Source organism: Cervus elaphus, chromosome 18 (assembly GCF_910594005.1).
Source record: "Cervus elaphus chromosome 18, mCerEla1.1, whole genome shotgun sequence".
NCBI lineage: Eukaryota > Metazoa > Chordata > Mammalia > Artiodactyla > Cervidae > Cervus > Cervus elaphus.
In genome coordinates, this window is record NC_057832.1 from 58,506,825 (window position 1) to 58,578,913 (window position 72,089).

At 40.0% G+C, this 72,089-nt stretch overlaps 1 pseudogene and 1 gene segment (V, D, J or C); both read right to left on the reverse strand.

Annotated features, from left to right (window-relative positions):
• Positions 1-6,248: 6,248 nt before the first annotated feature.
• LOC122674381 lies at positions 6,249-33,290 on the reverse strand. The segment is given in 9 exon segments: positions 6,249-6,824; positions 9,420-9,461; positions 9,750-9,794; positions 12,227-12,286; positions 17,563-17,892; positions 22,204-22,245; positions 24,009-24,010; positions 32,737-33,040; positions 33,126-33,290. Coding segments are annotated over 9 exon segments (1,101 nt in total).
• Positions 33,291-41,271: 7,981 nt separating this feature from the next.
• LOC122674744 lies at positions 41,272-61,848 on the reverse strand (annotated as a pseudogene).
• Positions 61,849-72,089: the final 10,241 nt, after the last annotated feature.

The window sequence follows — 72,089 nt, forward strand, 5'->3', positions numbered from 1 at the left end:
CCATTAACTGTGACCCTTTGAAAGTGAGCAAAGTTGGTTGTGGTTTAACTGTTCTTATTTCTTTGTGACACCCCAGCTACACTTTGCAGAGATCCAGCCAGTGAAGGCCAGTTTGACTTTGAGCTTTTTCCATGAATCAACCACACTTGACAGAGCACGTGAACAAAATTGAAACCCTCACAAGCCACACCAGCGCCCTCCTGTTGCCACTCAGGCTGTCTCCCCACCCCCACTGCCCTCCCTTCTCTGCGCCTCCCAGGCCAGGGCTGCCCAGGGTGAGAGAGGCAGGAAGTTGCTGAGAAGCTGGAAACTACCCAGCACTGCCCTTGGGGGCCCCGGCAGGGAAATCAGCTGCACAAAACATTCGGTGGTTTGCATTTTTTCCATCTTGCCTTCTGTGCTTTCCCAATGCAGAAATAGTTTCAGATGGCTAAGAGGAGGGCCAGATATTTGGGCTAACGATGCCTGATCACATTTTTCAGAACCAAGAAGACTAAATTAGATTTCTTCTTTCTTGTATCTGGTTGCTCTTCTTTTGTTTCCAGATCTGAACTTCTATTTGGTTTTCAAAAGAACAGGTTTCACGGAAGCTGAAGCAGATTGTAATCATACAAACAAAACACACCTTCCCAATTTTAAAGGAGACAATGTTTTTTCTAATACACAAAAAGGATTTTCGAATCACTTATTTTTTTCACCCATGCACCATGCGGTGAACTTTTTGTTTTGTCTGTACCTATAGAAACAGACACATGTATAAATGAGCATTGTTATAATACGTGTTACTATTGTTACTCAATAGAAAAAGTGATCAAAGGACATGAATAAATACTGCAGAGGAAAGGAAATTGAATTGACTTTAAATATATAAAGAGATGCTTATCCTCACTCACAGAAAGAGAAAAGCAAATTAAAACCACAATGAGATAAATGAGATATTAGTTTTCACCTGACAGATCAGCAAAATCCTGTCCTATGACATTGCTCTCCCCGCATTAACCTACATCGTGGTATAGGTGCAGGTTGGTGCTGTGTCCATCACAGGCCATCCTAAAGGAAATCAGTCCTGAATATTCATTGGAAGGACCGATGCTGAAGCTGAAACTCCAATACTTTGGCCACCTGATGCAACGAACTGACCCAGTGGAAAAGACCCTGATGCTGGGAAAGATTAAGGGCAAGAGGTGAAGGGGGCGACAGAGGATGAGATGGTTGGATGGCATCACTGACTCAATGGACATGAGTTTGAGCAAGCTCAGGGAGATAGTGATAGGCAGAGAAGCCTGGGGTATGCAGTTCATGGGGTCGCAAAGAGTTGGACACAAATGAATAACAGCAACCGTCATGGGCAAGTTGGCCATTGCTGTCAAAATGACCCAATACACATAGTCAAAATAACACAAAACACGGTTATAATTTCAACATCTTTTGTAACAGCGAAAGAGTGGGAAAAAGCCAATAATATATCATGGGGAAATTTTGTAAAGTATTGTATATTCACCAGTGAAATATCACACAGGTTTCTATGTGTCCATAGAGACTGACATAAAAGAACCCTATGCTGTGTAAGCTCAAAGAAACGCAGAATAATGTATATTGTTTACTACCCCTGTGTATGAAGCAGGAAATTAGAGTATGTATTCATGCATATACATTTGTGTTTTATTTATTTACTATTTGTATGTTCATTTGAATTTGCTAAATAAATAAAAGCCAGAATGATGCAGAGGAAATGGAAGTGTAACCTATAAGAGGTAGGGACGTACCTAACAGTGGTTGAAGCAAGATATCTTAATGCAGCTTTTAGTGTTTCGATTGATTTTGATTCATGTGATGGTATAATCTAATGATTTTACTGGGGTTTCCTAGGCATAATAGTTTTCAAATACACTTCTTAATTTTCCTCTTCTTTAAATAACTTACATTTTTTAGGAAGATGCATAGTAGTCTATCATATGACATCCTGTATTTTTTAGTTTCTAATTGGGCATTTGGATTAATGTGGGTTTCTGTAAATGGTGCTATAGTTAGTCAACATCTTGGCACCTAGATCTTAGTACATACATTTTATTTCCTTAGGAAATTGATGTGTCAGTGGTCAGAACACTTTCCAGGAAAGCAAGTTCTACACTATAATGAGCCCTAAGATGGTTCCTTGCTGCCTGAGATCTGAGCTGGCAACGTTGGAACTGTTTTGACCATTTGCTGCCTCAACCAGCTGCACATTCAAATTACTGAAAGAAAATTTTTTAAAGTCTGATGCCTGGCCTATGGTGAAGTCTGGATCTCAGTGATTCTTCCTTCTCTTCCTTCCTTTTCTCTGTCCTTCCTTCCCTCCATTTATTTTGAGTTATAATTCACATACCATAGGTTCCCCCAAAGATACCAGCTGTTATAATGGATAAAGCAGCAGGACTTAGGTCAGGCAGACGTGGCCCGTGTGGACTCTGGCACTGCTCCATGTTAACCTGGAGTACATTTCTTAGCTTCTCTGGGAACCTGGGGTTCTCATCAGTGAAATGAGTCATACCTGATCTGTATTTTAGTGAAAACATGAGACATGAAGCAAGCAAACTGCCCAGCAGAACTGATGCTCACTAAGCGGTAGGTACTTCCTGTAATTCAAAGAAAACTAAGGAAAGCAAACATACGGGAAGAAGCCTAAGAGCGCATTACAGGGACCATGCGTTTACCCAGATTCGTTCTCATGACTAATAGAAATACTGAATTTCTAGCTTGTCGGCTGAGTTTCTCCAGCTTGGTGTAATATCTCTAGTTATCTGTTTTTACTCAGTTTCTAATTGACCATTATATAAGACTTTGAATAAAGTGGGAAATCCTGCATTACTTAATTGTGACCCGCTTGATTGACAACGAGCTTTCAAAAAATGAAGTCTTATGAGGGAACGCATTCCAAAATAGTAGAGAGAATTCATAATGTGAAAGACTTTGAGAATTGTTGCCTTGGAGTTTCCCTTTTTGATTCTTGAGGAGTGTATAAAGTGCTCTAATTCTGTAAAAACTACTGAGACGTGAGGGTTTTCATGTGGAACTGTACTCATCCTTGCCTCACTTTTCCATTGCGCACCTGCAGATGCAGACTGCTCTTGAGATATTTATTTTATCCAACGAAGTGTCATGGACTTTAGTCACAGAGGTCCTATTACTAGATGGAAGGTCACTGTATAAAAGCCTTTCCAGCATGAAAAATTGGGGGATGGGTTGACCTATGACCCTCTAATTGCACACAGACTAGGTGCAAGGAGAGGAAACATAAATGGCAATTCTCTTCACCTGCTCTTAGCCTAATAAGGAAGGAAATTTTCCGGTTTTATTTTTTATTTTTTGATAAGTGGATTTATTATCCTTCTAGTTTTTATTGGAATATAGTTGCTTTACAATGTTGTGTTAGTTTCTGTTGTACAGCAACATGAGTAAGCTTTACGTATACATATATCCCTTCTTTTTGAATTTCCTTCCAATTTAGGTCACCACAGAGCATTGAGTAGAGTCCCCAGAGCCATACAGTAAGTTCCCATTAGGCATCTAATACATAGTATCAATATGTATAGTACCGTATACATAGTATCATATACATAGTACCATATACATAGTACCGTATACATAGTATCGTATACATAGTATCATATAGATAGTATCACATACATAGTATCACATACATAGTATCGTATACATAGTACCGTATACATAGTACCATATACATAGTATCACATACATAGTATCACATACATAGTATCGTATACGTAGTACCGTATAATAGTATTGTATACATAGTACCGTATACATAGTATCACATACATAGTATCGCATACATGGTATCGTATACGTAGTACCGTATACATAGTACCGTATACATAGTACTGTATACATAGTATCATATAGATAGTATCACATACATAGTATCATATACATAGTACGGTATACATAGTATCACATACATAGTATCGTATACATAGTACCGTATACATAGTAACATATATATAGTATCCTATACATAGTATCATATACATAGTATCAATAGTACCTGTCTGTCAATTGCAATCTCCTAATTCGTCCCACCTTCCTTTCCCCCTTGGTATCCATGTTTGTTCTCTACTTCTGTATCTCAATTTCTGTTCTGCAAATACAAACCTCCAATTGAAAGTAAAAGTAAACATCTATTCTAGCGCTAACTAATGTAGAAGTTAGGAGCAGAGTTCCCATAACCAGGCTGCTTGGGTTCAAATCCTAGGTCTCTTTCCTATTAGCTGTTTAACTCTGGGGTGTGTGTGTGTGTGTGTGTGTGTGTGTATGTGTGTGTGTCCGTGCAAAGTCACTTCAGTGTCTGACTCTTTGCAACTCCATAGACTGTAGCCCGTCAGGCTCCTCTGTCCAGGGGATTTTCCAGACTCTGTTCTATAGATGAGGAAACTGAGGCAGAGAGGAGTGCCTCAGTTTCCTCATCTATAAAACAGATCATTGCATATGTCTTGTGAGAGTTCAATAAGTTAACAGATGCTAAGACTAGAACCAGAAAGCCTTTGCTGTTATTACTTCATTGGGTTATTAATCACTGAATTTGTAAATTTTCATAGAAATCTGAAATGACTTAATTTGAACACCTGATTCTAAATATGGGTAAACTTGGGCAACGTGATGTGGTCAAGGAGACATGATACAGCTGGTTAGAACAGACCAGAAGTGAAGGTTCTAACTCTTGAGGTGTGAGGTGGACCTCTGGTTCAGTGTTCCTCCCCCAATACCACACAGTAGCTGTGCTGTAGTGGAGAAGGACTGGACCAAACTGATATATGCCTTCCTCCCACCTCAGAAATGCACCTGGGCACCTAAGAGGCTTCCACAGGGATTCTGAGGACCCTGGGGTCTGCTGAGTCTAGGGCAGGAGCTGGGGTGTCAGGATGTTCAGAGCACCATCCACAGTCTTGCTCTGTCTGAGACTCAGTCCAGTTCGCTATACTCCCAAAGAGCAGGTGCTAACCTAGACACACTCGCAGAGTCAGGCAGAGTTTCCATAGTGTTGATAACAGAGGGAGCAGCTCTGGTGATTCCCGAGAATACACAGGAGAAGGCAGATGCACCCACAAGTCCTTAGGAAAATTCTCACAGACTCTTTGGAGGAGGCCTGTAGCAAAGAAGCAATGCATGTTCTGTTTTGTTGGGGTTTCTTTTTGTTTGTTTTTCCCAGTAACAAATGAGTCAATGGAAAGCCACAGGATCCTAGGAAACAAAATGTGGGCTCTGAGATCTTAGAGGCCTGGCTCTAAATGACTGTTACTTACAAAAGAGTGACCACAAGTGGAATACTCAATCACTCCAATCGGTAAACTATCGACTTTAGCTGTACCTTCCTCGGAGGGCTCTTAAACAATTAATGGGATTCCTGGTGAATTGTTAAAACTGAGTCCCTCAAGACAAGTCCAACAAGTCTGCAGGGATATGAGATTACCGATGATTCTTGGTAGCTCGGTGTATGTGTAAAATCTACTGACTTTACAGCAGAGCTACAGACAGTGGATGCTAATATGGCTGAGGGCTTGCATGGTCCAAGCATCACTAATGTGTCTACTCCTCATGTTCCCGGAGCCAGAGCTGTAACTGTTACAGACGTGGACATGATGGTACTGCGAGCTCAGATCGCTGCCTGAGGTCACCCGGGCACTAGCGCAGACCCAGGGTAAGGTCACCCGGGCACTAGCGCAGACCCAGGGTAAGGTCACCCGGGCACTAGCGCAGACCCAGGGTAAGGTCACCCGGGCACTAGTGCAGACCCAGGGTAAGGTCACCCAGGCACTAGCACAGACCCAGGGTCAAATCCAGGCCCTCGAGTTCGGAGTCTCCGTGCTGCAGCCCCACCCAGGGCCCGCTGGCGTTGCTGCAGTCCTCATGGGGCTAATGTGAGGAGCAGGAGGCAGTGCTTGTGAGGCACTACTGCGGATCTGAACACGCACAAGTGCAAGTCAGTCACACTGTTGCCACAGGAACATCTCAAACCAAGGAGTCTGAATCTGGGGACTCTGAAAGAGAAGGAACCCAGGCACCTTCTTTTGGCTGTGGGTCCCCTTGGAGCCAGTGCCCCAAAGAGAGCTCCATGACCACCGTCTCAGGGAAAGACCTAGAAATGTGGGGTTGGCCATTATTATAAGCAGAACTGAGCTTGATACCACTGCTGTCATGCTGTTTCTCACCTTGATTAGATTCCATGGAATTAAAGTACACAGACAAAAAGGGACTTTTGATTTCTTTTTAGAAATTTATTTATTTCAAGTAGCAAAGCCAGCATCTCCAGGGTGTGTGACAGGGAAGATCAGGGCCGTGGTCTCGGTGGAGGTGCTCGAGGAGCAAACAGGGAACTGCCCGCTGTGTGTGCTTAGGGGGGCATGAGGACTTGGGGGTGGGGAGGAGCTGATGAGATTGTGGGGACAGTGGTGGGAGAGGCTCCCCTGGACGAGCCCTGGGCCGTGCCTTTGAGTAATGGCAGAATTCCTTGTTACAGAGGAAAACTGTCTGCCCAGTGGTCTGAAAAACCCTTACACAATGATAGAAAGTTATACACAACATCTGAAATAACCCAAACCCAGAAAGCAAGCCCGGCTGGGTCTTCAGTAGAGAGTTTCTGGGACAATAGATGGAGGAAGATTGACCCCTTTGTTGTCCCCTCGGTCACCAGCTCGTCCCATCACAGCAGACGCCTGTTCTCCTAAGCACACAGAAGGAGGTGATGACAAAGTAGACGGCGCTCTTGAGGAGGAGGACGAGGTAGGTGTAGTAAGCAGAGTTGTAGGTGAACTGCAGCGGCACGGTGTCTAGGAGAAGTCATATGATTATTGCCCATTCTTTCAAAAGGACAGGACACGCCTCCTAACACCGTGTGTGCGTAGTCACTCAGTCGTGTCCGACTCTTTGCAACCCCACGGACGTAGCCTGCCAGGCTCCTCTGTCCATGTGGATTCTCCAGGCAAGAATACTGGAGTGGGTTGCCGTGCCCTCCTCCAGAGGATCTTCCCCACCCAGGGATTGAACCCAGATCTCCCCCATTGCAGGCAGATTCTTCACCATCTGAGCCACCAGGGAAGCCCAATAAGGGGTGTGGTCACAATTATTTACTTCTGATCATCTACATTGGCGTGACACCCCTGTAACACCAAACCCCAAAGTAAACATTTATCATCACAACCACCACCACCAGGACGGCTCAGAATTCAGCTCACAGTTCAAGTCAACAACCTCAGCCAAATTCACTAGAACCTTCCAAAATATTAAAAAGCAAGGTTATACTTTTAATGGAGTCCAGTAGGGAAAATCATTTGTGATAAATTGCTTTCAGCATTTTCTTCACCCTTGCCATATGTCTAAAAAATAATGAGTGATATTCATTAACCACTAACCAAATGCTAAACAATTTTCTGAGAGCTTTGCATGCAAATTTTTAATCTTATTTAATTTTTACAATAACCTATGAGATCATTATTTTCAACCCCCATTTTACAAATAAACTGAGGACAGAGAGGAGTAATTTGCCTGACGTCACACATTTAGAAAGTACCAGGAACCACATTTCAATCCCAGTAACATGATTCTAATGAGCACATTCTTAGCTGTCATGTAGTTCTGCATCTCCACATTCAGTGCCTACCCCAGACACTTGATATTTAGCATAAATATCAAGTCGAATCACTGGTTTGGAAGGATCTGATGGATTACACCTTGTGCATCAGTGAGATTACGATCAGGTTACAATCTGTGAAATTTGGTGGCGTCTACAGTGGGTGGGGCAGGGTGTAGTAAAGTGAACATTGTGCAGAACGGAAGAAAGCGGTTAGCCCAGCTCTCAGAGAGCTTGGGTGCTCAGGCCTCACTCACCTGTCTCTCTTGGATGTCTCTCATCATGGCTGTGATGTTATAGGCTAATGCGCTTACTCTCCTTCGAAGTTTTACAAGAAATATATGATGTCAAGGAATAATTAACAACAGTGATGATGCATCTGACTTGGCTAAACGAACCACAAGGCTAAAGTCTGTTCCTGAGGAAAATTTCTCTCTTTATAGAGTCAGAACTCCAGAATCACTAGTATATGGGGTGGGAAGGATCTCAGAAGGTGACATGCTCATAACTTAACTGCCCAGTGTCAGGTCAGGTATTAGCTGAGTTTCAGGCCCCCTGACACATTGGGAATGAAAAAGGGATCAGCAGGACCAGAGCCAGTGCTTCTAAATTCACTAAGAACCTTCATGTAGGGAGAAGGGGCCACCAACTAGTACAGATCCTGTGCCAGCTAAATGGATACCCTATGGAGACATTCCACTTAGGTGACCTTATCTCTGTAATAACTCAAAGTGAAAGTGTTAGTTGCTCAGTCTTGTCTGACTCTTTGCAACCCCATGGACTGTAGCCCACCAGGCTCCTCTGTCCATGGAATTCCCCAGGTAAGAATACTGGGTTGCCATGCCCTTCTCTAGGGGATCTTCCCAACCCAGGGATCAAAGCAAGGTCTCCTACATTGCAGGCGGATTCTTCACTGTCTGAACCACCAGGGAAGCACTCCCTTTCAACTACTGAGTTAGGTGTAATTGTTCCCTATTGGCAGGTGGGGATCCTGCTGTTTAGCAATGTAAGTAATGTACCCACATCAATGAAACAAGTAACCAAAGAACTCTTGTCTGTGATAGTTGGAAGCCCAGGTACTTATACCCCCAGCCAGATGTCATTGTGTCAGGACCTTGGTTTTTGGATTTCTTACTCTATGTCAATGTCTTAGAGGAAGGATTCAAATGCCCTGGGTTGAAATTCCAGATCTAGCTGTGAGACGGGACAAGGGACTTAATTAATTTTAGCTCATTGCCCTCATCTGTAAAATGGGGGGAAATTAATATATACCCTCTTAGGAGCTTTATGAGAATCGTATTTAAAATACATGAGAGACATAGTATAAGGCCTTCTGTAAGAATATGAAACTCTCTATAAGCATCAGTTTATGTTATTAGCTATTAGCAACAACCAAAGACTCAACATACAGAAAAGCAACTTGGTGTCATTTTTGCATAGTCACTGTAATCAAAAGCTACACAATTGAGTGAAACCCATTGTTGAATAATTCAGAGCCTATCACTGCATCCTCTAATTGAGAGTCATCTCACACCAAAACCAGTATTTACTGTGTTAAGATGACTCTTACAGAATGTTGGATTTACTTAAAAAAATGTGTAACTTAAAATATATGGACTGTGTAACAGTCTGTATAATAGACTTACTTAAGATTTACTTATAGACCGTATAACAGTCTATTTTGCAATATCCAGACTTTCTGATTTTCTACCTTAAACCAAGTCCAAAAGTTTAATTTATCTAGAGGAAAAAAGTGCTATAACATGACATAAGGGCAAATATAGACAAAACTTACTGTTTTCATCTTTCAGACATGCTTTTGTAGAATTAGCAACTTCTAGAAGAGAAAATAGTAGTCAGTTATTCATACTTCACTATTTGATACATGATATATATGTATATGCATGTCTGTGTGTATGTATATATGTACACAATACACATACATATATATAAAATCTGCCAATAGAGACAGGAGAGATACTGATCAAATGTATGAATCTTAAAGTTTCAGAAATAATTGCTCTTTCCTACCATAAACCAGGAAAGTTCAAAAGGTAATTTCATCAGGAGGAAAAGAAAATGCTATAGGATGACATGAAGGCAAACATATACAAAAACATACTACCTTGATCTCTTGCACAAGCTTTTGTAAAATCAGTATCAGTGACTTCTAGAAGAAATGAGAGCAAATATTAATCAATTGTCCACACCCATTATGACAGTGTGTGTATGTATGTATATATAAGAGTGTGTGTGTGTGTGTGTGTGTGTGTGTGTGTGTGTGTGTATATAATCTGCTGATAGACAAGTCAGTCGGTTCTTAAAACTATGAAAATTTTTAGCATCACCATTCCAGATAATTGGTCTTTTCTACTTTAAGCCAGAGAAGTTCAAAAGAAGTTAATTAATCAGAAGGGAAAAAAATACTAAAGCATAACCTAAAGGTGCATGCAAGCCTGCTAAGATGTTTCAGTCATGTCCAGTCTTTTTTTTTTTTTTTTAATTTTTTTATTAGTTGGAGGCTAATTACTTCACAACATTTCAGTGGGTTTTGTCATACATTGATATGAATCAGCCATAGATTTACACTTATTCCCCATCCCGATCCCCCCTCCCACCTCCCTCTCCACTCGATTCCTCTGGGTCTTCCCAGTGTACCAGGCCCGAGCACTTGTCTCATGCATCCCACCTGGGCTGGTGATCTGTTTCACCATAGATAGTATACATGCTGTTCTTTTGAAACATCCCACCCTCACCTTCTCCCACAGAGTTCAAAAGTCTGTTCTGTATTTCTGTGTCTCTTTTTCTGTTTTGCATATAGGGTTATCGTTACCATCTTTCTAAATTCCATATATATGTGTTAGTATGCTGTAATGTTCTTTATCTTTCTGGCTTACTTCACTCTGTATAAGGGGCTCCAGTTTCATCCATTTCATTAGGACTGGTTCAAATGAATTCTTTTTAACGGCTGAGTAATATTCCATGGTGTATATGTACCACAGCTTCCTTATCCATTCATCTGCTGATGGGCATCTAGGTTGCTTCCATGTCCTGGCTATTATAAACAGTGCTGCGATGAACATTGGGGTGCATGTGTCTCTTTCAGATCTGGTTTCCTCAGTGTGTATGCCCAGAAGTGGGATTGCTGGGTCATATGGCAGTTCTATTTCCAGTTTTTTAAGGAATCTCCACACTGTTTTCCATAGTGGCTGTACTAGTTTGCATTCCCACCAACAGTGTAAGAGGGTTCCCTTTTCTCCACACCCTCTCCAGCATTTATTGCTTGTAGACTTTTGGATAGCAGCCATCCTGACTGGCATGTAAGGGTACCTCATTGTGGTTTTGATTTGCATTTCTCTAATAATGAGTGATGTTGAGCACCTTTTCATGTGTTTGTTAGCCATCTATACTAACAATGAAAAAACAGAAAGAGAAATTAAGGAAACAATACCATTCACCATTGCAACAAAAAGAATAAAATACTTAGGAGTATATCTACCTAAAGAAACAAAAGACCTATACGTAGAAAACTATAAAACACTGATGAAAGAAATCAAAGAGGACACAAACAGATGGAGAAACATATCGTGTTCATGGATTGGAAGAATCAATATTGTCAAAATGGCTATTCTACCCAAAGCAATCTATAGATTCAATGCAATCCCTATCAAGCTACCAAGGGTATTTTTCACAGAACTAGACCAAAGAATTTCACAATTTGTATGGAAATACAAAAAACCTCGAATAGCCAAAGTAATCTTGAGAAAGAAGAATGGAACTGGAGGAATCAACCTGCCTGACTTCAGACTCTACTACAAAGCCACAGTCATCAAGACAGTGTGGTACTGGCACAAAGACAGAAATATAGACCAATGGAACAGAATAGAAAGCCCAGAGATAAATCCACGAACCTATGGACACCTTATCTTTGACAAAGGAGGCAAGGATATACAATGGAAAAAAGACAACCTCTTTAACAAGTGGTGCTGGGAAAACTGGTCAACCACTTGCAAAAGAATGAAACTAGAACACTTTCTAACACCATACACAAAAATAAACTCAAAATGGATTAAAGATCTAAATGTAAGTCCAGAAACTATAAAACTCCTAGAGGAGAACATAGGCAAAACACTCTCCGACATAAATCACAGCAAGATCCTCTATGACCCACCTCCCAGAATATTGGAAATAAAAGCAAAACTAAACAAATGGGATCTAATGAAACTTAAAAGCTTTTGCACTACAAAGGAAACTATAAGTAAGGTGAAAAGACAGCCGTCAGATTGGGAGAAAATAATAGCAAATGAAGAAACAGACAAAGGATTAATCTCAAAAATATACAAGCAACTCCTGCAGCTCAATTCCAGAAAAATAAATGTCCAAGTCTTTGAGACCCTATGGACTGTAGCCCTCCAGGCTCTTCCATCCATGGGATTCTCTAGGCAAAAATACTGGAGGGGATTGCCATGCCCTCCTCCAGGGGATCTTCCTGACCCAGGAGTCGAACCCATGTCTCCTGTGGCTCCTGTATTGCAGGCAGATTCCTTACCACTGAGCCACCAAGGAAGCCCAACATAAAAGCAAACATACACAAAAACTTACCACTTCCATCTTTCGAACAATCATTTGGAGGCTCAGTAGTAGTGACAACTGGGGTGAAAACTACAATAAATGAGAGAAAGTATTGTTAATTATTCATGTTCATTATTTGACAGTGTGCATGTTTGTTTATATGTGCATGTGTAACATATATATATGTATGTATGCATGTAGCATGTATATATATTATATATATAATCTGCTGACAGATTAAAACATGCACCCTACAAATCCAGGAATAGTTCATCTAATACTATGTAATTCAGTAGATCTAATTCATATATTGTTTTCTACACCTGACAGTGTTTATTCAAAATACAATTTCAAGAAATATTTGAAGAAAGGCAAACAGAAAAAGAGGCTGCTCTACATCTTCAGCATCCACTGCTGATATGAAGAGATGTTCCCAAGATGAACACATCCAACCCTAGAATCCGCAATAGAGTCCCATGTTCAAGGGAGTCTGGCTCAGGTAAATTTCCCTTCTAAGCAAAGGAAAGCAGTCAACCTTTCCAAATCACACATGTTCCCAGTATCCCTGACTCATGATTTCTGAATTTGTGGTGTTTGTGGGCAAAATGAAAACAATATTAATAAGGCTAATAGCTAGTGAGCAACTATAACTAGCTTAACTACTTCACATGTGTTACCTTCTTTAATCTTCCAGTGACACTGGAATGAGGTGTATTTTGGAGGATTCCATGTTACAAAAGAAATAAGGGTCAGAGGGAAAGTGACTGGCAGAGAGTTGTGCCAATGGTACCAGTGATGGCAGAGCCAGCATTCAAAGGATCATCGTGAGACATTAAATGAGACAGAGCCTGTGGAAAGTACTTTGTAAAATAAGCCACAGAAAGAGAGAGAAAGTAACCAATGAGCAACAGAATTCTACTACTGTAGACACTAAAAACATCTTCTTTTCCAGATATCTTAATTATTCTTATCAGTGACCTTGTTTATTATAGGAGGTCAACACTTCAGTGCAATTCCAGGGATAGAAAATTCCAGATAAATATTTGTAAAAGGAAAATGGTTCCAGGAAAACAGAGTCACAGTGGTTTTTTGGTTTATTCCTTTTCTTCTGGATATGTTCTTATCCATATGGATTTGGTTCTGGTATGCCATTTTATGCCCTCATTGAGATCAGTTTTCACTATAAAAAATGAGTTTGAGCTGTAAAAGCTTTGCAGTAAATGCCAAGAGTGAAAATATTAATATAATCATCCTCAAGAACTGACCTTAATGTGTCTTAAAACACTCTCTCTGGGACTTCCTTGATGGTACAGTGGGTGGGAATCCATCTGCCAATTCTGGGGACATGGTTTCAATCTCTGGTCTGAAAGATTCCACATGCCACAAGGCAACTAAGCCCATGTCCCACAACTACTTAGCCCCTGCTCCACGGCACAAGAAGCCATTGCAATGAGAAATCCAAGCACCTCAAAGAAGAGTAGTCCCCACTGACCACAACCAGAGGAAGCCTGCAGAGAGTAACGAACACCCAGCGCAACCAGAAAAAATTGTTTGTAACTTTATTTCTTTTGCTTGCAGTGACTATGTTCATTAAAGATGAACAAACCTCTTATTACTATGAATTGATTGAGGTGAAAAAGTAAAAAAATTTCAGCATAAACTGCAGTGTATACTAAGACCTCTTTCTCAGTCAAGACCGGTCAAGAGCTTGGACCTGATTAGTTTTCTATCCATTCAAAAATCACTTCATGATTTGTGCTTCCAAGTGGATGTGATAGAATTCCAGCAGAGCCATTTCAAATCCTAAAAGATGATGCTGTTAAAGTGCTGCACTCAATATGTCAGAAACTTTGGAAAACTCAGCAGTGGACACTGGACTGGAAAAGATCAGTTTTCACTCCAGTCCCAAAGAAGAGCAATGCCATAGAATGTTCAAACTACTGCACAATTGCAATAATTTCACATGCTAGCAGGGTCATGCTCAAAATCCTCCAAGCTAGGCTTCAACAGCACATGAACCAAGAAATTCTGGATGTTCAAACTGGTTTTAGAAAAGGCATAGGAACCAGAGATCAAATTGCCAACATACACTGGATCATAGAAAAAGCTAGAGAATTTCAGAAAAACATCTACTTCTATGCTAAAGCCTTTGTGTGGATCACAACAAACTGTGGAAAATTCTTAAAGAGATGGGAATAGCAGATCACCTTACCTGCTTCCTGAGAAACATATGAAACAACAGACTGGTTCCAAATTGGGAAAGGGGTACGTCAAGGCTGTATATTGTCACCCTGCTTCCTTAACTTAGAGGAAGAGTATGTCATGAGAAACGCCAGATTAGATGAAGCACAAGCTGGAATCAAGACTGTCAGGACAAATATTAATAACCTCAGATATGCAGATGATACCACTTTAATGGCAGAAAGTGAAGAAGAACTAAAGAACCTCTTGATGAAGTTAAAAGAGGAGAGTGAAAAAGCTGGCTTAAAACCCAAAATTAAAAAAAAGAAGATCATGGCATCTGGTCCCATCACTTCATGGTGTATAGATAGGGAACAATGGAAACAGTGAAAGACTTCATTTTCTTGGGCTCCAAAATCACTGTGGATGGTGACTTCAGCCATGAAATTAAAAGACGCTTGCTCCTTGGAAGAAAAGCTATGACAAAACTAGATAGTGTATTAAAAAGCAGAGATATTACTTTGCCAACGATGGTCTGTATAGTCAAACCTAGGTTTTTCCTGTAGTCATGTATGGATGTGAGAGTTGGACTATAAAGAAGGCTGAGCACCAAAGAAGTGATGCTTTTGAACTGTGGTGTTGGAGAAGACTCTTGAGAGTCCCTTGGACTGCAAGGAGATCAAACCAGTCAATCCTAAAGGAAATCAACCCTGAATATTCATTGGAAGGACTGATGCTGAAGCTGAAGCGCCAATACTTTGGCCACCTGATGTGAAGAGCCGTATCATTGGAAAAGACCCTGATGCTGGGAAAGATCGAAGGCAGGACGAAAAGGGGACAAGAGGATGAGATGGTTGGATGGCATCGCCAACTCAATAGACAAGAGTTTGTGCAAGTTCTGAGAGATGGTGAAGGACAGGGAAGCCTAGCATGCCGCAGTCCATGGGGTCGCAAAGAGTCAGACACCACTGAGAAACTGAACAACAACACACTACTCTTGAATGTGAAAGTTAGTCTCTCAGTCGTGTCCGACTTTTTGCATCCCCGTAGACTGTAGCCCACCAGGCTCCTCTGTCCATGGGATTCTCCAGGCAAGAATATTGTAGTGGGTTGTCATTCTCTTCTCCAAAGTATCTTCCCAACCCAGGAATAGAATCCTATTCTACATTGCAGGGAGATTCTTTACCATCTGAACCACCAAGGAAGCCCATATAATATTCTTAACTTTTATCAAAAACAAGAAACTTCCCAAAAATAGCATTAGAAATTTACTAAAGAATGAAATTTACAGAAATGCCCTCTTTAGCTATATGGCCATGAAATCCATGGGAAACATTTATTTCAGAAATTAAGTGCCAAGTATCACACATGATAAAAGGGAACTTGTCTCCCCTATGGTAATTATCACCATGAAACTTACCACCCTTTTTATTTGTCCTTAATCACAGAAAAATTAAAACCTAATAGGACAGTTAGAGCCATGATTATATTAAACTGCACTTAGCAAATTTGTTTATTATGTATTTCTTAGAGTAGAATGAGTAGAAATAGAAATTTAGGGCCGTTTCTGTAATCTGTGTTGATTAGTTTAAGGAAAGAATATAAATAATACAGTAGGTGCATGAATAAATAGACCCATTTATGTTTTGGAATGCAATTTTTTGCTGACTTTATTTCACTTGCTCTTCATTGCAGTCCCAGGACAAAGCCAAGGCAAATGTTCAAGCTTGATTTGATCATTGGACAAACTAAGAACCAGAGAAGATAAAGACTTACTTCAGAAATTCGGACTGGTGCACAGCCAACATCTGTGCACATTTTATATGCTTGGTTCCCACTGCTTAAAAAGGCTTCCTAACCACAGGGAAAAGCACACAGTGATTCCTCTGATGGGCGCTGTGACCTGTGGTCTGTTAGGTGAATTACTCAGACGTTAAGCCCTGAGTCCAGTAAGTTAGAGGACCACCGTCAAGGTTAAGATACACCCAGCACTTTGCCCCCACCGCGTGGACACGTCCAGCATCTGCTCACAGGGGCTGCTTTGGGACGTCATGCCTAGATCATGGTGACCCTGAGTCATCCAGAAAAGTGTACATTCTCTTGACTGTAGTGCATTCTCCTAGGACAGTAATTCACCCGAGTGTGTCCATCCACACATTCCTCCAGACCTAGCATGTGCTAGGGCTACAATAAAAGTATCTTGAAAGATCTTTTCTAATAGCAAGAAATACATTCATTATGTACAGTGGGGATACGTTTGCACACTTTAGTCTCACCCGAACTTTAATTACAAATTTTAACTTCAAGGTTGTAAATAAAGTACAAATTTTAACTAAGACCATAATAAAAACTGCAGCAGTAAATTATTCTCTTCAGTTGGTCAAAAAGGTCTTTCAAGTTTTTTCCATAACAGCTTATGAAAAACCCCAATAAATTTTTAGCCCACTCAATACTTTTTGTTGAACTGCAATCTGGCTTCCTCATAAGAACATCATTTTGTCATTTAATAACCCACTGTTTCTGACTTATACTTTGAGAAAAGCAGGATTAAAGTGAGAATGACTGCTTGGTGAGTAGAGCATTCCTGAAAGATACATAAATGTTCTTATTTCCTGATCAACCAAGACAATCAAAAGTGAAATTTCTTTTTGCAAATTTGTTGTGCACTAAGTTGCTAGACACGTTCATATATTTTCTTTCATTTAATCCATACAAAGACCCTAAAATCATCATTGTGACTGTAATATTTTGGAAGATGAAACAGGCTGAGAAAGCTTCAAAATATTTTTTCTTTTTTGTTTTAATGTTCCCTTGACTGTACTATTTTAATTCTAGTGGAAATTTCAGGACATTTATGCTACCATTAAACAGAACAACATCTTAGAAAGACGTGTTTATTTGACTTGACAGAAAAGTTAGGGTATTGTCTTTGAAAAACTGTGTTCTGGGAGGTTATTGTTTAGTTGCTAAGTTGTGTCTGACTCTTCTTTTGTGACCCAGGCTCCTCTGTCTGGAACTTCCAAGGCAAAAATACTGGAGTGGGTTTGTGTTTCCTAATCCAGGGGATCTTGCCAACCCAGGGCTCAAACCCATGTCTCCTGCATTGGTGGGTGGATTCGTTACCACTGAGCTGCTAGGGAAGCCCAAGGGAGGTTATATTTATATTTATGTTTATATTCACATACCTTCTTTCACTGCAGGAAAAAGAATCTCTTGATCTTTTCTTCCTGCATTTTTCTCATGTTTGACGATACATATGTGCTCTTTCTTCATGGAGTTTTCTGTCACTGTCAGCCAGCTGAGCTTCATGTATGTGTCATTGGTCTTCATGGTATTTCCCTGCTGGGATGGCAGAATCCTGTTGCCATTCTTTTCTTTCCAAGAAACCTTAATAACATCAGGGAAAAAATTTTCCAGGAGACAAAGATACGTTGCAGCCTGTTGATGGTTGACTTCATTAATTGAAGGGAGAAAAATTGTGGGTTTGGGGGAAGTATCTGCAGGAAGTTTTTTATCTGCGGAGGGAGATAGAAAAGAATTTAAAATGGTTATTAGAGAAACACGGAGAACCATGAAATAAACTAGCATGTAATAAAAAGAAGAAAACTCGTCACTGAATTAGTGCTCACCATGGATTCCTTTCACAGTGGATTGTAAGGAACTTACTATCCTTCTTATTTTCAATAGGAAGAGATGTTCAAGAGGTTATGTAACTTGCCCAAAGTCACAGCTAGCATAGTGGAACCTGGACCACACATTGGCCTTTGTTCTTTTTCCACATGGTAAGATGGGTTATGAGTTTTATCTCCTTCCAAAATTCATGAACACATTGATTTTTTAACATCTCTTTTGTTCTATCATAGTGGAGCCTGTTTTAAAGTGGATGGATGGGCTTTCCTAATGGCTCAGTGGTAAAGAATCCTTCTGCCAATGTAGGAGACACACATTCGATCCCTGATGCGGAAGATCCCACATGCCTCGAGCAACTAAGCGCCTGCACCACAACTATTGAGCCTGTGCTCTAGCCTGAAGACAGGACTACTGAGCCCTTGTGCTGCAGCTATGAAGCCCCATGCCCTAGAGCCCAAGCTTCAGACAAGAGAAGCCACTGCGATGAGAAGCCCGCACTGCAATGACGAGTAGCCCCACTCTCTGAAACTAGAGAAAAGCCCATGTTGTGGCAAAGAAGATGCAGCACAGAGAAAAATTTTAAAAATAAAATTATATTTAAAAAATGAAGTGTTTGGGTGTGTGGTGGGAATGAGAATGGGGAAGAAGTCCAGGTAACTCTGATAGTTTCTCTAGAGGTGAGAATCTTTGACTTTTTGCTTTTTTCAAGCTTTTAATTTTATATTTGAGTATAGCTGATTAATAATGCTGTGCTAGTTTCAAATGTACTACAAAGTGATTCAGTTATACGTATACATGTATCTCTTCTTTTTCAAATTCTTTTCCCAATTAGATTGTTACAGAATATTGAGCAGTTTCCTTCCCTGTGCTGTATACAGTAGGTCCTTGTTGGCTATCCATTTTAAATATAGCAGTGTGTATATGTCAGTCTCAAAGTCCCTAGCTGTCCCTCCCTCCACCCTTCCCCCCTGTAACCACAAGTTTGTTCTCTGAGAGTCGGTTTCTATTTTGTAAATGATTTCAATTGTATCATTTCTTTTTAGATTCTACATATAAGAGATATATGACATTTATCTCTTTCTCGGTCTGAATTACTTCATTTGGTACGACAATCTCCAGGTCCATCCATGTTGCTGCAAATGGCATTGTTTCATCCTTTCTAATGGCTAAGGACTATTCCAGTATATATATATGCACACACACACCCCATGCCTCCCTACCCATTCTTCTGTCATTGGACAATTAGGTTACTTTCAGGTCTTGGATATTGTGAATAGTGCTGCTATGAACATAGAGGTGCTTGTATCTTTTCAGACCATGTTTTTCTCTGGGAATATGCCCAGGAGTGGGATTGCAGGATCATATGGCAGCTCTATTTTTAGTCTCTTAAGGAACATCCCTACTGTTGTGCATAGTCACTGCACCAATTTGCATTCCCACCAACAGTGTAGGAAAGTTCCCTTCTCTCTACTATTTTCCCTTCCTATCCTGTTTTGTAACTTGTGCTCTCTTTGGCCACATAACTCATCCTCATGTTTTGCAACTTTGTGGAGCTTCATTTAACTACCCTGGAATGAACTATATTTATCTTAGTTTGTCCACAAAGGTCCGTCTAGTCAGGGCTATGGTTTTTCCAGTAGTCATGTGTGGATGTGAGAGTTGGACTATAAAGAAAGCTGAGCGCCAAAGAATTGATGCTTTTGAAGTGTGATGTTGGAGAAGACTCTTGAGAGTCCCTTGGACTGCAAGGAGATCCAACCAGTCCATCCTAAAGGAAATCAGTCCTGGGTGTTCATTGGAAGGACTAATGTTGAAGCTGAAACTCCAATATTTTGGCCACCTGATGCGAAGAGCTGACTCATTGGAAAAGACCTTGATGTTGGGAAAGATTGAAGGCAGGAGGAGAAAGGGACGACAGAGGACAAGATGGTTAGATAACATCACCGACTCAAAAGACATGAGTTTGGGTAAATTCCGGGAGTTGGTGATGGACAGGGAGCCTGGTGTGCTGCGGTTCATGTGGTCGCAGAATCGGACACGACTTAGCGACTGAACTGAGCTGAACTGATCTTACTTCTCATATAAATAAATGTCAGTAGGAAATTTATTGTATCTTTAGATAATATACAGTCATTTTTTATAATGGGAATTAGTGTCCCTGCATACTTGACAATCTGTGATGTTGAATTTACAGCTTCAAATGTGGATTCACCTGCCCATTTCTGAACTGATGGGATTCTCCTGGTGGGTTTCTAATTTTATATACCATCCAAACTTCAGATCTGAAAACTTTCAGATTTTTGAGTGGAGGAGTTGATTGTTTACAGTGCCTTGAATTTGGAAACAAAATAGCAATATTTCCAAAACTTCTAATAAAAATGTATAATTTTCTGACATGCTTTATATAAACCTTATCAAGTAATGCATTTATCAGAATATTGCTTCACTTTAGGGAAAGTTTACCAAGGCACATTTTCTTTTGAAATTTCATTTCAGGTTTAAGCATGGTTAAGAACGCACAGTATTTTGACTCTGTGTCTCCCCCAGTTTTAAATCTACCCTATAAGTTTGCTGAACTTCTTTAGAGCTCCATGGTTTACTGTGTTTTCATCTGCTAAATAAAGTATATATATAATTAAAAATTAAATGTATGCTTCCTGAATTTCTTATAGACATGGTGTCAACATATATAACAAAACATAGTTTGCAAATGATCCCACTTAAATGCTGGGATGTTTCTTGATTATATATTTATGGTTAAAGTAATGGTTGAAATTATAAACGTTAAAACTCTTTCAAATTTATTTCCAAATGAAACACAAATACTTTACTCATATTCTCTTTGAGCTGGTTTAGCATTCTGAGGTCAGTTTCTTAAGAACAGAAAAATCAAACTTCTCATTTGAAAAGAAAAAGAAAAAAATTCTTGAGAAATTTTTCCTCTGTAGCAAAATTCCTGAGTTTTCTACTAAAGAAGTAAGCAAACAGAGGTCATTTTAAAACTTAACGTTGTAAATACAATTAGGTCCTAGTGTGTTTAATTTTATACACCTCACTCATGGTGTAAATACTATTTTATTGATTATAGTAGTAAGATACTGTATATTTCTCCCATCACATACTGTGTTTTTATTGCTTAAGAGTACTCTATTTTTCCTTATATTTTATAAATTAAATAATTAGAACTATTTCACATTTAAATAAGCAAATTATATTATGACCTTTGTATCTGTATTTAATTGACTTCATATCACGATCATTTAACTTATGAATTAAAATTTTTCTGATAAATAAGATCACGGAGCCCAAGTTTATTGGCTAAGGGCCAATAAATGTTTGTGTTAGAGATGATATCAATGAAGTGAAAGGATTCAGATGTAAAGCACATAGAACAACAAATATAAAAACAAATACATTTTCACTTCATTTTTCTTGACAAATAGAAAGCAGTCTGTTAAAGAGACAAATACCTCCCAATTCAATTCTGTGTGTGTGAGTGGACAGTAAGATAACTTTTTGTTCAAGGAGTTAGGAGTACAACTGCATCCTCTGAAGAATTTCTCTTCTGTCAATATTTTTGGCTGCAAACAACTCTCCTTCCTGGGTGCAGCTTTCCCTTCGCATTTGAATGGAGTATGGACACACCTACCCAGCACCGACGATGTGTTACACGCGTGTCAGGGACACTGCTGACAGGCTTTCACTGAATTCTCATGCGATACCTGCTGGACACATATGGCTGTTCCATTTTGAGGATTCAGAAACCGAGGCCAGAGAATAACTGACCAAAAGTGCTCATAAACAGTAAATGGTAGACCCAGACATCCTGATCAGAGTGACTCCAAAGCCAGATTCTTTGAAAACACCCCTTTGCCATCAGGAAAGGAAATGTGTCAGCTCACAAAACTTACCTATAATAACCAACTTTGGCCTTGAACCAAACACTTTCATGATGATCACATATATTATACAGGAACCCTTTATATAAGTCCACATGTTCACAAAGCCCAATCCTACATTTTCGCACAGTTGTCTATGGTATGCTCTAAGGATTTGTTTTAATATCTTTCCTAAACTCCTACATCTAATCCCCATTTGCATTCCCATTTTTCCAAACATTTTAAACTATTATTCCAATTTGTTTCTTGCCTTCCCTCCACTACCTTGACAAAAAATGCCCTTCTTCAGGTGCTTACCTAGGACGAAAACTTTTGTTCCGTCACCAAAGATCATGTTGTCTAAATTCCACAGTGATTCAACCTGTGGCAAAAACTTTAGACTAATTTAGCTTCTCTGAGTTCTTTAAATCCTATTGGAATCATTACAGCCTGGGATACGAGAGACCAAGTTTCTGGTCCTGATTCACTTTGCTCATAACAGGTTCCCTGGCTGAGCTAATCAGATTAATTAAAATTTTGGTGTTTGTTTATTTGAAAACATAGTGTTAGCATGAATCAGTTCGACATCCCTTTTAATGCTGAAGTGAGACCAATATGAAACAAGATCTGAAAAAATGATTTTATTAAAAATGCTATGGAAAAGAAAGACCATAATAATTATTACTATCATTATTTTTTTTCTATTTTTATTTTTATTTTATTTTATTTTTTTTATCAGTTGGAGGCTAATTACTTCACAACATTTCAGTGAGTTTTGTCATACATTGATATGAATCAGCCATAGATTTACACGTATTCCCCATCCCGATCCCCCCTCCCACCTCCCTCTCCACCTGATTCCTCTGGGTCGTCCCAGTGCACCAGGCCCGAGCACTTGTCTCATGCATCCCACCTGGGCTGGTGATCTGTTTCACCATAGATAGTATACATGCTGTTCTTTTGAAACATCCCACCCTCACCTTCTCCCACAGAGTTCAAAAGTCTGTTCTGTACTTCTGTGTCTCTTTTTCTGTTTTGCATATAGGGTTATCGTTACCATCTTTCTAAATTCCATATATATGTGTTAGTATGCTGTAATGTTCTTTATCTTTCTGGCTTACTTCACTCTGTATAATGGGCTCCAGTTTCATCCATCTCATTAGAACTGGTTCAAATGAATTCTTTTTAACGGCTGAGTAATATTCCATGGTGTATATGTACCACAGCTTCCTTATCCATTCATCTGCTGATGGGCATCTAGGTTGCTTCCATGTCCTGGCTATTATAAACATTGGGGTGCACGTGTCTCTTTCAGATCTGGTTTCCTCAGTGTGTATGCCCAGAAGTGGGATTGCTGGGTCATATGGCAGTTCTATTTCCAGTTTTTTAAGGAATCTCCACACTGTTTTCCATAGTGGCTGTACTAGTTTGCATTCCCACCAACAGTGTAAGAGGGTTCCCTTTTCTCCACACCCTCTCCAGCATTTATTGCTTGTAGACTTTTGGATAGCAGCCATCCTGACTGGCATGTAAGGGTACCTCATTGTGGTTTTGATTTGCATAACAATACCATTCACCACTGCAAGAAAAAGAATAAAATACATAGGAGTATATCTACTTAAAGAAACAAAAGACCTATACATAGAAAACTATAAAACACTGATGAAAGATATCAAAGAGGACACAAACAGATGGAGAAACATACCGTGTTCATGGATTGGAAGAATCAATATTGTCAAAATGGCTATTCTACCCAAAGCAATCTATAGATTCAATGCAATCCCTATCAAGCTACCAACGGTATTTTTCACAGAACTAGAACAAATAATTTCACAATTTGTGTGCAAATACAAAAAACCTCGAATAGCCAAAGTAATCTTGAGAAAGAAGAATGGAACTGGAGGAATCAACCTGCCTGACTTCAGACTCTACTACAAAGCCACAGTCATCAAGACAGTATGGTACTGGCACAAAGACAGAAATATAGATCAATGGAACAGAATAGAAAGCCCAGAGATAAATCCACGCACCTATGGACACCTTATCTTTGACAAAGGAGGCAAGGATATACAATGGAAAAAAGACAACCTCTTTAACAAGTGGTGCTGGGAAAACTGGTCAACCACTTGTAAAAGAATGAAACTAGAACACTTTCTAACACCATACACAAAAATAAACTCAAAATGGATTAAAGATCTAAATGTAAGACCAGAAACTATAAAACTCCTAGAGGAGAACATAGGCAAAACACTCTCCGACATGAATCACAGCAGGATCCTCTATGACCCACCTCCCAGAATATTGGAAATAAAAGCAAAACTAAACAAATGGGACCTAATGAAACTTAAAAGCTTTTGCACTACAAAGGAAACTATAAGTAAGGTGAAAAGACAGCCGTCAGATTGGGAGAAAATAATAGCAAATGAAGCAACAGACAAAGGATTAATCTCAAAAATATACAAGCAACTCCTGCAGCTCAATTCCAGAAAAATAAAAAACCCAATCAAAAAATGGGCCAAGAACTAAACAGACATTTCTCCCAAGAAGACATACAGATGGCTCACAAACACATGAAAAGATGCTCAGCATCACTCATTATTAGAGAAATGCAAATCAAAACTACTATCATTATTACTAGTGATTTCTTATTATTAGCTGACTGTGTGCTCCAACATAATATTTTAATATCATGGGACCAGGGCTTGCCCTTACTGATGGGAATTCAGTGTTTTGGGGTTACACCTGAGTCTGTGGCAATTAACTGTGAAGACTGGTTCCTTTTTTTTGCCTTCTACTATGCTCCACATGTCAGGAATTCTCAAAGCCATTGTCACAGGACAGGTGCTTTTCATACACACAACTTAAAGGCAATTGTTTGTCTAGTCTTACCCGCTATATTTTCAGGGTTAAACAACTCAAAGGGAACATTGGCTAAAGCCTAATATGTATAGTCAGTATATGGAATTACTTCACTTGTGTTGTCCAAAACAAATAGCTTCCCCCTCCTGTCCAATCAACAGCACAATTAATATTTTTCCAAGCTTTTACTAGAAATTTCAGCCTCAGACTGACTTCTCTCCAGCTCATGTATAGATTTCAGCTTGCAACTCTTGGCCTTCAAGGCAGGATGATAAGAGAAATGGTAGGATGCCTGGTTCTCAAATCCTATTATTGTCATGTTGGACTGTGAAAACCTTACCTGCCTGACCCTATCTGCTGAGGGTCACCATCTGTGAATGACAGTAAATGTTATGGTATCCACAGCATTGATGAACTGGCAGTATAAATGGGTTTGATTAAAGATCATTTCTTCCATTTTATAAAGTGGATGTTGAAGACTATATCCCATCTTTATTTCACTTTTCTCTTAACTTTGTGTATTAAAGTCCTTTTCTAATTTTATGTTGTAAAAGCACATCATATTAAGAAATTTGGTGTGCTTATTTTATCAGCTAATAAAAAGTATGTATTCCACCACCTTTTCATTTTTTTCTTTGTAATATTCACTTTTTTAATTGAGCTAGAGCAGACACATAGCTCTCTTACCATTGAGCATTAAAATCTTAACCTGTGCTTTCTGCTAGAAGTCCTTTTTCCTCCTGCTTCCCTGAGTGCCTTTGATCTTATTTCTTGCCCTTCCTGTACATGGCATTTTCTATCTTAGGTCTTCACAAATAAATTTTGTAAACATGCAATTTAAATAAACAGAAGCACTGTTTTCACACATGAGTAATAATACAAATTATAACCTATTACAAATTAAGAAGTAAATTAAATAATCCATTTAAAAGATCAAGCTACAGAGGAGTAAATGTTCAGAATACAAAAACTTAGACTTCATTTTTCTCACCTTGTGTAAAGGCCCAGACTCTGTCCTTTGGAATAAACAAGTCTCTACTGAATCCCAATATTTGCCACAGTAACTTGTTATGTGACTTTAGGCAAGTACTTGAACTTCTCTAAACCTCAGTTTTCTTATCTGTGGAATGGGAAGACAAGGATTCCTTTTGAGGAAAAGATAAGGCACTGAAACTACTTATCATGATGTCTAGCCCTCAGTAAATAGTAGCTGATATTATTATTATTCTCTTTAGTGGGACAATTTGGGGTCATTTTATCAAATTCTTTGGACAGATGAAATATATGAATTTTATAAGCAATAACTATTACATCATTTGAGAAAGAAACAAACTCATCAATGCAAGATCTGTTGTTTCTCTGGTAACCACAGGCCATAGAATACGGGCCCAATCAAGCCAGCATCTAGAATGCTTTTCCACTGGACTATAAGCTGTTTGAGTGTTGGGATTTGTTCTGTCTGTGTCTTGTTCACACTTCTGTCTCCAGCATCCACACAGAAACTGTCCTCAAAAAATGTTTGCTGAGAGAATGAGCAAGTGAGGATGTCCAACCACGCAGACTCTTTTCATGGACTTTGGAGCTGAGATGGCTTGAGCTCACAAATTCCATTACACTGGTCCATTTCCAAGCAATGCAGCAAGAATTGTCATGACATAAATTCTGACTGCTCTCAGCTTCCCTCTGTGAAGCTAGAGTAATAAGAAGTGGGATTTGCAAATGTTATATAGACATTTATTATAAGAAATTTTGTTTGCACTGCTGTTAGGTCTCAGGTGAAAATCAGTACTACAGGTTTTGCAGGTTATTGGGGAAAAACTATAGAGAATAGAAAATTTTTAAAATTCTCACTTAATAAGCCAATTATAAGAAAAGGAATTTTTTCTTGTAAATTCCTTTACAAAAAAACTTTACTGACATAAACTTTGCCAACAACTTTACTGACATAATGACAAATTATGTTGATGGTGTAAATATATTGAAACATAAATGAAACAATGAAAAAGATATGGTCCTTAAAATATTTTAATATCTAGCCTGAGTCTCTTGTGCGTGTGTGTGTGTGGATATTCTAAAAGATGAATTTCAGTGGCTTACAAGCAGGAAGTAGTTTTGTTTCCATGTAATCCATATACAGTGGCCACTAGCTGCAAAACTGTAGTTCTCATGATGAGGCCAAGTATGTGGCAGTCAGATAAGGGGGATTGTAAGGTGTTTTTTTTTTTTTTTTCTAAAAAGCATCTATCAGTCTTTCATGACTAAAATAAAAATAGAAAAGAAGTTACTTACCACAGGGAGCTACTATGAGCTTAGTTCCTTCTCCAAACATCTTCTTCCAACCTGAGCTGCCATACTGGTTCGGGCTCCTACAATGATCTCAGCCTTCTCCTACCTTCATGAAGTGACTAGCAGTTTAACAACTTTGGGCTGGCAATTTGACCTTCTGAGTTCTTTTGGAAGTCCTTGATAATAGATTTTATGGCATCTGATATTTTATAAGTTTTCCTCAGATCAATGGGCCCAAATATCTGTTTTCCATGGTGGACTAATCATTGACAATACTGATAAAAAATGAAAAGGATAAAAGCAGGAAAAGAAGAGTTTGACACTAGCAGGTTAACCACCTGTTCTGCTTTCCCACATTTCCAGGAAGAGGATTCAAAGAATTAAGACTTTAAAAAAATTTCCAGGTGCTCAGTTGTGTTGAAACTGCTCAGAGTTCACATCAAAGGAAAAGCTCTTCCTTTCTCACAAACACCAGGGCTGCTCAGTTAGTGATTTGGGAATATATTTCTGAAAGGAGGAAACTCTTCAGTAACTGAAAATGCAAATTTGCCAATTCACATGTACTTGAGAAATGTGGACAAAGTTCTCCATTCATCGGGTAACATGATTCTGTTTTGGGGGGAGGGAGAGTATTGTTGACTTACAATGTTGTTAGTTTCTAAGATGAAAACCAATAATACATGTTTTGCAAATTATTGGAGAAAGGAGAATGATTTTTTTTAATCTTAAATGATAGAGAAAATTCAGAAAAGTGTTTGTCACTTAATAGACCATTTACAATAAAGTGATTCAATTATACATATATGCGTGTGTGTATATATATATATACATATATATATATATATGTATATATTCTTTTCCAATATGTTTATTACAGGATATTAAATATAGTTCCCTATGCTATACACTAGGACCTTATTGTTTATATATTTTACATGTAATAGTTTGTATCTGCTAATCCCAAACTCCTAATCTAGCCCTTTCCCACCCCTTTCCCCTTTGGTAGCTATAAGCTTGTTTTCTATGTCTGTGAGTCTGTTTCTGTTTTGTAAATAAGTTCACCTGTGTCATATTTTAGAGTCCACATATAAGTGATATCACACGGTGTTTGCGTTACTGTGTCTGATTTCATTCAGCATATCATCTCTAGGCCCATCCATGTCACTTTGAATGGTGTTATTTAATTCTTTTTTAGGGCTGAGTAGTATTCCATTGTGTATATATACCACCTCTTCTTTATCCATTCATCTGTCAATGGACATTAGGTAGGTTCCAAGTCTTGGCTATTGTAAATATTGGTGCTATGAAATTTGGGTGCATATATCTTTTTGAATTATAGTTTTGTCCAGATATATGCCTAGGAGTGAGATTGCTGGATCATATGGCAACTCTATTTTCAGTTTTTTAAGGAACCTCCATAATGTTCTCCACAGTGGCTGCAGCAATTTACGGTCCCATCAACAGTGTAAGAGGGTTCCTTTTATTCACCATCTCTCCAGCATTTATTTGTAGACTTTTTAATGATGCATTCTGACCAGTGTGAGGTGAATCTTCATTGTTTTGATTTGTATTTCTGTAATAATTAGTGACAGGCAACATGATTCTTTACCACACTAACTAGAAATGAGAATACAAGTTGTGTGATGACTTATTATCTTTCATAGGCTAAAAGAAGAAATTTGTAGAATACTATTTTACTTGAAATTATAAATTCCTTATTTAAACTAAAATTTGAGAGCTAAGGCCAGTTCTCTTCTGATGAAAGAAGAAATGTCTTCCAGACTGTTCTGTAATCTTAAGCCACTCAATTGGATAAAGAGAAAAAGCAATTGCCAGAAGCAGCTGAATGCTCCCCTGAGTACAGATGAGCTGTTGATTTGCCAGGACACAGACAGGACTGACCCTGACCATCCCCATGTCCACTCCAGACCCGCCTTGTCATTGTTAAATCCAGCACTGCATCGAGCCTAGTGCCTTCCCTGTGGAGATAAATCTATATGATAGATATTATTGGTACAAAAGAAAAATGTTAAAATAAAGCTGTAATTCTTTAATATAGTGTTTACACTATATTTTCAAAAACGGTTACACTCATTAGCTCCTTTTATGTAAATGATGGTATTTTGAGCCAAGAAACAAGTTTCCACAGAGATGGGGATGTAACATAAAGATGGATGATCAGGTAGAAAATGATAGAGCTGGTATGCAAACATTTCTGTAATACCAAGTGCCCACCGTGTGCTACAGTAGGACGTGGAATCATTCAATACTGTTTTTCATTCTTTTTAAAACAATTTTTAGTTCCTTTTGGAATATAGTTGATTAACAATGTTTTGTCAGTTTCAGGTGTACAACAAAGTGATTTTAATTCTAATTTTGCCTATTACCTGCTTGATTTATTTGCTATCTGACACTCAGTGTTCTAACTCTGAAAACGTAGTAAGAACACGTTTTGTGTCTCACATGTCTCACATCATTATATATAATGATGTCTCACATCATTACAAGGAAGATGCATAGCACAATCCAGATAGAACACAGGAGTTCAGTGGATCCATGACCTGTATTTCCTTCCTCTCTGTTCCTTCTCTTTTTGGAAGGAGGCAGGTCACAGAGATACCACGGAGGGGACCTAATGTGGACTGGGGTACACCCTTTGCATCCCTTAGTTCCTTGACTTGAATGATATCATTGGTATCTCCTGACAGAAGAACTCTCTGTCACGGGGTCCTAGAGATCTCAGCCTTGCCTCCCAGTACACACTCTGTGATGGAGCTTCATGCTCAAGGTTGTGGGGCAGCCACATCCATCTTTGTCCTTCAGGGAGATCCCCACGCATCTCACACCTAACCTGAGCAAGGAAGGAGCTGACTGTAAATGTCCTATTTTTCCTGTGCCAGAGAGGTATGGAAAATTAATGTCAGAAAAGTTTGATTCAAAAATTCATAACTATATACCAATACAGTTTTTAAAAAATTAGTAAAAATCTATTACTATTCTACTCTATCACACTGCCCTCAATGAACATGACCTGGGCATCAACACAATACACAGCCATGCCTTTGCCATCCTGCATCCCTCACTTTGAGAGAGACAGACTAGCTAAAATGCTTCCCAAAGTAAGTGACAGTCTTGGGACCATTTCTTTCATCCTGGCAGTGACTACCCTGAAAACAAGATCACCCAAGAAAGATATGCTCTAGGTTTCTAAATCTGTCTCAGTAGGATTTTCATGCAGAAAAGAGCTAATCTATCACCATGGAGGTTGCAACTGACATTAAGTGGTATAATTCCAAGAGAGAGACATTTTGGAACGGTTATATTCTGCTTTAGACCTGAGAAAACTGATGCCTAAAAGTGTGAAGATCTTGCTCAAGGTCACAGAGCTCATAAGTGAAAAGCCAGAGTCAGTGAGGGGTGAGAATAGGGTTCACACCATAGTCGATGTTCATAGCAGGGGCACTGGGCTGTCTCTTCCTGGGGACTGTGGACCGTGTATTAATAGCTCTGTAAGGACATGGGTGACGAGCTGGTTCTTGTTGGCCACATTGTCACCAGTTCAAAAAATTCACTCTCTGTGGAGTCTGGCATTGGTGTGGCTGCAAGAACAGGAAAGAGTTGTATGAGGATGATGGGGAAGATGAAGTGAACGAACGTGAAACAGAGCTAGAGTAAGCTTCTGTCCCCTTTACCTCCACCTCTTCTAACACATACTGGGGGATCTCAGCTTTGAATTAGGCCTTCAGGGAAGGGTTGGGGGTTGGGCTCTTTCAGAAGGAAAGCATATGTGAATTATACATTTCTAACGGCAAAATCGGAGCTCAGGGAGGTAGACAATGAGTTTAGGAATCTGCAGGACCAATTCAGAATTTTTTACACTTTCCTTTTATTCATTGTTTTACCATTGCTATTAAGCTGTACATAAACTTTGAATTTCCACTTGAAAAGGGTCTAAATTCAGCTTAAACTTCAAAAAGATTTTATTCTTTCCTGTTTTGGGGTTGAAGAATCAGTGACACAGGCTCTTTTTTTCCTTCTTTTCATAAGAAGGTAGTGAATATAGTGATAAGTGATTTGTGTGATTTTCCTGTAAATGCAGAGATCAGAGGCATATACTTTTAGCTGTTCAACCTTCTCATTTTATACAAGAGAGCAGAATAGCCAGAGATTCACTCAAAATTCCATATGTGGTGACATTCAAGGAGACGTGTATAACAGGATATTGAATATAGCTCCCTGTTCTATACAATAGGACCTTTTTGCCAACCCATTCTATACATAATAGTTTGCATCTGCTAATCCCAAGCTCCCAGTCCTTCCCTCCCCCACCCTCCTTCCCCTTGGCAACCACATGTCTGTTCTCTATGCCCCTGAATCTGCCTCTGTTTCATAGATAGGTTCATTTGTGCCATATTTTAGATTCCACATATATGTGATATAAAAGGGTGTCTGTCTTTCTATTTTTAACTTACTTCACTTAGTATGATAATCTCTAGTTGTATTCATGTTACTGCAAATGGCATTATTTTATTCTTTTTTATGACTGAGTAGTATTTCATTGTGTATATGCACCACATCTTTTTTTTTTTCCATTTATTTTTATTAGTTGGAGGCTAATTACTTTACAATATTGTAGTGGTTTTTGTCATACATTGACATTATTCATTCATTTATTGATGGAAGTTTAGGTTGTTTGCATGTTTTGACTATTGTGAACTATACTTCGAGGAAAATAAACTAAATTAAAAAGAAAAAAACAAGAAGAGTAAAGCAGAGAACCTGATGTATCATCCAGGGTTAACTGCATCACCATGCGGATTTTTATCAACTCAAACTCAAGAATGTCAGGCATGCCAATAGAGGAGGACACTGAGACATTGCCAATATTGTTTCCTGGGCTTCAAACTGCTGTCTCTTCCCCCGCAAAATGGTAACAATGGGTGAGAAACTTAGAGACTGGAATCAGGCATACACTTCCAGGCTCAGCTTTCAAACATTTTGTGGCAGATCTACAGTCCTTCACCCTTGAAATCACTTATGTGACATTTTATCTATGTATCCTTTGAGGGAAATGGTCAGATTTTTATATTTTCAGTCAATACCAGAGCTATCCTTTAGAAATAAATGTGAATCACCAATTCAAGCCATAGACGAAAATGTTTTGGCTTCTGCATTAAAAAAAAAAAAAAAAAAGGACATTTAAAATGAATATTAGGACTATTTCTACTTAGTCCAAGATATCCAAAATATTTCAACAGTAAGTCAATATAAAAATAATTACGGAGATATTCCACTTTCTTTTTTTCTGCGACTATCCTCAAAATACAGCTTGTGTTATAGACATACAGCCCATCTCAGCTTGGACTCTTGAACTAAGCACATTTCAAGGGCTCAATAGCTGGATGTGTTCAGTAGCTGTTGGACTGGGCAGCCCAGATTTTCCTCCAAATGCTGCAGACAAGCTGAACTGGACGATCTTTGGAAAAGTCCCCGCCATCTGCACAGCTTTTTACCCGGGTCAGCCTCAGCTCCCATCAGATTTTACCCGCAGAAGCCCGAGAGTGCGGGGAGTCGTCAGGATACTGAGAGATCACCCCAGGGGGACCGAAGGGACCCGGAGGCGGCGGCAGTGGCCAGGTCTGGGCGAGCAGTGGGTCTCGGAGCATTTTGTGCAGAGCCCGGGGCTGCGCGCCCCGCTGTGCCGACCTCCAGGCAGCGCAGTAGTACACGCCCTCGTCACTCTTCGCCAGCTTCATCAGGGACATGGTGCAGCTCTTGCCATCCGCGCCGCGGGCCGCGCTGACTTTATCACCTCTTAGGACCGAATCCCACTGCACATCCCGCTTGGACAAGGCTAGATAGAGAAGCCTCTCGGGGGCCTGGCCCTCCAGCTGGCGGAACCAGTGGACGTAATCCACAGACCTGCTGACCTGGCAGGACATGGTGACAGCTCTGCCCGCGTGCCCCGCCATCACGGACGGCTGCAGCACCCTGAGGTCCTGCTGGATACCTGCAAGCGATGAGAGAGGGCAGCTTGAGCCCGCAGCCTCCGGGCGCGTCCCGCCCGGCCCCCCGGGGAAGGCGCGGGCACTCACCTGGAGCCACGAGGGCCCAGAGGAGGGCCAGGCGGCCCAGCGCGGCTCCGCCCCCTGCCCCGAGGGAAGAGCCCATGGTGGTGGGGCTCAGATTGCCCGGAGCCTCCACACCTGGGTGTGTGATGGAGGTCATGTCAGGGTCTGAGCCGGTGCTTCTCCCAGGCTGCCGGGGGCAACTGGTGAGAGAAATAAGGGAGGGGCGGAGGAGGGAGGGGCCAGAGGGAGGAGACAAGAGTCCGACCACAGGGTGAGGCGTGGAATGATAAACGAGACAGTTCTGAGAAGCACTAACGGATATTGGTGGAGTAATAAAATAGGAATACAGAGGTCGGTGATTGGGCATCAAATGTGCTTTGGCAGTGGGCTGATTTATGTTCATTGTTTTATTAAATCCTGAAACCTTGTGGGATAAAGAATATCTTCGGTTTAGAAAAGGGGAAAGCTGGGGCTATTTTATTTCATTTTGTTTTAACTTTTATTTTAGAGTATCGTCGATTTACAATGTTGTGTTCGTTTCAGCTGTACGGCTTTGCTGTACTATACTCTAAAATAAAAGTTAAAACAAAATATATATCCTTTTTCAGATTCTTTTCCCATATAGTTTATTACAAAATATTGAGTAGAGTTCGTTGTGGTATACAGTAGGTCTTTGTTGTTTATTTTATATATGGCGGTGATTTCGTCTCAGAGTTGTGTCCTTTGCTTTGCGACCCCATGGACTGTAGCCTACAAGGCTCCTCTGTTCATGGGGATTCTCCAGGCAAGAATACTGGAGTGGGTTGCCATGCCCTACTCCAAGGGATCTTCCCAACCCAGGATTGAACCTGGTCTCTTGCATTGCAGGCGGATTTTTTACCAACTGAGCCACCAGGGAAGCCCATTTTATATATAATAATGTATATATATTAATCTCAAATTCCTAATTTATCCCTTCCCCAAAAAGAGATGATTTTTAAGTCACTGCATGCCCAAGAAGAATTAGGTTGGGATTTGAAGCCAGGTCTGGCTGGAGACAAATCTCATGCTCTCTTTGGCCACTTTATCCCCACAGAGCAGTGAGTGCCCTGCTAATCTGGGAGGAAAAGACAAGCCCAGAACAACCATCCTTGCAGAAAAGTCCTGCTGCTATCTGAGCCAGCATTGGGTTTTATCCTCCAAGGGTACCATCAGTGGGAGACTAAAATTTCCAAATAATATGATAGCTGTGTGTTTTGGGCAAGGGGTTTCACCTCCTTTTTTCCTTCTGTGAAAAGGGACGTCATGGGGGTGCATGGAGAGTAACAAGATCATGTGAGCACAGTGTGAGGTCCAGTCCCAGAGGCAGAGAAAGAGCTCAGGAAACGGAAGGGCTTATTGTTTACCTTGAACCTGGATGTGTGTGCATGCTGTCATTCTGCTGTGTCCAACTATCTGTGACCCCAGGGACTGTAGCCCACCAGGCTCCTCTGTCCATGGGATTCCCCAGGCAAGAAAACTGGAGTGGGTTGCCATGCCCTCCTCCAGGGGATCTTTCTGACCCAGGGTTTGAACCCAAATCTCCTGTGTCTCCTGCATTGCAGGTAGATTCTTTACCTCCTGAACCACTAGGGAAGACTGAATCTGGACAGTTTCTGGTAAATGATGTCTGGGGTCCACTTAACATGGAAATTATGAGAATCAGGTGTGTGTGTGTGTTCAAAGGAGGACTCCTAAATTGCACCAGGGGGCAGTGAGGACCAGGGGACAGGGCCAGGTCCCCCATCTCTGCATCAAGTCCTCAGAAATTTTAAAGATAGGGTACTGGGAGGGATCAGCTGAAGGATCCACCTGAAATGAAGCTTCGAGAATAAAGATAGCAATCACTTCCAACTGAAATACAGGTTCCTTTCCAGTTATATTAATGGTACCCAGGGCCTCCTTAATATGTATTTTTTAAAAATCACTCAGTCATGTGTATAGCTATGCTAATTTTCAGGCTAATTTTGCCTTGAAGCCCAGGAGAAGGAGTGGTGAGGATATGTTGAGGAAAGCGGACTTGGGTTGGGCAGGGAAGCTGTGAGTCCCTCAGCACGCACACCAGGCCTAGTTCCTGAGCTCCTCTTCTGCAGCACAAAGTCAGACATGCTCAGCTGCAACCTAGATGAAAGACTCAGTGTCCTGAAAGGAAGGCTTTGGTGAGGTGTGGGGCCAAATATAAAGCTAATGGAATACTTGCTGAAAGAGTATTCTGGGACTATCATTTATACCATCCTGAGATGTATAGCTCAGCTGTGGTGAAATGTTAAGTAGAAAATAAAGTGACAATTGAGGTGACATCTACATAGAAAAACAACAGTGGAAAGAAAGACAAGCAGTGGCAGATGGAAGCCTTGTACTGCATCAGTGGTACTCAACGTGCTTCCACCTGTCTTTCTTCAATAGTGTTCAGACCTAAAACAGAAATGTGGGCATGTGAATCGTCGATCTCTTTCTAAAATTTATTCTAAAAATAAATCCTTCGATAGCCTTCCATACGGTTCTTTAAGTGTCTAAAACACAGTCCATGTACAGTACATAAACTTCTTAATGAAAATGTAGGGCAAAATGTAGCACTTTGCCTTTTTACACCACATCTCAAATATTCTTATTTTCTCTCTTTCTAACCATGAAAAAACCCTCACTGAAAGTCACCAAAAAAGAGAAAAACAGCAGAGATGAGATCCTTTTGAAGGCTGAAAAGGTGACATTCACTGCTGATGTTATTGAACAGCTAATATTGATTGTAGTATCTCACGACATAGTGCCATATCCATATCCATTTAGTCACCTGCCTGAGGATGGTAAGAGAATGTCACGGTCCACCCTGTATTCAGAGGACACTGAATCTGATCTCTTAAAGAAAAGCTGCCAGTAGTATTTCATCATAAGCAAAACATCTTTTTATTTTGACTTGCCGAATGGAATTTCTTGTTTCGTGTCTGAGATTTCTTTTATATTTCTTCTTAGTGTATGTGCTCAGTTGTATCTAACTCTTTGGGACCTCATGGACTGTAGCCCACTGGATTCCTCTGTCCATGTAATTTTCCAGGCAAGAATACTGGAGTGGTTGACATTTCCTATTCCAATATTTCTTAAGACCCTACATTTGTCTTGCTTTTTTTTTTTAAACTCATGCACATGCCCTTTTTGTACAGTTTTAAAAAGTAACAAGTTCCTACATATCAAAATAATTAGTTTTATTTTTCCTGTTTCGCATCATGCATTTGGCCTAATGTGTATAAGGGGGACACAAGGGATTATGAATACATACCAAAAGTCTCCAGAAACAGTATCTTTCTCTTAAGAGAATGATCTAAATTAGTCTGGATACTCTTCTTTGAAACTACACCATGAAATCATTGCCATCATTTTCCCTTGTATTTAGCTGGTTCGAATTAAAATAAACTCAATTATATTGTGAGCTATTCTTTTTCAAACAAGAATGTTCAACATAATGCTTCATAGGAAGGCAGCATGTCTACTCGTTTTTGGATTTTTTTTTTTTTTTAATTCATTGTGCTATTCCAGAAACACTTAGTTGTGTATAGATAAAATGGCACTGGTTTGGGTGGAAATGGTCATTTGTGTGGATCTCAATCGACTCCACCCGTGCTCAGTCTAAGAATGGGCCACAGGACAGAAATGCAGCTAGAGGCTTCCTGAGGAGCTGGGGCCTCACCAGGGGGAGCTTCTTACATGGAGAGAGGGGAGCTGGGAGCTCCAGGGTCTGGCCTTGGACTAAAACCTCAAGACTTCAGTGGTGTCATTACGATGAGAGCATCCTGTCCCAGGAGTGAACCCATGTCTACACCATGATCATAGCTGGGGCCTGAGCCAGACATCAGTGTGTGATTTTAACCTGAGAAAGAGCTCTCCCCCAAACTCTTGGGCTGGACCAGTATGACTTGGCTAGTCCTCCTAGGAGGGCATGGCCCCCTAGATGTTGGCTTTCAGAGCAGAGACAAGAGAAATGAGGGTGTGACTTGAATGTGCCCTGTGGTCGGACTGTGAGAGCTGAAGCCTTGACCTCAGCCATGAAGCCTTGCTTCCCTCTGGGACTGGATGGATGGAGTGCAGGGTCTGGGCCCCACTCTGGACCTGCTGGGTGTGTGTGTGTGGGTGGACACCTGCTCTTCGTTCTCACACTGCTGAACAAGCCTCTGCTCTTCCCCTGTCGCCCTGTCATCTGATTTACTATCCGCTAGTTGACTCAGGTTGACTCTAAAGTCAGTTAGTGCCTTTATGGGGCCTTGGGTGATTCAGTATATGACACTCAATTGCACAGGTCAAGCCTTGTCTTCCATGTCTATTTTCTCGTGAGAAAAAAGCATCTCACATCTGTCCATGCAGCTTGGTTCAGGGATTGGATCTTGTGTCCTCCCATCTACACTGAGAAAATGAAACCAAGACGTACCAGCCTCAGTAAGTCTCAGATTAAGGAAGAGCACAAGTGGCTGGTGGAATGTCAAGGACGATCTTAGTGCTGCAAGGAGTCCTGTCTGCTCTTTCCTTCAGGGTCAAGGGCGTGGTTGAAGGAGCAGCATCTGAACATTCTGGGCATAAGTTTCCCAACTCACTTAGGAGCTAATTGGAGGCACTGTGTATTTAAATGGGCTTCCTTGGTGGCTCAGCAGTAAAGAATCCGCCTGCAATGCAGGAGACAAAGGAGACTTGGGTTCGATCCCTGGGTCAGGAAGATCCCCTGGAGGAGGGCATGGCAAGCCACTGCAGTATTCTTGCCTGGAGAATCCCCATGGACAGAGGAGCCTGGCAGGCTGCAGTCCGTAGAGTGGCAAAGAGTCAGACACGACTGAAACACCTGAGTGTGCACTTGCATATACTTCCATAATGGGGAACCATGACCCACAGCCTAATATGTTTGATAACAATTACATGCCTGGGTAGAGAGATCTTCTCTTCCATTAGCTGTGACCTTTTGAAAGTGAGCAAAGTGGGTTGTGGTTTAACTGTGCTTATATTTTTTTGACACCTCAACTACCCCTTGCACAGTCTCAACCAGTAGGGCCTGTTTGACTTTATTTTTTTTTTTTCTTCCTTTATTTATTTATTTATTTTTTCAGTGGGTTTTGTAATACATTGATATGAATCAGCCATAGATTTATACGTATTCCCCATCCCGATCCCCCCTCCTACCTCCCTCTCCACCTGATTCCTCTGGGTCTTCCCAGTGCACCAGGCCCGAGCATTTGTCTCATGCATCCCACCTGGGCTGGTGATCTGTTTCACCATAGATAATATACATGCTGTTCTTTCGAAACATCCCACCCTCACCTTCTCCCACAGAGTTCAAAAGTCTGTTCTGTACTTCTGTGTCTCTTTTTCTGTTTTGCATATAGGGTTATCGTGACCATCTTTCTAAATTCCATATATATGTGTTAGTATGCTGTAATGTTCTTTATCTTTCTGGCTTACTTCACTCTGTATAATGGGCTCCAGTTTCATCCATCTCATTAGAACTGGTTCAAATGAATTCTTTTTAACGGCTGAGTAATATTCCATGGTGTATATGTACCACAGCTTCCTTATCCATTCATCTGCTGATGGGCATCTTAAATGGTTTCCACAAATCAACCAAAATGTGGTTTTGAGCATGTGAACGAAATTGAAGCCTGAGAGAATGAAACCCCATCAGTCACACCAGCGCCCTCTTGCTGCCACTCAGGCTGTCCCCCCCAGCCCCACTGCCCTCCCCTCTCTACACCTCCCAGGCCAGGGAAGCCCAGGGCCAGAGGGGAAGAAAGTAGGAAACCCCAGGAGACGCTGTCCAGTATGGTCCTGGCTGGGAAATCAGCTGCAAGAAACTTTTCAGAGATTTGCAAATTTCCCTTTTTTAAAATGTTTATTGCTTCCTTTTTAAAACTTAATCTTTATTTTATAGTAGTGTATAGTTGATTTACACTGCTGTGTTAATTTCAGGGGTACAGCAAAGTGATTCAGTTATGCATATACATATATCCATTCTTCTTCAGATTCTTTTCTCATATAAGTTATCACAGAATATTGAGTAGAGTTCTTTGTGCTATGCAGTAGGTCCTTGTTGATCATCTGTTTTATATTTAGCAGTTTGTATATGTTAATCCTAAACTCCTAATATATCCCTCCTCCAACTTTTCCCCTTTGGTAACTGTAAAACTGTTTTATAAGTCTGTGAATCTATTCTTTTTTTTATATAAGCTTATTTGTATCACTTTTTTTTTTTTACATTCCATATGTAAGTGTTGTCATACAATATTTGTCTTTCTCTGTCTGATTTACCTCACTTGGTATGATAATCTCCAGATCCATCCATGTTGCAATAAAACTACCGTATGATCCAGCAATCCCACTCATGGGTTATATCCGGAGAAAACCATGATTTGAAAAGATACTTGCACCCTAAAGCTCGTCACAGCAGTTTGTACAATAGCCAAGGTAGGTTTCCCCTCTTGGCTTCTGTACTTACTACATTATTTCTTCCCAATGAATAAATATTTCCAAATCTCTAAAATGAGGGCAATGTCTTTTACCTAAAGAGTACTGGTCAAATTAACAGGAACCAAGGGTTCTATCTAAGGGCTTCCCTCATAGCTCAGTCGGTAAAGAATCTGCCTGCAATGTAGGAGACCCAGGTTCGATTCCTGGGGTGGGAAGATTCCCTGGAGAAGGAAATAGCAACCCCCTCCAGTATTCTTGCCTGGAGAATCCCATGGACGGAGGAGCCCGGCAGGCTACGGTCCATGGGGTTGCAAGAGTTGGACAAGACTTAGCAACTAAACCACCATTTTTATCTGGTTGGTCTCTTTTTGTTTTCAAGTGGGAACCTTTGTTTAGTTTCCTAAGAACTTGTTTCATACACACTGAAGCCGATTATAAACAAAGAAACAAAAAGCTTTTCCAATTTTAAATAAGACAGTGTTTCAATTCTAATACATAAAAAATTTCCTTTAAAAGGATTCATTAGAGAAAATAAAAAATGTACACTAACTTATTTTTTCTTCCTTTTGTCATGAATTTAACTTTTTGTTTTATGTCTGTACTTAAAGAAATACACAGAAACACATATAATGAGTGTCCTGTTTATTAGTATTATTACTCAATAGGAAAAATGGTTGAAAGACATGAGCAAATATTTCAGCAGAAAAGAAAAAGAAGCTGTAAAACCACACACATAGAATAAGGCAGGATTTCTACCATGTTGACAACCTAGGGAGTAGATATGTTGAGACCAGTGTATATACTTAAGAAAAAGATACAATCACAAATTCTTAAGAAAATTCTCTCCAAATCCTTGGAGGAAGCCTTTAGTAAAGAAGCAGTGTGTGTTTTGTCCTGTTGTAGCTTGTTTTTTCCCAGCAGAAAGTGAAATCAAGGGAAAGGCATGTGATACTAGATTACAAAATGTGAGCTCCAGGTTCAGAAAAACCTGAATGACTCTTATTTACAAAATAGTGACCATGAAGAGACAAACTAAGCTCTCCAACCTATAAACTGTGACCTTTAACTGCTGCTTCTTCCAGGGGTTCTTAAATGGTTAATGGGATTACCTGGTGAACGGTAGAGACTGAATCTCTGTTACACCTACATCTAATCTCTTTGCAGGGAAGTAAGCTTAGAAATGAATCTCAGTGCATTTGTCTATGGTGGAATCGATTGTTCCTACAGTAGAGCTGCTGACAGTAGATACTAATGTTGTTGAGAACTTGCATGGGCCAGGCATCATGGACTCATCTGATCCTCACACTCCAGGAGACAGGGCTCTGTAACTCCATGACACAGATGAGGAAATGATGACAGGGAGCTCAAAGAGCTGTCTGAGATCACACCTGGAGTCAGGCTTGTGAGACCCTAGCATAGGTCTGAGCACACGCAGTGCAAGTCATGCTGTGTTATATTGTCTCTATCTGAATGCCCCAAACCAATGGTTCTGCATCTGGTGACTCTGAAACAGAAGGAACGTGGGCGCCTTTGTTAGGCTCCTCTTGGACCGGCTCCCCCGGTCCTCTTGGAGCCAGTGCCCCAGAGAAAGCACCATAACCACCATCTCAGTGAAAGACCTAGAAATGTGGTGTTACCCATTATTACAATCAGCGCTGAATTTGATACTCACCTTGGTTAGATTTCATGAAATTAAAGTACACAGACAAAAGGGGACTTGTGATTCTTTTTCATTTATTGTGCATGTTATGAAAATCTAAGTACAGAATTCGAGCAGCAAAGCTGACTTCTCCAGGGTGTGTGACAGGGAGGGGCAGGGTCGTGGTCTGGGTGGAGGGGTGGGGGGAGGAGACAGGGAGCTGCCCACAGTGTGGCTCAGGAGTTGAAAGGACTTGGGGGCGGGACAATGATGACATCACAGATACATACACATCTGAACTGAGCTCACTCAAAACAAAAAGCAAGCAGAGAATTTCTGGGACTGGAGATGATGAAGGAACGTTGACCTCTCGGTAGCCCTCTCTGTCACGAGATCTTTCCGTCACAGCAGATAGATGCCTGTTCTCCTAAACACACGGGACGTGATGATGACAAAGTAGACTGTGCTTATGAGAAGGAGTAAGAGGTAGGTGTAATAGGCAGAGGTGTTTATGAGCTGCAGCTCCAGGGTACCTAGGAGCAGTCATTTTGGTTAGTTTCAAGTGTTCTTTTGAGAGGAGAGGACATATTCACGAAAGTGGTCACAATGATTTATTTCTGGTGATCTGCAAACAAGTGGCACCCCTGTACCGCCAAACCCAAAGAAAACAGATGCAACCACCACGAGCTCCACCACCATCAGAACAACTCGGAATCTAGTTGACAATTCAAGTCGATCAACACCCTCAGCTAAATGCAACAGAACCTTTCAAAATATTAAAAAGCAAGGTTGTGTTTTTAAAGAATGAGTCCAAATGGGAAAAATATTTGTGATAAATAGCATTTTGCATTTTTTGTCCCATCACATCTCTGAGTAATAATAACAGGAGATGTTTGTTAACCCCTAACCAAATGTCAAACACTTATTCTGAGAGCTTTGCATCTTATTTAATCTTATTTAAGGTTTCAAATAACCTATGAGGTTATCACTTTCAAACCCCTTTTACCAGTAAACTAAGGACAGAGAGAAATAATTTTCTTGGTGCCACACATTTAGAAAGAACCAGAAATCATATTTCAATCCCAGCAACCTGAATCTGAGCCAAGGTATTCTTAGCTGCTCTGTAGTCCTGCATCTGCATGTGCAATAAATATCCCAGACATCAAAGTCAAGCATAAATAGCAAGTTGAATTGCTGATGTGCAAGCATCTGAGCCATTACATGTTGTGCACCAATGTGATTCCTATGAAGGGGATAAACCAGGGAAATCTGGCTGTGACACAGTGAGGTGGGAGGAAGGTTTTAGTAAAGAGAACTTTGTACAAAATGGAAGAGAGTGGTTAGTCCAAAATCCCCGAAACCTTAGGAGCTCATGCCTCAGTCACCTGTCTTTCTTAGATATCTAACCTCATGCCCTTGATGTTATAGGATAATTGCACTTAATCTCCTTTGAAGTTTTGCAAGAAATATATGATGTTAAGAAGCAATTAACAATGATACTGGGCCTGACTTGCTACTGAATAGAACACAGGGCTGAGTTTCTTCCTGTATAAGTTTCCCTTTTCTATGCTTTACCTTCATGGAGTCAGAACTCCAGAATCACTAGCATGTGGTGTGGAAAGGATCTCAGGAGCGGACATGCTCATAACTCATGGCCCTGAGTCAGGTCAGGTGTTAGCTGAGTTCTGGGCCCCCTGACACACTGGGAATGGAGGAGGGATCGGCAGGACCATTGCCAGTGCTTCCAGATTCACTGAGAACCTTCGTGTAGGGAGAAGGGGCCACCAACTAGTACTGATCCTGCGCCAGCTAAATGGATACCCTTTGGAGACATTCCACATGGACAATCTTTGTAGTAACAGAGTTGGGTGCAATCGTTCCCTACTGACAGAAGAGGGCACTATTGCCTAGAAATAGAAGTAATGTACCCACGTTTGTGCAACTAATACTAAAAGAACTGGGGTTAACGTCCTGTCTGTGATAGTCAGAAATTCATGCACTTATCCCCTGCCCATGGGTCCACCCTGTCTCAGGGCCTCGGTTTTAGGATTCTTGCTCTACATCTTAGAGATGGAATAGAGAACTAGAACTGAGTAAGTGTCCTCAGATCTAGCTGTGTTGCTTGCTACAAGGGATTTAAGTAATTTTGGCTCGTGGCCCTCATTGAAAAATTACGGGAAAATGTTGCACCACCTCATAGGAGTGTTATGATGAATAAACAAAATATGCACATAAGATACAGCACAACGCCTTGTGTATATCAAGTTCTCAGCAAATGTCAGTTCATGTATTAGTTACCAGCAAGGGCTAAAACTTAAAAAAAGTCTAGAAGCAACTTGATATCAAGTTTCTCCAGTTATTACAAACAAAATCTACACAACTGAGTGAAGCCCACTGTTGAAATAATTTGGGAGCCTATCAGTGCATCCTCTCATTTAGAGTCATCTTACACCAAAACCAGCATTTAATGTGTTAAGATGACTCTTCAGGAATGATGGACTTACTTGAAATATGCAGTCTCTTCTGCAATATCCAGACATTTTGTTTTTTCTACCTTAAACCAAGGAAGTTCAAAAGTTAAGTTTACCCAGGGGGAAAAAAGTACTCTAACATGACACAAAGGCAAAGACAAAACTTACTGCTTTCACCTTCCAGACACGATTTTGTAGAATTAGTATCAGCAGTGACTTCTAGAAGGAAGGAGAGCAGGCATTAATCAAATGTATTGTCAATCATTCATATACATTATTAGACAGTGGCACATATGTGATTAACTATGTGTGTGTTAATATGCATGTGTATATAATAGAAGATCTGCTAACACAGACAGAAGAGATACTCTGATTAAATGTATGAACACCATAGTTTCAGGAATAATTGACTTTTTCTTAACACTAACCAAGGAAGTTCAGGAGGTAATTGATCAGGTAAAAATTCATGCTTTCTAAAATATATGTATTATACATATTATTTATATATATGTATACAATAACTTTTCTACTATGCTTGATAAAGGCTTGATAAGAACATTAAAAAAAACAAAGAAGAGATGGAGAAATTGGAAAACATAAACTAAATGAAATGGGAGCACTGAATATGAAATTAAAAAAGTGAAACAAACTAGATAAAAGTAAAAGATCCTCAAATAGTCCAGTTGTTTTTAAACGTGGTTGCTTATTAGAAACATATCTGGAGCTCTGGCAAAAAAAAAAAGCAATACCTGGGCATTTGTATTTTTCAAAAAATTCCAAGATAATTCTAATACGCATCTGGATTTTAAAAAGTGATTACAGATTTTTCTATTAAATGGTAGTTTTGGTGATATAGAATTCTATTATTTTCCTGTTGACCAGTCACAATACAACGGTATTAAATGAGTAATAGTTAATGTTAGTGTTAGTCACTCAGTTGCGTCTGACTCTTCGCGACCCCATGGACTATAGCCTGCCAGGTTCCTCTGTCCATAGGATTTTCTGGGAAAGAACACTGGAGTGGGTTGCCATTTCATAATCACAATAGTGAAAGATGCTTATCACAACAAATAGCCAAACAAAAAATAAAAGATAATTACAACTGCAAGCCATAATGGGAACATGATTAACCTAACAATATAAAATAATTACGTACAGTTTGGGGGGACAAGCAGAGTGACATGGTAAATGGAGGTGCATACATGCACAGGTCTTCATCTGCCCAGCCAATCTGAATTATGACATTTTGATTTCATTTGTTTGACTTAGTTTGAATAGAATGCTAGATTTCTAACTTAAAAAAATAGGTATGCAACAAGAAACAAATGTTTACTATTTAGCACAAGGAGCTACAGTCACTGTCTTGTAATAACCTATAACAGAAAATAATTTCAAGTGTACTATATGTGTATAACTGAATGACAAAAAAAATTCTACCTTTAGAAGTTTGGTAATGTTTATCTTTTCGTCAGTTTTTCTAAATGGCCTATGGATATCTAATAACAATGTATGAGATACAAAATGTTAAATATATTTGTATAGGATATAAGATTAATATAAATTAATATAAATAGAAATCTATTATATTTAAATTATTAACGACATCATTCAAGATACTCCCATCTTTATTTTTTCTGTGCTTGATAAAATATTCTCAGAGAAATGTTAATATGTCTATTATGATGATGTGCTTTTTTCTTTTCCCTTATATTTCTTCTGATTATTGCTTTAGGTATCTTTGTTTCTTTGTTGTTAGGTGTCTAACTGTTCATGATGTCTATTTTCTTTGTGAATTGTACCTTTTTTTGTATCATTTAAAAAAATTTTTTCCTGTTTTTTGAATTGCATCATTCAAAATAGTCATCTTTGTTACATTTAAAAATAAATGACATTTTTTAGAAACGTAATTGATCAGGAGGGGAAAAAGTGCTATAGGATGTCTTAAAGGCAAACATAAGCAAAACTTACCACTTTTATCTTTCAGACAAGCTTTTTTAGAACCAGTACCTGTAGCTTCTAAAAGCAAAGGAAGCAAGTATTAATCAATTGTCCACACCCATTATTTTACAGTGCATGCATATATATGTTTAATATGGTGTCTGTGTATATATAATACATATATGTATATAATCTATTGACAGATGACAGTAGAGATGATCAGTAAAACTCTAACAATGATGAGCCCCACAATTTCAGATAATTGATCTTTTCCACTTTAAACCAGAGAAGTTCAAAAGATAAATAGATCAGGAAGAAAGAAAGACTAAAGCATGACATAAAGGCAAATCTGTATAAAAACTTACCACTTTCATCGGTCAAACAATCATCTGGAGGCTCAGTAGTAGGGGGCTCAGTAGTAGGAGGCTCAGTAGTAGGAGGCTCAGTAGTAGGGGGCTCAGTAGTAGGGGGCTCAGTAGTAGGAGGCTCAGTAGTAGGGGGCTCGGTAGTAGGAGGCTCGGTAGTAGGGGGCTCGGTAGTAGGGGGCTCGGTAGTAGGAGGCTCAGTAGTAGGGGGCTCAGTAGTAGGGGGCTCAGTAGTAGGAGGCTCAGTAGTAGGGGGCTCAGTAGTAGGGGGCTCGGTAGTAGGGGGCTCGGTAGTAGGAGGCTCGGTAGTAGGGGGCTCGGTAGTAGGGGGCTCGGTAGTAGGAGGCTCGGTAGTAGGGGGCTCGGTAGTAGGGGGCTCGGTAGTAGGAGGCTCGGTAGTAGGGGGCTCGGTAGTAGGGGGCTCGGTAGTAGGAGGCTCGGTAGTAGGGGGCTCGGTAGTAGGAGGCTCGGTAGTAGGAGTCTCAGTAGTAGGGGGCTCAGTAGTAGGGGGCTCAGTAATAGGGGGCTCAGTAGTAGGGGGCTCAGTAGTAGGGGGCTCAGTAATAGGAGGCTCAGTAGTAGGGGGCTCAGTAGTAGGAGTCTCAGTAGTAGGGGGCTCAGTAGTAGGGGGCTCAGTAGTAAGGGGCTCAGTAGTAGGGGCCTCAGTAGTAGGGGGCTCAGTAGTAGGGGGCTCAGTAGTAGGGGGCTCAGTAGTAGGAGGCTCAGTAGTAGGAGTCTCAGTAGTAGGGGGCTCAGTAGTAGGGGGCTCAGTAATAGGAGGCTCATTAGTAGGGGGCTCAGTAGTAGGAGTCTCAGTAGTAGGGGGCTCAGTAGTAGGGGGCTCAGTAGTAGGGGGCTCCGTAGTAGGAGGCTCAGTAGTAAGGGGCTCAGTAGTAGGGGCCTCAGTAGTAGGGGGCTCAGTAGTAGGAGGCTCAGTAGTAGGGGGCTCAGTAGTAGGGGGCTCAGTAGTAGGGACAACTGCGGAGACAACTACAAGAAATGAGAAAAAGTATTAGTGAATTATCTGTGCCCATTATTCGATGCTGTGAGTGTGTTTCTGCAATAAAGAATCCACCGGCAGTGCAGGAGTCACAGGAGACACAGCTTCAGTGCCTGGGTTGGGAAGATCCCCTGGAGGAGGGCACAGCAACCCACTCTGATATTCCTGCCTGGAGAATCCCAGGGACAGAGAAGCCTGGTGGGCCACAGTCCAGGGGTTGCAAAGATTTGGACACGACTGAAGCAACTTTGCATGCATGCACATGTGTTTATACGTGTGTGTATATTGTAATGTATATGTATGTGCAATACATATATATATACATGTATATATATACACATATAAAACCTGCTGACAGAGAGACAGTAATAAAAAACATGAGCCCTACAATTCCAAAAATAGTTGGTCTGATTCTATGGAATTCATAGTTTTAATTCATATATGATTTTCTACACATGAAAATGTTGAAGTTCATGAAGGCTACATTTTTCTTTCTACCATCACTGGAGGGTATTACCCAAGGGCATCTTGTCTTTCTTCTGTATTCATAGCTCCTAGGGCTGTGTTTGCTACAAAGTAGGTGTTTGAGAAATACTTGTTGCAAAGACAAATCATCAGAAAAAGTGGCTACTCTGCATGGTCAGCACTCACTGCCGAGGTGAAGAGTTGCTACCCAGTCTAATTCATCTAGTCCGAGTCCACCAAGGAAATCCCACATTTGAAAGTCTGGCTCAGGCAAACTTGCTGTCTAAGCAAAGGAAAGCAGCCACACCTTTCCAAATCATGCACATCCCCTGATTTTCTGCATTTGTGGTGTTTGTGGGCATAATGAAAACAGTATTAATTAGGCTAGTAGCCAGAGAGTGACTATAACTTGCTTAAGTACTTCACATGTATTATCTTCTTTAATCCTCCAGTGACACTGAGTGGGTTGTATTTTGGAGGATTCCATGTTGCAAAGAGGAAATAAGGATCAGACAGAAAGTGACTGGCAGAGAGTTGTACCAGTGGTACCAGTGATGGCAGAGCCAGGATTCAAAGGATCATCGTGGGAGATTAAGTGAGACAGGGCCTGTGGAAAGTACCTTGTAAAATAAGCCACGGAAATAAAGAGAAATTAACCTATAAACAATATAATTCCACTACTATAGACACTAAAAGCATCTTCTTTTCTAGATATCTTAATTATTCTTATCAATGACCTTTCTTTTTCTTATTATAAGAACTCAACACTTCAGTGCAATTCCAGATACAGAAAGATCCAGATATGGAAAAACAGGCCAAATCACATTTATAGTTCTGTGACTTGATAGAAACTGACATGAATAAAGTAAAAAATAAATAAAAAGACAGTCATACAAGTAGAAATTTTTTAAAAAAGATAATGGACTATTGGATGGAGGAAAACAAAGTAACAATGGTTGTTTTATTTATCCCTTTTCTCCTGGATGTGTTCTTGTTCATACAGATTTGGTTCTGATAAGCCATTTTATGCCCTCAATGAGGTCTTTTTTCAGTAAGCTCTGAAAGAAGTAAACACTTACCTTCTTTTATTGAAGGAAAAATAATCTCTTGATCAATTCCTCCTATATTTTTCATGTGTTTGACAACACATACATGTTGTTTATCCATAGAGTTTTTGGTCACGGTCAGCCAGCTCAACTTCATGTATGTGTCTTTGGTCTTCATGGTATTTCCCTGCTGGGATGGCAGAACTCTGTTGCTATTTTTTACTTTCCAAGAAACTGTAATAACATCAGGGAAAAATTTCTCCAGGAGACAAAGATATGTTCCAGCATTATCATGGTTGACTTCAGCAATTGAAGGAAGAAAAATTTTGGGCTTGGGGGAAGTGTCTGCAGCAAGGTTTCTCTCTGTAAGGGAATATGGAATAGTAATTAAGAAGAATGGTTAAAGAAACACCAACATGCTGTGGCTTGGAAAAACCTAGTGAGTAGTAAAAGAACAAAAGGCTACTGCTCACTGTGGCCTTTCATCCAGGTGCTTAGTACTGTTTTATTTTCAATGGCAAGAGCAGTTCAAGTCTTCACGGAACTTGCCCAAAGTCACGGCTGTTAAGTAGCAGAACTGGATTATACCTTGACCTTCATTTTTTCTCCATATGCAGAGATGGGGTGCATCTTGTGTGCGTGCCAAGTCGCTTCAGTCATGTCCGACTTTTTATGACCTAATGACTATAGCCTGCCTGTCTCCTCTGTCCATGGGATTATGACTTTTAAATACCCCATATAAATACCCCACATCAAGACTTCCAACATTCATGAACATGTTTACTGTTGAATCCATGCCTCCTACAGCAGAAATGAGGAGTCCCAATCACTGGACTGCCAGGGAAGTCCCCAATTAATTTTTTAAAAAATCTCTTTTGTTCTATAATACTGGAGCCTGTTTTGAAGTGGATGGGTGGGTGGTGGGAATAGGGATGGTGGGGGCAACTGGGTAACTGATGGTTTCTGTACTGGTAAAATCTTTGCTAGCTTCTAACCTACTTCCCTTTCCCATCCTGTGTTTTGCAATTTATGCTCTCTTTGTTCAAATAACACATTCTCATATTCTGCAGCTCTGTGGAATCTCAGTCTTCATTTAACTGATTCTGAAATGAGCCATAAAAATAAATACCCAGAGAAAATTTATCAGTTTTACAAAATAATATAGTTACTTTTGAGAATGGGAATCAACACCCATGTGTACTTGACATGTATACTATGAAGTTGAACTTTGAGCTCCAGATGTGGATCCCATGGCCAATTCTGAAGTAATGAGATTCTCTTTATTTCTAATTTCATATGACCTCTCGATTTTATACCTGAACCACTCCAGATTTTGGAGTAGAGCAGCATGCTATTTACAGTGCCTTGATTGCATAACAGTATTTCCAAAACTTCTATTAAAAATGTATTATTAATCACAAACTCCTAATTTGGGATTAGCAGATACACACTACTGTATATAAAACAGATAAATAATAAGAACCTACTATGTAGAACAGAGAGGTATGTTAAATATCTTGTAATAATCTTTAATGGAAAAGAACCTGAAAAATAATACGCACACACAAAAAACTGAATCACTTTGGTGTATACCTGAAACTTACCCAACATTGTGAACTAACTATACTTTCATGTAAAAAAATGTATTTTCAGAAAGGCTCTTATACTAAACTTATCAAGTAATCTACTTAGAATTTTCCTAAATTCATAAAATGCTCACCAAAAGCACATTTTATTTTGGAGTTTCAACTGAAGTTTCAGCTTGAGTAATAATACACAAGATTCTGGCTCTCGGCGTTTTCCCTATAATTTGAATTTGCCCCCTAAGGCTGCTGAACTGCTTTACTGCCACCATTTTCCTTTTTTCACCAGCTGCATAAAGTATATTTCCTGACAAGGGATCGAACCTGCGCCACCTGCATTGGAAGGTGGTCTTAATCATTGGACCACTGGGAAAGTCCTTCGTGAGGAAATACCTTAAGAAGGGAGAAACTGGACTTCTCATCTGAGAAGGAAAGAAAATTCTTGAGAACATCTGCCTGTGCAGCAAAGTTCCAGGTTTTTCTGCTAAATGAGTAAGCAGACAGTGTTGATTTTTCACTCATGCTGTAAATAAAGTTGGGTTGAAATGTGCTATTTTAATTTTATACATCTTGCTTTTAGTACAAGTTGTATTTTATACATTATAAAAGCAAGACACTGTGTATTTCTCCAACCAGATACTTTGTTGATAGTGATTTAGGTCTTCCCTCTTTTTTCCCTCTCATTTTTCTTTTATAAACTAAATAATTGGGGCTCTTTCATACTTAAATAAGAATTTTTAATTCATGAGATTTCTATCTATATTTAATTGACCTCACTTCTTGATCATTTTCTTTATAAATTAAAACTTTTTTCTGATAAGTATGAGCATGAAGCCCAAGCTTACTGGTTATATATTTTAGAGCCAATAAATGTTGTTGTTAGAAATGACATCAATTAAATTAAAGGATTAAGATTTAAAGCACATAGAACGGCAGGACATATAAAAAATAAACATATTTTAATCTCATTTTTTTTCTTGCCATGTAAACCAAAGTCTGCTAAAGAGAGACAGCTACCTTCCAATTCAATTTTATGTGTGTGAGGGAACCATAAGATAGCTTTCCATTTGAGGCGTTAACAGTACAGCTGCATCCTCCGAAGAATTTCAATTCATCAATAATTTGGCTGCCAACACTCTCCCTCTTGGGTGCAATTTTCCCTTTACATTGGAATAAACACCAATCCAATATGTATGACGTGTTAGCCAACAAAACATATGGTGCGGAGTCATGTCCAATTCTTTGTGACCCCATGGACTGTAGCCCACCTGGCTCCTCTGTCCACGGGCTTATCCAGAAAGGAATACCAATGCATTAGACAATGTGCTAAATAGTTCATCACACTATCTCATTTAATTCTCATACAACCCCTGCTGGATAATACTGTTGTACTATCTTACAGATTAGGAGACTGAGTCCAGAGAATAACTTCCATGTTCACATATGCAGTTAGTGGTGGATCGGAAGTTCTAGGTCAGCCTGACTCCAAAGCCCACTTTCTTTGGAAACACCCCCTTCAGCATCAGAAAAGGAGACATGTTAACTCATAAAACTTACCTGTAATGACAAACTTCAACCCCGGGCCAAATACTTTCATGATAATTATGTACATTATACATGAGCCCTTTATAGAAGTCCACACAGACACGAAGCCAAATTTTATTACAATATTTGTACAATGTTGTCTATGCTTTCCTTTACAATGTGAATTTGTTGTAAAATCTCTCCTAAATCTCTACATTTAATTCGCATTCACATTCCCATTTTTGCTAAATATTATTCCTATTTAATTGTTTCTTACCTTCCCTCTATTACCTTGAAAAAAAATTATATTCTTCTGACACCTACCTGTGACAATGAGTTTTGCTCCAACATTGAAGTTTTTTATGTAACTATTCCACAGTGATTCAAGTCGTATCAAAAACTTTAGACTAATTAGCTTCTCTGATTTCTTTAAATTCTAGTAGAACTATGATGACTTAGAATTCAAGACACTAAGATTCTGGTCCTAGTTCATCTTGCTCCTAACAAGCTCTGTGGTTGAGCAAATAAAGTAAACTAATGCCTTGGGTACCTTATTTATTTGAAAATGACGGTGCTACTATTAAGTCAAGTGAACATCCTTATTAGTGTTTTGGTGAGCTTAAAATGAAACAAGATCTGAAAAGTCATTTGAATAAAAATTATATAGAGGTAAGAGATTATAAATATTACTATGTTATTGTTGACATTATTATTAGCATTTTTATTTGTGATAATTGTGGTCCAACATGACATTTTAATATCATGGGAGCAAATCTTGCCTATCTGATGGGAATTCAGTATCTGGGGTTTACAAGTAGATCCATAGCAACTGATGACTTGTTTGCATTCCTCTGTGTTTTGACATGTCTGGGATTCTCCAAGCCCGTATCACAGCTCTTCACACACCCAGATAATAGGCAGTCATTTATTTTGTCATATTTGCTGCATTTCCAGGGTGAACAAAATCAAAGGGAACATTGTCTAAAGTCTAATGTATACAGCCAGTATATGGAACTTCACTTCTGTTGTCCGCAACAAATGGCTTTTCCCCAACAATAACACAATCTATGGGCATCTCAAGATTTTACCAGAAATTTCAGCTTCAAATTGACTTCTATCCAGTTCATGCCCAAAGTTCAGCTTGCAGCTCCAGGTATGGGCCTTAGGACAAATGACCACAAAAATGGCAGGATGCCTGGCACTCAAATCCTCCGTTGTTAAGTTGCATCGCTTCACTGCCTGCCTCATCTTATCAGCTGAGGGTCACCATTCATGAATGACATTACATTTTGGTGTCCATTGCATTGATGCATTGGGAGTATAAACATATTTGTTTGAAGACCATTTCTTCCATTTGTAAACTGGATATTGAAGGCAATGTCCCCTTTTTACTTCATTTTCCTACTAAAGACTCCCACATTGAAGTTCTTTTCTCTAATTTTGTGGTGCGAAAACATATTTGAAAATTTGGTGTGCTATTTTAGTCAGTTAATATAGGGTATCTATTCCACTATATTTTTCTTGCTTTCTTATTTCTTGTTTTTAATTCACTTCTTTTGGATTGAGACAGAACTGACATATATTCTGAATGTTTAATAAATGCACATTCATGTGACTTACATGATCTTTCAGAGGGAAAGAGATATCGTTTCAGTGCTATGATTAAAAAGCAAGAGCATTGTTTTCACATGTGAGTAGCAATACAAAGTATGAGCTATTACTAATAGTTACAGAATCCAGGTCAGGCTACAGAAGGGTAAATATTCAGGATATAAAAACATGACTTGATGTTTCAAATATCACATAATAATCCAGTCCTCTTACTTTGACAAATCTCTACTGGTTCCCAAACTTTGCCACAGTAGCTAGTCATGTGACTTTAGGCAAGTAACTAAACTTCTCTAAACCTCAGTTTCTTTATCTATAAAATGGGAATGAAAGGATTACTGGTGAGGAAAGTATAAGGCATTGAAACTACATATCATGGTGTCTATCCTTCAGTAAATATTAACTAATATTAAAATTCTCTTTAATGGCATGGTTTGAGGCCATTTTATCAAAATCTTCCACCAAACAAAAGGTATGCTTTTTATAAGCAATAACTATTACACCAAGCTCAACAATCCGAGACGTCCTACTTCTGCAGCCATGGCCCATAGAAGACAGGTCTCAATTAAACCAAAATCTAGAATGCTTTTCCACTAGAATAGAAGTTGTTTGGTGTTGAGACTCTTTCTGTGTCTTGTTCACCCTTCTGTCTGCAGCTCCCAGCACAGAAACTGTCCTCAATAAATATTTGCTGAGAGAATGAAAGAGCAAAGGAGAATGCCCAGCCATGAAGACACTTTCGTGAACTTTGGAGCTGAAATGGCTCATTGAGCTCACAAACTGGTCCATGTCCAGACAATTTCACAAGAGATGAGATAGTTTGAATTTCAGATAATCTCAGCCTCCCTCTAAGAGGCTAGAGTAATAAGAAGTGAGATTTATCAATGTTGTGTAATCATTTACTGAAAGAATTTTCTTCCACTGCTCTTAGGGATGAGATGAAAATCAGTAATACTGGTTTTGCAGGGGATTCAGGAGCACAGTATTTTATCTCAAGATATAGAGAAGAGATAGTAAGAAAAGTGTTTCTCACTTAATTGATTAAAAGCAAAGGAACTCAAACTAATAACTTATACCAATGTGATGATATAATATGCTATTTATGTTAGAATATAGAAAGATAAACGAAGCAATAAGACAGACATGGTCTTCAGAATACTTTACTATCTAGCCTGAGTCTATTTTGTGTGTGTTTCCTAGAACACAAATTTCAACCGCTTACAAGCAGGGACAAGAAGAAACCATTTACAAAGTGGTTTAGTTTCCATATAGAGTGACCAATAGCTGTAAAACTACTGTTTAGATGCTGAGACCAGGACTGTGGCAGCCAGATCAGGGAGACCCCAAGTTGTTTCTACAAAGCATCTAACAGTATTTTATGACTACAGTAAAAATAGAAAAATGATACTTACCAGGAGGAGTTACTATGATGATAGCTCCTTCTCCAAATATCTTCTTCCAGCCTGAGCTGTCACGATGGTAAAAGCTCCTACAATAATCCAGCTTCTTCTGCCTTTATAAAGTGACTAGAAGTCAAAAAACTTCATACTGGCAGTTTGATCTTCTGAATTCTTTTGGAAGTCCTTGGATATAGGTTTCACAGCATCCAATGTTTTATACGTTTTCCTCAGATTTGTTGTTATTATTTAGTCGCTAGGATGTGTCCGACTCCTTTGCAACCCCTTGGACTGTAGCCCGCCATGGGATTTCCCAGGGAAGAATACTGGAGTGGGTTGCCATTTCCTTCTCCAGGGAATCTTCCCGACTCAGGGATCCACTGGGGAAGCCACTTTCCTCAGGTAAATGGACTCAAATATCTGCTTTCCAAGGAGTAGTAATCACAGAAAACGCTGATGAAAGATGATAAGTATAAAAACAGGAAAAGACCACATCACTGGCACCAACTGGTTAACCACCTGGTTTTCTAAATTTCCAGGAACGGTATTTAAAGAATCAAGACTCTTTTTTATTTCTAGGTGTTCATTTCTGTTGAAACTGCTCAGAGTTTGCATCGGTTGAAAGGCCATTCTCTTCTCACAAACACCAGGGCTGTTTAGCGATATGGGAATGTATTGCTAAAAGGAGGAATACCTTCAGTAACTGCAAATGCAAATACCCCATCAGCCATCACACGTGTACTTGAGAAATGTGAACAAAGCTCTCCATTCATTGGGCAACACAATTCTTTACCAAGGTAAAGGGAAATGAGAAAATAAGTCCTGTGATGACTTATTTAATATTATTTTTCCTAGGATAAAGGAAGATATTTGCCGAATTCTCTCTCCATTGAAATAATACTTTCTTTAAACTAAAACTTGAAAACAATATCCATTTCTCTGATAGTCAAAAGAAGTCTCTTGGTGGATATTCTGTAATTTCAAGCCACTCATCTTGGGGCAGGGGGAAAGAAATTGCCAGAAGCAGCTGAGTACTCCTCTGAGCACAGATGAGATGTCCATCTGCCAGGACCAGACAGGATAGGCTCTTACTATCCCCATGTCTACTCCAGATGCACTTGTTCATGGTCTAAGTCCCGTGAGCAATCAGTTCCTCTGCCCCAAGGATGAAAGGAAGAGGAGGTCATGTTGGGCAACTGTCCATTCACAGGAGCTCAGCTCACAGTTCCAACACAATGGGAGGGGATGAGAGATTCAGATGCCAATTATATTTAGATAGTTTTTCTTTTTTTTTTTTAAATTGAGAGTTCATGGGAATTTCCTGGCAGTGCAGTGGTTAGAACTCTGCACGTTTACTGCTTTTACTGGGCTCAATCTCTGGCTGGGGAAATAAGATCTCATGATCCACAGAATGTCCACACAAAAAAATGGAGAATCCTAAGTTGTTAGTACTTGGGGCTGTCATATACCCTTTGCCACTATTGTAGCCATGAATGATGTCCCCTCAGTTCCTTTCTGAAAACTTGTCCTCTGATTTTCCTTATTCCAAGATCATGAGCAGAATTATCGGGAGCTTTAGGAATTGTCTGTTTTTCAAAATGCTTGAAAGATTTAAGCAATAAAATGCAAAAGAGTAACTAAGGAGTTATGCAATTATTAAGTTTTATTAAATATAAGAACAATAAGAAGAAAGAATATAAGGTTTTACTAAAGGGCATAAAATTAAGCCTGCATAAATGGAGAGATATATCATATTCATGAAAGAAAAGCTCAATGTCATAAACATGCAAACTCTTCTTAAAATCATGTGTATAAATAGACTAATTCCAATGAGACTTAAGGTAACATTTTATTTTTTTGTTCCTTGTTGTAAAGATTGGGGGTGAGCTAGTTATATTTATTTTAAATTGATATAAAGAGTAAATATGAAATAATTTTAAAAATTTTATTAACCCTTATTGCAAAGTTACTGACGTAACATGATAATGGAGTAAGAATACTGAAACATGAATAAAATGCAAATCCTCCAAGCATATATTAATATAAAAATATAATTAAGGCATTTTTAGTTGTGGGGAAATGATAGATTGTCTTAAAATTAGTTATGAACTATTAATTGTATGTTGGAAGAAAAAATAGCTCTCTATCAAACACCATAAAAGTTAGGTTTGTATTAAAAGGCATCTAAAAGTGTGAGTTATAAAGAACAAAGAATGAAAGTCACTCAGTCGGGTCCGACTCTTGCGACCCTGTGGACTGTAGCACACGAGGTTCCTCTATCCATGGGATTCTCCAGGCAAGAATACTGGAGTGGGTTGCCATTTCCTTCTCCAGGGGATCCTCCTGACCCAGGAATCAAACCTGAGCCTCCTGCATTGCAGGAACATTCTTTACTGACTAAGCTATGAGTAGGAGACTAACTGAGTCCTTGGGCAGAAAAGCTTGGAATGTGAAGAGGACAGGAGACACCTTTATTTAATGTTTAATTTTTAAGATGGAGAAATTTGGAGAATTTTTTCTCTCTTTCTTAAGTTGAAGTGTAGTTGATTTACAGTTTGTGCCAATCTCTGCTGTATAGCAAAGTGACTCGGTTTTACACATATATGTGTTTTTTTTTTTTTTTCAACATTGTTTTCCATTATGATTCATCCCAGGATATTAGATGTAGTTCCTTGTGCAATACAGTAGGATCTTGTTGTTTATCCATTCTAAGTGTAATAGTTTACATCTACCAACTCCAAATTCCTAGTTCATCCCTCTTCTCCTCTTCCCCCCTGTCGGCAACCTCAAGTCTGATCTCTATGTCTATGAGTCTGTTTCTGTTTCATAGATTTATTTGTGTCATAGTTTAGATTCCACATATAAGTAATATCATATGGTATTTGTCTTTCTTTTTCTGACTTACTTCACTCAATATGATAATCTCTAGTTGTATCCATGTTGCTGCAAATAGCAGTGTTTTGTTCTTTTTATGGCTAAGTAGTATTCCATCATAGATATGTACCACATCTTCCTTATCCATTCATCTGTCAATGGATATTTAGGCTGTTTCCATGTTCTGGTTGTTGTGAACAGTGCTTCTATGAATATAGGGGGTGCATGTACCTATTCGAATGACTGTTTTGTCCTGGTATATGCCCTGGAGTGGGGTTGCTAGGTCGTACGGTAATTCTATTTTTGATTTTCTGAGAAACCTCCATACTGTTTTTCATAGTGGTTGCACCACTTTACATTCCCACTGACAGTGTATTAAGATTCCCTTTTCTTCACACCCTTTCCAGCATTTATTATTTGTAGACATTTTAATGATAGCCATTCTGACTGGTATGAAGTTGCACCTTGTCGTGGATTTGATTTGCATTTCTCTAATAATTAGTGATGTTGGGCATCTTTTCACGTGCCTACTGGCCATCTGTATGTCTTCTTTGGGGAAATGTCTATTAAGGTATTCAACTCACTTTGCCTCTGGATTGTATGTTTTTTGTTATTGTTGTGTGATCTTTCACATATTTTGGAAATTAAGCCCTTGTCATGACATCATTTGTAAATAGTTTCTCTAATTCTATTGGTTGTCTTTTAATTTTTTTATGGTTTATTTTGACATGAAATAGCTTGTAAGTTTGACTAGGTCCCATTTGTTTATATTTGTTTGTATTTCTATCACCTTCGTAGACTGACCTAAGAAAACATTGGTATGAGTTATGTCAGAGATTGTTTTGCCTATGCTCTCTTCTAGGACAGTTATGGTGTCATGTTTTATGTTTAAATCTTTAAGCCACTATGAGTTTATTTTTGTGTGTGGTGTGAGGGTGTGTTCTGACTTTATTGGTTTATGTGCAGCTGTCTAACTTGCCCAGCACCACTTGCTGAAGAGATCTTTCCCCCCTGTTTTTATATTCTTGATGGAGAACTTGTACTTTTTACAACATTTCTAGGAATGTATCTATTTCTTCTAGGCAGTCTATTTTCTTGCCATGTACTGAGTAACTATTTGTAGTAATGAGTTATTGCCGTTTATATTTTGGTGGTATCAGCTGTTAACTTCTTCTAATTTCATGTCTAATTTTGTATCTTTGAGTTCTCTCTCTCTCTTCTTTTTTCCTGATGAGTTTGGCTACACCATTTGTTTGTATTTTCAAATAACCAGCTCTTAGTGTATTGATCTCTCCCATGATGTTTTTAGTCTATTTTATTTTGCTCTGATTTTTATTCTCTTTCATTTACCCTTGGTTTTATTTGTTCTTTTTTCCAATTCTTTTAGGTGTAAGATTAGGTTGTTTGCTTAAGGTTTTTCTTGTCTCTTGAGGCAGGCTTGTATCACTATAAACTTCTCTCTTAGAACAGCTTTTGCTGTAAACCTCAGATTTTTTTATGGTGTTTTCCTGTTTTCATTGTCTTCAAGTATTTTTGATTTCCTCTGATTTCTTCAGTCACACACGGGTTGCATATAGCATACTGCTTATCCTACATGTGCTTTTGTTTCTTGTACATACACGGTGTCTCTACCTCTAGCTGTGTCCTTAGAGAAATTGACCTGTATAAGCAGAGACAGAGAATGGAAACTGAGGGAGAGATCATAAGGGTTCTGTGAGTACATGGAAAAGTAGTTACCACAAAATGCAAAGAAAAGCAGTGATATAATAATGCATTAGTCAGTAATTGGGGGAGAAATTGGATCTACACATTCAGATTGCTACCTTATGCCCATACACAAAAATTCAAATTAAAGTGGATCAAGGAATCAAATGTGCAGAACAAAGTCTTAACACCATTGGAAAAGTATAAATGAAGAGATATTTATGCTTCAGGCTTTCCTAAAGCTGCAAATAGTTATAATATGTGGTTGCTGATACAGTAGAGCAAGCTAAAGGCAGTGCATTTACTGTCCAATTCCTTGCTGTCTGCAGTCACAGAACTAAGAAGCTTTGACTTGTGGTGTGAGACTGGTTTTTTTTTGATTGCGAGATTCTGATGGAGAAATGTGATGACCTGAAGAGCAGCAGCACCCGTTATGCAACAAGACTGATGGGGCTTTGGGGTTGGGGATAAGACCATGAATACTGTTCTCGTAGGCATTCCTGTGGTGGTGCAGCAAGACTTACAAATCAATCTGAAGAAGAATCAGCAGGAGCCTAACAAAAAATGCACATTTTCAGCCTTCATTCCATGATTCTGATTCACTGTGTTGAGTGCCACCCAGAACAAGCACTTTTATTCCAATTCAGGCGCTTCTGATGCAGGTGGTGCATGGACCACAGTTTGAGAAACACTGTTCTAGAAGCTCAGACACTGGTACAAATTTGGAGGAACCAATACACAAAAGACCGTATACATGTGAGCTGGCATTTCTGTATTTCAATATTAATTTTGCTTCCTTAAACCTAGCCCAGTAAGGCAGCCACAATCCTTGGCTATATGACTTTTCAATTAAAATATATACCATTCATTGATTTGTTCACCTGAAGTGTTCTTTAATTTTAATTTTTGAGAAAATTATGATCTGATAAGTCTCATTCTAGTTTGGCACTTGGCCTTGTTAATGGTAGGGAGTGGAGGTAGAAAGCAGCTTTGGCTTTACTTGTTTAAGACAGTTCTGGCTGTGGGCTGAACTTCAACAGAGGGTATAAGTAGAATACAACAATGGGGCTTCCCTCGTAGCTCAGTTGGTAAAGAATCTACCTCCTACCTGCAGGAGACCTGAGTTCAATTCCTGGCTCTGGAAGATCCCCTGGAGAAGGAAATGGCAACCCACTCCAATATTCTTGCCTGGAGAATTCTTGCCGTGGACAGAGGAGCCTGGCAAGCTACAGTCCAAGGGGTCTCAAGAGCTGGACACGACTTAGCGACTAAACCACCAACCACCACCACCTAAAACAATCACTTTTTCCCCTACACTTTCACTAGGTCAACCATGCCCTAGCTGATTATGTAAGAGAAATATAAGTTTGTCCAAAAGATAAATTGGATAACAGCTTGAGGTTCAAGAAGTCTGAGTTTTCATTCCATTATTTCTCATTCTTCACACTCCTGGATAATAAAGATGCCCATTCCCAGCCATTTTCTCTGGATAATCATCAGGTGAATGGTTCAGTATTATCTAGCCTTTCCATTTTCGTCTCCTAAATATCTCCCCTAACAGATAATCCTAGGTTCTCTGTCTTTCCTAAAGAGAAAATAATATAAACTCTACCAGCTTCTGGGAGAGCTGAGAATATGCTGCCTGCCAGACTGCTTGCCTACAGACTGGAGATGGAGGTCTGTTTTTAGGAGAAACTATGGCTATTGTGGGGAGGGAGAAGGTGGCCGTGGAATATAAAGTTTGATTCATGGGCATTGCGTTCAGAGTTTTTCTTTGTTCAGAGTAAAAAGAAATTGGGGAGGAAGTGAAGAAGCTGCTGATATCAGGGCTGTGATTCGCAGCCACAAGCAAAATTTCCAGTGCAGTGTACAGGAAGTCTGAACCAATGTGCTTATTCCAGATGACACAGTAGTATATGCCGGAATCACTTTCTTTCAGATTTAGGATTGCAAATGCATAGCGCCTTTCTGTGCGCTTATAAACATGGTATTTTTCTCCACTGATTCCTGATTCAAACACAGGCTTTGAGTTGTAGCTGTTGTAGTAGAGAAGGCGTTGGGGGGCCGTCCCCTCCTCATGTTTGTACAAGTGGATATAGGTGGCCCCTTGTGTAAGATCACAGGTGAACGAAGCAGTCTCCCCAGTCCCCCTAGTAATTAACTTAAAGTTGGAAGATACCTGCATGACTGCAATGGGAAAAGCAACAAAAAATAATGAGGAAGAGGAAGCACCAATTTCTTGGTACGACCCTCTCCCCACCGCCCCCCACCCCTTGCCACGAAAAAACAGAAAAAATTCCACGAGCATCCAGGCAACACACTTACCGGGAGCCAGGACAACCAGAAGCAGCGCTGCGGCCCGCATCCGGCCCGGGCAGTGAGCTAGACTGGGATTCCGAGCAGAAGTGACAGGCAGAGAAGTCAGGGAGGATCTCTCTTAAAGACCACCAGGCTGATCCCAGGCTGATCCTCCTCCCCTCCTCCTGGGGAGGAGCCCGCCTTGTGCACTGTTGGTGGGGATGTAAATTGGTGTAATCGCTATGAAAAATGGTATGGAAGTTTCCCCAAGAAGTTAAAAATGAAACTACCACATGATCCAACAATTCTACTTCTGAGTGTTAATCCATAGAAAACAAAAACACTAAGAGATACCTGCACCCCTATGTTCACTGTTTATAACAGCCAAGGCACGGAAGCAACCTAAGTGCCTGTCAACAGAAGAATAAAGTACCTGTGGTGCATACACACACACACACACACACACACACACATACACACATGCATATAATACCATTATGTGCCCCTAATTATGTCATGGGTTTAGACAGCTCTCCCAATGGCTTTACAGCTCTGCCTCTGGACCAGTTCTTTCTCTACCATCCTGTTTCTCTACCTCCCTCTGTCCATCTCTCTGCACAGATCTTCTCTATTTCCTATCACTACCCCACCCTTGTACGCTCTCTTTCTTTCCAGCTCTGACTTTCTTCCCTCTCTTTCTCTTCATCTCTCCTCTGTTTTACAGTTTCCTTCCTCATCTCTATTTCTGTCACTTTCTGTCTCTCTTCTTGCCTATCTCTACCACCTGTCTTTCCTTTTCTATTTCTCTATTTATATTTCTTATTGATTTGACTTCTCTCTCCCTCCCTCTCCATTTTCTCTCATGATCATTCTAACTACTTTAAATTTTCTGTTATTCCCACATTTCTAAATAAAGATGACTTAGTTCGTTTTGTTTATTGTAGCCAGAATGTCTCCATGTCAGGCACGATTTAATTACAAACCCTAATTTCTGAGGGCGGCAAGGGCAGCAATCCCGGGAGGTGGTACCGTCCTTGTCTCCACTTACACGGAGGCAGAGAGACTGAGGGTGGGTGACTGGTCCAGGGTCCCACAGCTGGCAGGGGCAGAGCTGGGACTTAGATGCCCCATCTGTACCGGCATCCACTCTGGTCCACACCGGATGGTCATCTCTCGAGTGTGTTGGAGCTTCTGAGATGACAGGTGTGGTCCAGTCACAGCAGTCGGGCTCCACGTGCCTCCAGGTCAGGGCACATTGTTCAGTCCCTTCAAATCATCAAAGGAAACATTTCAACCTCACTAATATGAGCAAGTAAACAGTCAATTGTAAAAGCCGTAACTCTGCTTAATTATTTAACCACAGAAGGGAAAGAGTAGATCTTAAAACTTCATCTTAAAAGAAAAAAAGATTCTGTGCCTACATTCAGTGAGGGATGTTGACTTAGCGTGGTGACCATTTCAAAATATATACAAATATTGAATCGTTGTGTTGTGTAACTGAGCCTAATGTAATATTTTATGCCAATTTTATTTTTAAAAATACATTTTTTTTAAAAGAAAGGAAAAGTAGTGGACTGAATGGAGTAGTTGGGGGCCCTGCTATAGGGACAGACAGGATGGCAGAGGCAGCCATAGTCTTTGCAAACAGAGGCCTTGCCTGTATCAGTGTTTCCAACACGCTTCGTCCTCTTTTCCACAGCAGTGTTCAGACATAAAGCAAAAATGTGGGTGTGTGAATAGTAGATCCTTTTCTAAAAATACTTTATAATAAACTCTTGAGTGACCTCAACCATGGTCTCTTCAGTGTCACCGCTCATGTTTGTCACATAAGCTCATGTTTGGTACATAAGCTTTGTTATAAAAACACAGAGTAAAATGTAGCTTTTTGCCTTTTCATGTTACACCTCAAATATTTGATGTGTTCTGTCTTTTTCTGCATGGAAAGACCCTTCACTGAAAGTCATCAGATGGGGTCTCCTTTTTTGAAAGTTGAAATGAAGACACCCACTGATGATGTTATTGAATGGCTAATAAAGTATTTATTGTATTACCTCACAGACACGGTACCATATTCACATACATTAAAGTCTTGCCTGCTCATGGCTCGTATGATAGTGTCATGAAGTAAAGTGAAAGTCATTTGGTCCTGTTCAACTCTTTGCGACCCCATGGACTGTAGCCTGACAGGCTCCTCTGTCCAGGGGATTTTCCAGGCAAGAATATTGGAGTGGATAGCCATTCCCTCCTCCAGGGGATCTTCCCAACCCAGGGATCGAACCCAGGTCTCTCTCATTGCAGGTGGATTCTTCCATTTGAGCCACCAGGGAAACCTTGGACCCCCTATATTCAGTGAGACTGTCTGATCTCTTAATGAAAAGTTACAGAAGTCTTGTGCTGTCTTTCTAATCAAAAGACCTCTTAATATATTGGAATGTCATTACATTGTAAGCAAAATCTCCATTTTGATTTGCAGAATGGAATTTTTTGTTTCATGTCTCAGATTTCTTTAGTATTTTGTCAACATCCTACATTTCTCTTCTATTTTTAGCTCATGAACATGCAATATATGTACAACTGTAAAAAGTAATAAAACTGAACATATCAAAATGGTTAGTTTTATTTTTCTTGTTTTGCATTGTGTATTTGGCCTAAAGTATTAGAATTACAACAGGAAGACAAGATGGATCATGAATACATATAAAAAATACCCTTTTGTATTATGTATCATGAAATAATCACTTTCTCTTGACATATCGCCTAAAATAGTCTGAGTAATCTTATTTTGAACCAACTCTATGAAATCATTCTCCCTTGTGTTTAGCTAGTTTGAATTAAAATGAACTCAATTATATTATGAGTTGTTTTGTTAAACAGGAACTTTCAACTCAATGCTTCATGGGAAGACAGTGTTATCTCTCAGTTTCGTTTTATTATTCATTGTCATTCAAGAAAAATCCAACCTTGTGTGATGGAAATGGTGCTGGTTTGGGTGGAAACTGGCCACCCAAATCTAATCAGCTCCATCTGTGCTTGGTCTAAGAATGGGCCACAGAACTGAGGTACAGCTGGAGGCTCCCTGGGAGTCTGGGGCCTCCCCAGGGGGAGCTTCTTATATGGAAAGAGGGGGAGAGGGAGCTCCAGGGTCTGGCCATGGACTAAAACCTCAAGACTTCAGTGGTGTCACCACAAAGAGAATATCCTGTGTCGGGAGTGAACCTGCGTCTACACCACGACCATAGCTGGGGCCTGAGTCAGACATCAGTGTATGACTTTAATCTGAGAAGAAGCTCTCCCCTGATGCTTGGGCTGGATGAGAAGGATGTGACCAGTCCTCCTAGGAGGGTAAAGACCTCATGTTGGCTCTCAGATTTTCCTTTAAAAAGATCCATTAGAGAAAATAGAAAAATTATACATTTATTTTTATCTCCTATACTATGAATCAAACATTATTTTATGCCTATGCCTTTTATAGAAATACACAGACAAACATAGAAATGAGGGGCATACTTGTTAATATAGTTACCTAATAGAAAATACGGTTAAACAAGAGACAAGAGGAATGAGGATATGACTTGAACGTGCAGTGAGGTCCGACTGTGTGAGCTGAAGCCTTGACTTTAGCCATGGAGCCCTGCTTCCCTCTGGGGCTGGATGGGTGGAGTGCAGGGCATGGACTCCTACTCTGGACTTGCTGGGTTGGTGGGGACAGCTGCTCTTCACGCTCACATTGCTGAGCAACCCTCTGCTATTCACTCATCACACTGTCATCTGATGTTAGTGCCCCTAGTAAGCCTTGCTTGGGTTGACTCTGAAGTAATTTTGTCCTTTTGGGGGGATTTAGATGGCTCAGTGTATGAGATTTCATTGCACAGATGAGGTTAGGGCCTCCATATCTCTGTTCTTATGAGGAAGAAAGCATCTCACATCTGTCCACACAGCTTGGTTCAGGGATCGGGTCTTGTGTCACCCCATCTGCACTGAGAAAATGAATCAAGATGTACCAGCCTCAGTAAGTCACAGACCATGGAAGACCACGGCTGACTGGTGGAACGTCAGGGACGACCTTAGTGCTGCAAGGAGTCCTCTCTGCTCTTTCCCTCAGGGCCGTGAGCATGGTTGAAGGTGCAGCATCTGAACATCCTGGGCGTAAGTTTCCCAACTCACCTAGGAGCTCATTGGAGGGACTGTATACAGAAACAATGGGGAATCCGGATCCCAAAGCCTAGCGTATGTGTGATAACAATCGTGTGCTGTGCAGAAAGACCTTATCTTCTGTTAGCTGTGACCCTTTGAAAGTGAACAAAGTTAAGTTGTGGTTTAATTGTGCTTATTTTCTTGTGACATCCCAGCTACCCCTTGCACAAGCCCAAACAGTAGGGGCTAGTTTGACTTTGAGCATTTTCCAGGAATCAACCACATTTGACAGAGCAGGTGAACAAAGAAGCCTGAAAGAATGCCATCCCACCAGCGCCCTCCTGCAGCCACTCAAGCAGCCTCCCCACGGCCACTGCCCTCCCCTCTCTGCACCGAGCAGGCCTGGGCAGCCCAGGGCAAGAGGGGCAGGAAGCTGCTGAGAAGCTGGAAACCACAGGCGACACTCCCTCTGGGGCCCTGGTGGGGAAATCAGCTGCACCAAACTCTCAGCAATTTGCAAGTTCACCCTCTTGCCTTCTATGCTTAATACACTGTTCCTTCCCAATGAAGAAATAGTTCCAGATCTCTTAGACGAGGCCAGTGTATTTTGTCCAGAGAAGTCTGATCCAATTCATGAGAACCAAGGAGCTGACCTAGGTTAGATTTCATCTATCTTGTGGCTGGTTGTTTATTTTTTTATTTTCAAATGGAGACCTCATTTTGATTTCACATGAATTTGTTTCACACGCACTGAAGCTGACTGTAAACAGACAAGCAAAAAGCCTTCCCAGTTGTAAATGAGACATTGTTGTAATTCTAGTATATAAAAGATTTTCCGTTAAGAGGATCTATTAGAGAAAATTAGAAAAACATACCATCACTTATTTTTTTTCTCACTTGTCCTATAAATTGAACATTTTTTTACGCCTTTGCCTTTTTTAGAAATACACAGACACATCTAGAAATGTTGTACACATAGACATACATAGTGTTGTACTTGTTAGTATCATTACCTAGGAGAAAGTATGGTTAAAGGACATGAACATTATTTCATAGAAAAGGAAATTTAATAGACTTAAATATGTGAAAAATGCTAATGCTCACCCATAATAAAAGAAAAGCAAATTAAAATAGCAAACATATACTACTGTTTACTCATCCAATTAGCAAAATCCTGACATTTCACAGCACTCTCCTGGCATTCACATACCTCTGGTACAAACGCAAAATGGTGATATCTCCACTGGCCATATCTATTAAAATGACCAATACACACAGTCTTAATGACATAAAACACTATTAGAATTTCAGCATTTTAAAAATGCAGCAAAATGTGTAAATAAAACAGTAGTGTATTATGAGGAAATGGTTTTATAAGGTATTGTATATTCACCAGCAAAATATGATCTAGCTGTCTAAGCATCTCCTTACATTTATAGTAAAGGAGCTTTAGATTGTGTCAGTGGAGAGAAGTACAAAAGAATATATTCTGTATGCTACCTTTGAGCAGAAAGAGGGAAATTAGAATATATATACATGCATATATTTATATGTACACTCATTTACTATAAAGGATGCAGAGAAAATGAAATTATGACTTGAAAGAGGAGGAGAGGTAGAGACTAATGCATTTTTTAGAGGGTTTTGATTGATTTTTTGATCCTTGCAGAGATATTATCTGACAATTTTAGAAGGCCCCTGAAATGCAGATTATTTTTTCAATGACACTTCCTGATTAATATTCCATTTCTTTAAATAACTATATTTTTTGAAGATGCATAGTAGTCTGTCACAGGACATTGTTTACTTTTTAGTTTCTTATTGGTGATTACGGTTCACTGGGGGCTGCAGTAAATAGTACTACAGTGAATGAACATCCGGGCACATAAATCTTAGTACATACATTTTGTTTCCTTAGGAAACTGATGAGTGAATGGTTAGATAACTTCCCGCGTAAAGCATGTGGTAGCTTGTGTAATGAACTCTGTGATGGTTTCATGATGCCTGAGATCCGAGCTGGCGGTGCTGAAAGTTCCAGTCACTTGATGCCTCAACCCCTGGCTGCACGTGAGAATTACTGAAGGAGCATTTTTAAAGTCCAATACCTGGGCTGTGATGAAGGTTGGAACTCGGTAACTTTTTTCTTACATGGTTATTTATTTATCTGTTTATTATTTCTATGTACTATTTATTTATTTGTCACTGTAATTATTTATTTACAGCTATAATAAGAGAGCCACTGGTGTAATGAAAAAGCAGCAGGATTTAAGTCAGGTGGACCTGGCCCATAAAGACTCCCGGCACAGCTCTGGGTTTAACTTTGGGCATAGTTCATAGACTCTCTGGGACCTCCACTTCTTATCAGTCAACTGGAGATACTAGGTGAAAAAATACAGGCTTGGCGATCAGAGAGACCCAGCTCTAAAATGGTTGTGACGAGCACATGCCTCCACATCTTCAACTGTAAACTGTGAACTGTAACTGTACCTTCCTTACAGTTAGAGGACTAAAAAAACCACCTGGTGAAGAGTAGATACTGAGTTCCTGCTCTGTCCATATCTAACCTGGCTGCAGGGGAAATGAGATTAGAGATGGCTTTCAGGGCTTATGGGTATGTGTGGAATCTACTGTTTCTACAGCAGAGGCACCAAGAGTAGAAGCTGTAACGTTGCTGAGGACTTGCAGGGACCGAGCATCGTTAACTCGTCAGTTCCACATGGTCCAGGAGACAGGGCAGTTCAGTTCAGTTCGGTTCAGTCGCTCAGTCATGTCCGACTCTTTGCGACCCCATGAATCGCAGCACGCCAGACCTCCCTGTCCATCACAAACTCCCGGAGTTTACTCAAACTCATGCCCATCGAGTCACTGCAGCTCTATTACACAGATGAGGAACTAACAGCACAGAGACCTTCCACTAGTTGCCCGAGTCACACAGAGGCTCATACAGACCCAGGGCTTAAACCCAAGCCCACGAGGGCCAGAGTCTGCACGCTTTACCCTCCACTCAATGCCCCTCTGGTGTTGGTGCAGTTTTCATGGGATTAATGCGAAGAGCAGGAGCAGTGCCTGTGAGACGCTAGTACAGATCTGAGCACACCCAGTGTACGTCATGCTGGGTGTCACCCTGTCACCATAGGAACATCCCAAACCAATGGGTCTGAATCTGGTGACTCTGAAAGAAAAGGAACTTGGGCACCTTTGTTTGACAGTAGTTTCACTTGGAGCCAGTGCTCCAAAGAAGCACCGTAACTACCATCTCAGGGAAAGACTTAGAGCTGTGGTGTTGACTATTATTTCCATCAGTGCTGAATTTGACAGATCGGTTGCCATGCTGCTTCTTACCTTGGTTAGATTTCATGAAATTAAAGTACAGAGACAAAGGGGACTTCTGGATATTTTAAATTTTTTTGTGCCTATTATGAAAATCAGTGATTTGAAAAACTGTTACACAATAATGACATCATAGATAAACACACATATGAACTGAGATATCTTAAACCTACCAAGAATGTAGAGTGTTTCTGGGACAATAGATGATGAAGGAAAGTTGACCTTTTTGTAGCACCCCCCTCTCACGAGATCTTCCCGTCACAGCAGATGCCTGTTCTCCTAAACACACAGGAGGTGATGATGACAAAGTAGACTGTTCTCATGAGGAAGAGTAAGAGGTAGGTGTAATAGGCAGAGGTGTTCATGAGCTGCAGCTGCAGGGTACCTAGGAGTTATTTTGGTTAGTTTCAAGTGTTCTTTTGAGAGGAGAGGACATATTAATCAAAGCAGTGATCACAATTACTTATTTCTGGTGACCAACAATGAAATAGTACTTCTCATACCCCAAACCCCAAACAAAACATGTACAACCACCATGACCACCACCACCAGGAAACATCAGAATCCAGTTGACAATTCAAGTCCATCAACAACCTCAGCTAAATTCACTAGAACCTTCCAGAATATTAAAAAGCAAGATTATGTTTTTATCGAATGAGTCCAAAGGAAAAATATTTGTCATAAATAGCATTTAGCATCCCCTAAAGGAAAAATATTTGTGATAGATAGCATTTAGCATCCCCTTCATCTCTGAGGAATAGTAACAGGCAATATTCATTAAGAAAGTGAAAGTATTAGTCACTCAGTCATGTCTGACTCATTGTGACCCCATAGACTGTAGCCCACCAGGCTTCTCTGTCCATGGGATTTCCCAGGCAAGAATACTGGAGTGGGTTGCCATTTCCTTCTCCAGGGCATCTTCCCAACCCAAGGATTGAACCTGGGTTGACTGCATTGCAGGCAGATTTTTGATCATCTAAACCACCCGGGAAGCCCACTAATCAAATATCAAATGCATTATTCTGAGAGGTCTGCATGCAAAATTCTAATCTCATTTAAATTTTCAAATAACCTATGAGATTATCACTTTCAACCCCCTTTTACCAGTAAACTGAGGTCAGTTGTCTGGTGTCACACATATAGAAAGTACCAGAAACTACATTTCAATCCCAGCAACCTGATTCTGAAGAACACATTCTTAGCTGCTCTGTAGTCCTGCATCTCATGTGCAATAAATACCCGGACATCAAAGTTAAGCATAAATAGCAACTTGAATTGCTGATATGGAAGTATCTGAGCCATTGCATGTTGTGCATCAGTGAAATTCCTATGAAGGGGATAAACCAGGGAAACTTGGCTGTGACACATTGGGGTGGGCGAGAGGTTTTGGTAAAGAGGACATTTCACAAAGTGGAAGAAAGTCTTTAGTCCAAAACTCCTGAAACATCAGGAGCTCATGCCTCACTTATCTATCTTTCTTGGATGTCTAACATCGTGACTGTGATGTCATAGGATAACTGCCCTTAAGCTCCTTTGAAGTTTTGCAACAAATATATGATGTCAAAAAATAATTAACAACACTGATGATGAGCCTGACTTGGCTGCTCGATGGACCACAGGGCTGACTTTCTTCCTGTATGAGTTTCACTTTCCTATGTTTTATCTTTATGGAGTCAGAACTCCAGAATCACTAGCACCTGGTGTGGAAAGGATCTCAGAAGGGGACATGCTCATAACTCACTGCCCAGGGTCAGGTCAGGTGTTAGCTGAGTTCCAGGCCCCCTGACACTAGGAATGGAGGAGGGATCAGCAGGACCAGAGCCAGTGCTTCTAAATTCACTGAGAACTTTCATACAGGGAGAAGGGGCCACCAACTAGTACTGATCCTGTGCCAGCTAAATGGATACCCTATGGAGACATTCCACATAGGCAATCTTTGTAGTAACAGAGTTGGGTGCAATTGTTCCCAGTTGGCAGAAGAGGGCAGTATTGCTCAGAAATAGAAGTAATGTACCCACATTCGTGCAACTGATAATAAAAGAACCCGGGTTGAAGTCCAGGCTGCGATAATTCAGAAGCCCACGAACTTACACCCTTGCCCATGGATCCACCCTGTCTCAGGGCCTTAGCTTTGGGATTCTTGTTCTATCTCTATATCTTATAGGAGGAATAGAGAACTAAGTGTGTGAACCATTGATTCAGATGGCCTGGGTTGAGTCCCCAGATCTGGCTACACGACTTTGTACAAGGGACTGAGACAACCTGCATTGACCTGTATGCTGCTGCTGCTGCTGCTATATAAACAGGTTAAAAGTTCTGAGATATCTTCCCCAAATAGCAATTTTCACATTTAAAAAGTTATCTGTAACTGTTTGCTGGCAATAATGAGCTTGCAGAGCCTGTTCAGGCCACTCACGATTTGAGATAATCATGTAACCACATCATTAGTCTACGAAACAGTGTTCATCTTCCTCCTCTCTGTGGGACTGTGTCCAGCTCATCGGAAGTGGTGTTTGATCATTAAGAATCAAGTTAGCAAGAACGGTGGGGGTGATTGCTTCACTTCGCCCTTGTGGAAAATTTTAGCTCTTCTATCAGAAGTCCACTTTTGATAAATTTAAGAATTGTTCTAGAACAAAGACTGACACCATGTCCCACCTGCTGTCTGCTGCACACAGTGGAGGTGTTGCTCTAGGACCTTGCTTCAGACGTTTAAGCTCCCCCATCCATTAAATCATTGATGTCTCTTAAAAAAAAAAAAAAAGAAAAGAAAAAATAATTGTTCTATGCTGCTATTCTAGTTAAGAATAGTTGTTATGTACTTTAAAAATTAGTATGTTTATGACCCAGCTATCCCACTGCTGGGCATACACACCAAAGGAACCAGAACTGAAAGAGACATGTGTACCCCAATGTTCATCGCAGCGCAGTTTACAATAGCCAGGACATGGAAGCAACCTAGACGACTGAGCAGGGAAGCCCCATTCTCCACATTCTCTTGGAATATGCTGTAATTTTAATCAATCAAGATACATGTGTTTCTATTACATAAGGAAGCATATGTGTTGTTCAGTAAAATTACTAGAGCTTAATAATAGAATTAATTATGGGAATACCAGACCATCTGACCTGTCTCTTGAGAAACCTGTATGCAGG